The sequence below is a fragment of the Arachis hypogaea genome, chromosome 16 (assembly GCF_003086295.3).
Source record: "Arachis hypogaea cultivar Tifrunner chromosome 16, arahy.Tifrunner.gnm2.J5K5, whole genome shotgun sequence".
Classification (NCBI taxonomy): domain Eukaryota; kingdom Viridiplantae; phylum Streptophyta; class Magnoliopsida; order Fabales; family Fabaceae; genus Arachis; species Arachis hypogaea.
The window spans coordinates 49,682,556-49,754,644 of record NC_092051.1 but is presented as its reverse complement, the minus strand read 5'-3'; the positions used below and the strand labels follow the sequence as shown (position 1 = coordinate 49,754,644).

The following is a 72,089-nucleotide window of genomic DNA, read 5'->3' as shown; positions in this document are numbered from 1 at the left end:
TGCTGACATAAGACTTCTTGATAGCCATCCATGTTGCTTGGCACTGGTAGAACATTAAGCACTTGCTGAATAGCATCTTCTGAAACTGAGACTTGCTTCCGGCGCATGTACACCGATTAAAGAGAGGAAAGATGGTAGTTGGTGTAGAATTCTTCCATCCAAGAGAGGTTGATTTCCCTTGGTTTCCTCAAAAGAAACTCCCATCCTCGCTGTTCAATGCAGGGCAAAATATAAGGAGCAACCTTGTCCGGCGGAGCGAGTAGATGCTCAGGATGATAGTTCCTTACAGCTATGGAGGGAAACATAAGTTCACAGAAGCGGTTGGGGAACCTTGAAGAATCTTTCGCCGGTTTGCCCTTGTCATTCTCATCAAGAGGAGCGGGTGTCTTCCCTTTCTTAGATAGGGGTTTGTCTCCTAATGAAGAGCGCGCCTTAGAGTTTAACTTTTGGGGTGCCCTTTTTGCGGCTGGTTTCCTTGGAGCTATCTCCTTGCCTCTCTTGGTGGCCATCCTAAAAAGGAGGAGAAGGAAGGAAAATATTAAACCCAAGAATCAATTTAGCGAAAACATGCAAGTGACTTGTGGTGCCCATAGTGAATGTAAAAGCAAGGGTCATAACACTTGGCATGGGATGCAAGAGGAAGTAAAGCATGCAATGGCATGAGAAGAGTGGTCTCAAGCATCCATAATAAAGAGCAACTCATGTTCAATTAATATCTAATTGGCAAGTATCAACTTTAAGCACACAAATTAGACTCAATGCATTTAGGAGAAAGCAAGTGAATGAGGAGGGAGCACCAATTGAAAAGTATATGGCTAAATGGAGCCAAAATGGTATATGTGCATTTCCTCGAACACTTGGCGTGCAATAATCAAGCAATGAGAAATTATGAGATACTAAACCAATTCAAAGCCCAAAATAGAACATCAATCATCACATAAATATCACATAATGGCAAAGCTTAGAGAAAGAATGACAAAAGATCTATTAATGCAAATTAAGCTCAAATTCAACATCCATGGAGAAATAAGGAAAAAGGAAAAATAAGCAAACAAAGAGCAAGAAACATCATCATGCAAGTAAAAGAGAAACTAGGTAAAGCAATAAGAAGCATCTAATTAGAAGAAACAATGCAAGGAAAAATGGAAGTAAAGGAATGGAAGAAGCAAAACCTTGATGAGTATGAAGGAACAAGGTTGAATCTTCTTTTGTGAAGATGAGAGAGAAAATAGGAGAAGTGTAGTGCTACCGAAAAAGAGTGGTTGTCACCGGTGAGTGATCGGAGACAGTGGTGGTGGATTGTGGAAGAAGAAGAAGAGAAGGGAAATGATGGATGAAAAGAAAAAGAAACTAAGGAAGAGAAAGGGTTGAGAGAAAGAAAAACAGGGAAGAGCGCGAAGGTATTAAACTGACTCGCACAACAGGCGCGCACGCGCAAGGTGCGCTGGCGCGTCGGTGAGGGTGCTAGCAGATGGCGCGTGAGCGTCAGTGGCGCGCGCGTGCGAGAGAGGTTGTGCCTCAGGCACAAAAGTAGCACAAAGTTGGCTCAAGTCTCTGGTTTTTTGTACCAGAGTGATTCAGTAAAGCAGGCGCGCGAACGCGCACCTTACGCGGACGCGTAGGTTTTGGCACAAGGTTGGCCCAATTGTGGCACAACTCTCTGGTTTTTGTACTAGAGAGTCCACATATCTCCATCGGCGCGCGCGCGCACCGTGCGCTGGCGCATCGATGGTTGAATGGACACGGTGCGCGCAGGCGGCATGTACGCGAACGCGTGGGTGCCTGGCGCGAGTTGGGCATGAAGTGGGCATGACTCTCGGGTTTTTGGCCCAAGAGTGGAATTTTGCTACCGGCACGCGCGCACTGTGCGCTAGCGCGTCGATGCTCTTCTTCAAAGAAAAATTTTTGTTTTCTTTATCCTTTTCACCTCCTATCTACATGAAAATCCTATCTATCCAACAAAAGCAACAAAGCTAGCATTCCTATGCACTCTATCAATCATCAAAAGATCACAAAATTCACAAGAAACTAAGAATACAAATAAGATGGTATAAACAAGGAAGATCTTACCACGGTGGGGTGCCTCCCACCAAGCACTTTTCTTTAACGTCCTTAAGTTGGACGGTCCTTTTCTTAAGCTTCCTCTCTCCTTAGTGCATCCTCCAATATGTACACCTCTAGCTCTCTTGGGGGCTTGCAACCATGATACTTCTTCACTCTATGTCCATTCACCTTGAAAGTTGCTTCACTCTTGGGATCAAACAATTCCACCACTCCGTAGGGCTTCATCTCCTTCACCTTGAAAGGTCCTTCCCATCTAGAGCGGAGCTTGCCAGGCATAAATCGGAGCCTTGAGTTGTAGAGGAGGACCTCATCACCTTCTTGAAAGTCCTTCTTCCGGATGTGATGGTCATGGAATGCTTTAGTCTTTTCCTTGTAGATTCGGGCATTCTCATATGACTCGTTCCTCAAACATTCAAGCTCCTCTAGTTGTAGCTTCCTAGCTTCACCTGCCTTGGCTAGATCCATGTTGCACTGCTTTACCGCCCAATAGGCTCGATGCTCAATCTCCATCGGGAGGTGGCATGCCTTACCATAGACGATCCGGAAAGGACTCATCCCTATCGGAGTCTTGTAGGCCGTTCTATACGCCCATAATGCATCTCCTGACCGGAGGCTCCAATCCTTTCTTTGCGGATTGACCACTTTCTCCAAGATTCTCTTGATTTCCCGGTTGGATATTTCTGCTTGTCCATTTGTTTGCGGATGATAAGCAGTGGCAACCTTATGCAACACTCCATAGTACTTGAGCAATGCTTCTACCTTCCTGTTACAAAAGTGGGATCCTTGGTCGCTCACGATTGCTCGTGGCGACCCATAACGGCATAGAATGTGATTCCTTATGAAAGAAACAACGGCATTGGCATCATCAAGGAGAAATATCCTATGCATGCACTTGCGGGGTCAATTCCCACAATATCCGCTAGGCTCCATCCTATTGCTTTCTTGTACTTTCTTAGAACATCTAGGAGCTTTCCCTCTTCTTCACTTGAGAGCTCACTAGCAATAATGACCGGAAACCTTTGGTTGTCCTCTAAGAAAGCATATTTCAAATGAGATGGAAGGGGCTTCAGTTCACTTTTTATCTCAAGATGAGGTTCCTTTTCATCAAGCTCATGGGATTCATTCTTGACAACTTCCTCATGTTCATCTTCTTGGTCATCCGTCTCCTCAACAATGGGGTAGCACAACTTGTCATGGTCTTCTTCTTGCACTTCCGCTACCACTTCATCAATTACATCACATCGGAGCATGGAATGTTCTTCGGGAGGATGTTTCATGGCTTCCTCTAAATTGAACTTGATAGTCTTGTCCCCAACCCCAAAGGAATATACACCGGTGAAGGCATCTAACTTGAATTTGGAGGTTTTGAGGAAGGGTCTACCAAGTAGGATGGAGGATGAGCTTCTATTTTCTGCTGGAGGCATTTCAAGGATGTAAAAGTCAACCGGAAAAAGCAAATCCTTAATTGCCACGAGTACATCTTCCGCTATCCCCATCACTGTGATCACACTTTTATCAGCTAAGGCAAACCTCGCCGCCGACTTCTTCAATGGAGCTAAATTCAACCGCACATAAATAGAAAGCAGCATGATGCTAACACAGGCTCCCAAGTCACACATACAATCATGAAAGGTGTATCCGCCAATACAACAAGACACTAAGCATGGTCTAGGGTCACCACATTTTCTTGGAATAGGTTCCATCAAGGAAGAAATTGAACTACCCAAGGATAATGTCTCCAATTCTCCTATCCTATCCTTGTGTGTACACAAGTCTTTCAAAAATTTTGCATACTTTGGAATTTGTTGAATAGCATCAAGGAGTGGTATGGTTACCTCAACCTTTTTGAACACTTGAAGCATGTTCAAATCAAACTCCGGTGTTTTCTTTGCCTTCTTCACCATGGAAGGAAATGGAATAGGAACGGACTCATCCACTATGGCTTTCCTCTTGGGTTCCTTGAGGTTTACTCCTTCTTCCTCATGCCTTTTGTCTACCACCTCTTCTTCATGTGGAGCTTCAACAACTACCTCTTCCTCATGAATTTCTCCCATGACCCTTGGAGGTATCTCTTCTAATGTAGTCCCCGACCGTAGAGTGATGGCGTTGAGATCGCCTCTTGGATTTGGTTGGGATTGGGATAGAAGGTTAGAAGAATTTGAGGGTTGGTTAGTGTTGTTATCGGGGTTTGGTGGTTGGTTTGACATGTTCATCTTTGAAAGCAAGTTGGTGAGGTTAGCCAATTGGGTACTCAAGGCATCAAATTGAGCCTTGTTGCTCTCATCTCGTTTTTCCATAGCGGCTCTAAGCTCTTCAACTTGATTGTTGGAAGATGGAGGAGTTTGGTTTTGGTTTTGTTGTCTATGGTGTGGTGCTTGGTACTTGGTGTAGTTGTTTTAGTTTTGGTTGGAGTGGCTTTGGTTGGCTTGGTAGTTGGTGTTGTTGTGGTGGTATTGGGATGAAGATTGGTTGTTGTTGTGATGAGAAGGAGAGTTGTTCCATCTTTGGTTTTGATTGCTTCCTTGCACATTATCCCTCCACCCTTGATGTTGATTACCACCTTGATGGTAATTGTTTTGACCTTGAGAAGGGTAGGGTGGACGGTTGTTGTAATTCACATTGGCCACCACAAGGGCATGTTCCTCTTGAATTTGATAGCATTGGTCGGTGTAATGTGTGGTGCTAGAGCACAAACCACAAATTCTAGGAGGGCCTTCAAGTTGAGCAACCGGAGGTGGGGCTTGGACGGCTTTGATGGAGTAGTATTCCTTTTGATCCCTTTGGATTTGTGTAAGGATGGTGGTCATATCCCCAAGTGCTTTGGTTAGACTTGATTCGGAAGGGGATAGTTCTACTACACCCTTGAGAGGATTACTTCTCACTCTTGTGTGTTGTGTAGATTCGGCAACATCCTTTATCAAATTCCAAGCTTCTCCCTCTGTCTTGTTTTTCGAAAAGGAACCACCACTAGAAGCGGTGAGCAATCTTCTATCCTCCGTACAAAGACCTCCGGTAAAGTAGCTAATGAGCAAGTTAGTGGTCATTCCGTGGTGTGGACATGACTCCAATAGCCTCTTGAACCGAGACCAATACTCGTACAAACTCTCTTGGTCTCTTTGCATTATGCCCGAAATCTCTTTCCAGATGCAGTTGGTCTTCTCCGATGGAAAGAATTTATCAAGAAACTCTCTTCTCAAGAAATCCCAATTAGTCACAATCTCATCCGGTAGCGAATAAAATCATGTTTTTGCTTGCGCTTCAAGAGAGAAGGGGAAGGCAAAAACCATGATAGCTACCTCATCGGCTCCATGCCTTCGAGCTGTAGAACAAGCAACTTAAAAATCCTTCAAATGTCGGATGGGTTCTTGACCCAGCAACCCATGATACTTAGGAAGTAGATGTATCAAGCTACTCTTCAACTCAAAGTTCGGATCAAGGTTAGGATACCTTGCTTACAACGGTTGAAGTATGATATCCGGAGCTCCTTGCTCATGCAAAGTGATCCGGCGTGGCTCCGCCATATGTAGCTTACCTGTATGATGCAAAGATGTATTAGTAGTGCCAACAGAAGAATAGGAAGTAACGGACTCCAAGTCACTCTCGGTAACGTCTAGTGATTCGGTATTTTCCTCAAGAGAGGCCGAAGTACTAGGCGTGTAATTCAACCACCGTCTAACTTGCCGAGTGTGTAACAAAGTTCTTTCGATCTTGGGATCAAAATTGGCTAAGCTGGAATTCGGTTGAGACCGAGTCATCAAACTTGAAAGTCATAGCACAAATGTAAAAGAAATCTAAATTATGGCTAAGTATTGAAAGAAGTAAACTATCTACAATATTCACATATTCACATAACCAATATCAAGGCATATATTGCAACCATTCCCCGGCAACGGCGCCAAAAATTTGACAGGCGCCCCAAGGGTGTATTGGTAAAGATTTTTTCCAATAAGGTCGCGTTGCAAGTATAGCTCTACCAACAACAATCCTCGGGGGTCAAATTTAGAAGAGGGATCTGGTTGTCACAAGTTCAACCCCAATAGAAATAACCGAAGTATTCAAACCTCGGGTTGTCTCACAAGGAATGGGCAAACATGTGCTTCAACATTGGTTAGAAATCCGGGGTTGTGAGTTATGAGCATGAAAATAAATGGAAATCTTAAAAAGCAAGTAATCTTAAAATGCAACAACTAGTTCAATTAACTAAGCAAAACATAAGCAACTTCAATGAATAAACAACATTCCACTTAATTCTATTATAAACCAAACAAGTAACTACAACTAAAACAATTGGTTGAGGAAATTGATTTTCAAATATGAATAATAAAAGCAACTCTTGGCTAGGCTTGGAAATTGGGGCCACCATCCTTGTCTAACAACTATATCTTGACAATTATGAGGAACCAAGCTCATTAAGTCTACTCTCAAAGTCTTAAGTATGTGATATCTACTCCTAGACTTGAAGTACGTCAAATGGCTTTGATCACATCAACCCATAAGTCCCAACCTACCTACTAATTAGATTAGTAGTGGGTTGGCGTCAATGAGTATCAAATTGACCACCTAGGGCCCCCAAATCATCAAATCCATTAGACCCAATGACTCAAGTTTATCCAATTCCCTTGACCTAGGCCAAGAGTAAAGAAGACTACTCCATAATCAAAAGTAAACAATTCATCAAACACTTGGTAAGCATTAACAAAAGACATGTTCAAAATAGCAATTAAATTGAAATCTACAAGTACCTACTAACAATTATCAACATATGATCATCCAAACAACAAAGCTAAACATAGAAATCATCAATGTAACATCAACAAGTCAAGATTCACAACATTCATGAAATGGGTATAAAATGACAATTGACAAGAATTCATAAACTATCACAAGATATAAGCAAAATTGTAACAAGGAATTCAAATTGAACAATTAAAACTAGTAATTAACAAGATCCAAGTCACAAATCAACAAGGGAAGATCAAATTAAAACTAGATCTAAAGAGGAACAAGGGTTTCTCCCTCTAGAATAACAAAAGAACCAAAAACTAACTAAAAATTATGTCCTAGTGTAAAATGAGTGATCCCCCATTTTTCCCTAGCATCCTTGGGTCTTTTCTATGCAGAAACAGCTTGAAATTGGGCCTAATGAGCCTCAGAAATCGCCAGGCACGATTTCCTTTAATGAGGTCACGTGCAGCTTTCCATGCGTGCGCGTCGATAGAAATTTTCTGATCCGTGCGGATGCATACATCCTTGCGCGCCGCTTCCAGCCAATCCCGTCCACGCGTGCGTGTGGAGTGCGCTAGCGCGTCGATGCTGCTTTTCCCAAGATTTCAATTCTTTATGTTCCTCCCTTTTTGTTCATGCTTTCTCCCTCTCTTCTAAGTCATTCCTACCCTATAATTCCTGAAATTACTCAACAAATACATCACGGCATCGAATGGCAATAGAAGAGAATTAAAATATGGCAATTTTAAGGCAAAATAAGCATGTTTTCCATCATGGAGTAATATTGGGAAGTGAACACAAAACCATGCATTTCTTGTGAATAAGTGTGAGAAATGTTGATAAAATCTCCCAAAATAAGCACAAGATAAACCACAAAATCGGGGTTTATCAATAACTCTCCTTAGCTCTTCAAAAGCTTTCACACATTCATTGTCAAACTCAAAATCCACATCTTTTTGGAGTAGGTGCGACAATGGCAAAGCAATCTTGCTGAGATCTTTGATAAAGCGCCTATAGAATCCTGCATGTCCTAAAAACGAGCGAACCTCCCTCACAGACGAGGGGTGAGGTAAGGTGGAGATAACATCGAGCTTGGCCGGCTCTACAGAAATGCCTTCATGAGACACTACATGTCCTAACACTATACCTTGTCTTACCATAAAGTGACATTTTTCAAAATTTAAGACAAGATTAGTATCAACACATCTAGCTAAGACCTTGGCTAAGTTCTCTAAGCAACAATCAAATGAAGTACCATAAACGCTGAAGTCATCCATAAAGACTTCCAGACAATTCTCCATTAGATCGGAAAAGACACTCGTCATGCACCGCTGAAAAGTAGCAGGTGCATTGCATAGTCCAAATGGCATCCTTTTATAGGCAAAGGTGCCAAACGGACAAGTAAATGTAGTCTTTTCCTGATCTTCAGGAGCAATATGAATCTGGAAGTAACCAGTGAATCCGTCAAGAAAATAATAATGGGATTTACCCGCCAAACGGTCCAACATCTGATCGATAAAGAGCAAAGGGTAGTGGTCCTTTCTTGTAGCGGCATTCAATCTTCTATAATCAATGCACACTCGCCACGCATTTTGTACTCTTTTGGTGACCACTTCACCATCATCCTTTTTTACCGCAGTGATGCTCGACTTCTTGGGAACAACCTGGACCGGGTTCACCCACTCACTGTCAGAAATTGGGTATATGTCTTTCTTCACCACATCGAGGATAGTTGGGTTGAGCCTTCTTTGCGGTTGCCTAACCAGCCTAGCTCCCTCTTGGAGAAATATCCGATGCATGCACTTGCGAGGATCAATTCCCACAATATCCGCTAGGCTCCATCCAATTGCCTTATTGTACTTTCTTAGAACATCTAGGAGCTTTTCTTCCTCTTCGCTTGAAAGCTCACTAGCAATAATGACCAGAAACCTTTGATTGTCCTCTAAGAAAGTATACTTCAGATGAGATGGAAGGAGCTTCAGTTCACTCTTTGCTCCAAGCTGAGGTTCCTTTTCATCAAGCTCATGGAGTTCATTCTTAACAACTTCCTCATGTTCATCATCTTGGTCACCTGTCTCCTCAACAATAGAGTAGCACAACTTGTTGTAATCTTCTTCTTGCACTTCCACTACCACTTCATCAATTACATCACATCGGAGCACAGAATGTTCCTCGGGAGGATGTTTCATGGCTTCTTCTAAATTGAACTTGATAGTCTTGACTCCAACCTCAAAGGAATATGTGCCGGTGAAGGCATCTAACTTGAATTTAGAGGTCTTGAGGAAGGGTCTACCAAGTAGAATGGAGGATGAGCTTCTATTTTCTGTTGGAGGCATTTCAAGGATGTAAAAGTCAACCGGAAAAAACAAATCCTTGATCGCCACAAGTACATCTTCTGCTATTCCCATTACCGTGATCACACTTTTATCGGCTAAGGAAAACCTCGCCGCTGACTTCTTTAATGAAGCTAAATTCAACCGCACATAGATAGAAAGTGGCATGATGCTTACACAAGCTCCCAGGTCACACATACAATCATGAAAAGTGCGCCCACCAATACAAAAAGACACCAAACAAGGTCCAGGGTCACCACATTTCTTTGGAATAGGTTCCATCAAGGAAGAAATTGAACTACCCAAGGATAATGTCTCCAATTTTCCTATTCTATCTTTGTGTGTACACAAGTCTTTCAAAAATTTTGCATACTTTGGAATTTGTTGAATAGCATCAAGAAGTGGTATAGTTACCTCAACCTTCTTGAACATTTGAAGCATGTTCAAATCAAATTCCGGTGTTTTCTTTGCCTTCTTCACCATGGATGGGAATGGAATAGGAATGGACTCATCCACTATAGCTTTCCTCTTGGGTTCTTTGAGGCTTACTCCTTCTTCCTCGTGCCTTTTGTCTACCACCTCTTCTTCATGTGGAGCTTCAACAACCACTTCTTCCTTCTTCCTCATGAATGTCTCCCATGACCCTTGGAGGTATCTCCTCCAATGTAGTCCCCGACCGTAGAGTGATGGCGTTGAGACCGCCCTTTGGGTTTGGTTGGGGTTGGGATGCAAGGTTAGAAGAGCTTGAGAGTTGGTTGATGTTGTTGTTGGGAGTTGATGGTTGGTTTGACATGGTCATCTTTGAAAGCATGTTGGTGAGGTTAGCCAATTGAGCGCCCAAGGCATCAAATTGAGCCTTGTTACTCTCGTCCCGCTTCTCCATGACGGCTCTAAGCTCATCAACTTGATTGTTGAAAGATGGAGGAGTTTGGTTGGATTGTTGTCTATGGTGTGGTGCTTGGTACTTGGTGTAGTTATTTTGGTTTTGGTTGGAGTGGCCTTGGTAGGCTTGGGAGTTGGTGTTGTTATGGTGGTATTGGGATGAAGATTGGTTGTTGTTGTGATGAGAAGAAGAGTTGTTCCATCTTTGGTTTTGATTGCTCCCTTGTGCATTATCCCTCCACCCTTGATGTTGATTACTACCGTGAGGGTAGTTGTTTTGGCCTTGAGAGGGATAGGGTGGACGGTTTTTGTAATTCACATTGGCCACTACAAGGGCATGCTCCTCTTGAATTTGATGGCATTGATCGGTGTAATGTGTGGTGCTAGAGCACAAACCACAATTCCTAGGAGGGCCTTCAATTTGAGCAACTGGAGGTGGGGCTTGGACGGCTTGGATGGAGTAGTATTCCTTTTGATCCTTTTGTATTTGCGTAAGGATGGTGGTCATATCCCCAAGTGCTTTGGTTAGGCTTGATTCGGAAGGGGATGGTTCTACCACACCCTTGAGAGGATAACTTCTCACCCTTGTATGTTGTGTAACTTCGGCAACATCCTTTATCAAATTCCAAGCTTCTCCATCCGTCTTGTTTTTCGAAAGGGAACCACCACTAGAAGTGGTGAGCAATCTTCTATCTTCCACACAAAGGCCTCTGGTGAAGTAGCTAATGAGCAAGTGAGTGTTCATTCTATGGTGCAGACAAGATTCCAATAGCCTCTTGAACCGAGACCAATACTCATACAAACTCTCTTGGTCTCTTTACATTATGCCCGAAATCTCCTTCCGGATGTAGTCGGTCTTCTCCGGTGGGAAGAACTTATCTAGAAATTCTCTTCTCAAAAAATCCCAATTAGTCACAATTTCATCCGGTAGCGAATAAAACCATGTTTTTGCTTGCCCTTCAAGAGAGAAAGGGAAGGCAAAAACCATGATAGCCACCTCATCGGCTCCATGCCTTCGAGCCGTAGAACAAGCAACTTGAAAATCTCTTAGATGTCGGACGGGGTCTTGACCCGGCAACCCATGATACTTAGGAAGTAGATGTATCAAGCTACTCTTCAATTCAAAGTTTGGATCAAGGTTAGGATACCTTGCTTGCAACGGTTGAAGTATGATATCCGGAGCTCCTTGCTCATGCAAAGTGATCCGTCGTGGCTCCGCCATGTGTGGCTCACCTGTAGGATGCAAAGATATATTATTAGTGCCAACAGAAGAATAGGAAGTAGCGGACTCCAAGTCACTCTCGGTACCGCCTAGTGATTCGGTGTGGTCCTCAAGAGAGGCCGAAGTACTAGCCGTATAATCCAACCGCCATCTAGCTTGCCGAGCATGCAACAAAGTTCTTTCAATCTCGGGATCAAAATTGGCTAAGCTAGAATTTGGTTGAGACCGAGTCATCAAACTTGAGAGTCATAGCACAAATGTAAAAGAAATCTAAACTACAGCTAAGTATTGAAAGCAATTAAACTATCTACAATATTCACATATTCACATAACCAATATCAAGGCATATGTTACAACCATTCCTCGGCAACGGCACCAAAAATTTGATGTATCTCGGCGTGCGCCGGTAAAAGATTTTTTCAATAAAGTCGCGTTGCAAGTATAGCTCTACCAACAACAATCCTCGAGTATCAAATTTAGAAAGGGATTTGGTTATCACAAGTTCAACCCCAATAGAAATAACCGAAGTATTCAAACCTCGGGTCGTCTCACAAGGAATGGGCAAACATGTGCTTCAACATTGGTTAGAAATCCGGAGTTCTGAGTCATGAGCAAGAAATTAAACTAGGTATCTTAACAAGCAAGTAATCTTAAATTGCAAGAAACTAATTCAAATAACTAAGCAAGATATGAGCAATTCCAAACTAACAAAGCAACATCCAATATGATTCTATTCTAAGCTAAACAAGTAACTCTAACTAAGACAAGTAATTGAAAATTTGGGTTTTCAAATATGAATGATAAAAGCAACTCTTGGCTAGGTATGGGAATTGGGGTCACCATCCTTGTCTAATAACCATATCTTGACAATTATGAGGAACCAAACTCATTAAGTCTACTTCTATACTTGAAGTACGTCAAATGGTTTGGTCAACATCAACCCATAAGTTCTAACCTCACTACTAATTGACTTAGTAGAAAGTTAGCGTCAATGGCTATCAAATTGACCACTAAGGGCTCCCAACTCATCAAATCCATTAGACCCAATGACTCAAGTTTACCAAATTCCCTTAGCCTAGGCCAAGAGTAAAGAGAACTACTCCATAATCAAGGTAAACAATTCATCAAATACATGGTAAGCATTAACAAAAGACATGTTCCAAATTGCAATTAAATTGAAATCAACAAATACCCACTAACAATTATCAACATACAATCACTCAAACAACACAATTAATCATAGAAATCATCAATGTAACATCAACAAACTAAGATTCACAACATTCATGAGATGGGTATAAAATGACAATTAACAAGAATTCATAAAACTAACACAAGATCTAAACGAAATTATACTAAGAAATTCAAATTGAACAATTAAAACTATAATTGACAAGATCAAATTCAGAATTCAACAAGGGAAGATCAAATTAAAGCTAGATCTAGAGAGGAACAAGGGTTTCTCTCTCTAGAAGAATAAAGAACCAAAAACTAGCTAAAAATTGTGTCTAGTGTAAAATGATTGATCCCCCCCTTTCCCCCTAGTATCCTTGGGTCTTTTCCATGCAGAAACAGCTTGAATTTAGGCCTGATGAGTCTCAGAAATTACCAAGCACGATTTCCTTTAATGAGGTCACGTGCAGCTTTCTGCGCGTGCGCGCCATGCGTGCGTGCGCGCCGATTGCTTTTGAGATCCACGCGTGCGCGCCAGGTGCGCGTGCGCATCGATGGGAATTCTCTGATCCGCACGGATACGTCCATCCTTGCACGCCACTTCTAGCTATCCTCATCCACGCGTGCGCGTGGAGTGCGCGTGCGCGCCAATGCTGAATTTCCCAAAATCCAAATCTTCATGTTCCTTCCTCTTGTGCATACTTTCTTTCTCTCTTCTAGGCCATTCTTACCCTATTAACTCTGAAATCACTTAACAAATACATCACGGCATCGAATCGCAATAAAAGAGAATCAAAATATAGCAATTTTAAGGCAAAATAAGCATGTTTTTCATCATGGAGCAATATTAGGAAGTGAACACAAAACCATGCATTTCTTGTGAATAAGTGTGAGAAATATTAACAAAAACTCGCAAATTAAGCACAAGATAAACCACAAAATCGGAGTTTATCAAATCTCTCTCTCGCTTGACCCTTATTGTGGCTTAAAGCCACTTTTTTCTTTTTATTATTTATTTTCTTTTGTTTTAAGTTGCGAGTTTCACTTGAGTTAGGATCCACCAAATATATATAAATAAAATTTTGTTAACAAATGTTCATAGGACATTGTTTTAGGTTATTACTTATGATCATTTTTTTCTATTAATAAATACATTATAAGTACGTCGAAAAATTCAATTATTTATTTTTTCATAAAATTTTTTTTATTAATGACCTTAATTAATGTCCTTAGACATTTTTTTAGAACCATAGTAGATATAGTATGTATATATAGCTAGACAAGGGTATGATTATACAAGGTTTATAATTTGGATTATTTTGACTTAGGATATGGACTTGGTAAAATCTATACTTTTAAAAAATAGTTTATTCATGAATTTTAAAAAATAATATTCTAAAGTTATAACAATTAGGTTTACTAAATTGAAATAATTAAAAATAATTTTAAATAAGAAAAAATTATAATAATTATATTTAGTAAAGTTATTTTTAAAATTTTAAAAAAATTAATAGACAAAAATGGAATAAAAATAATAATAAATCTACATATTTACTAAACATATACAAATTTGTGTCTAAGTAAACAAATAGTAGACATATACTGAAATGTGCTTAAAAGGATATTTTTATTACTTTAGAAATAAAGTACAAAATTGATCATTTTATCATGTTCAAGAATATTAGAATAATTACATTATGTCAGTCTTAGTTATTTAAAAACTAAGAGTTCATCTCAAAAATAATGGTGTTGACTTGAAATGCATAAACTTTGAATTTATTTAATTAGAATTAATTTAATTTATTGTTAGGATTTGTCTAACAAATTTTGTAGTATTTTTAGGCTTTAAATTTAAATTAAAGCTAATCTAATATAATAAGATTAAATCTGATTAAAATTTGTTATCATATCTCTAGGGGTTTAAATTTAAATCGAATTTAATCTTATCTAATAAGATCAAATATGATTTAAAGTAATTAGAGTTAATTTTAGAACCATATCCTTTATTTAATTTCGTATTTTATTGTTTTATTCTAAAAAGATTTCAGTTAGGGGTCTATTTAAACAAATTTGTAATACATTTTATGCACTTTTTGATAAATAAAATTTTTTAGTTGTTTTATGCACGTTTTTCTTTGTGTATTCAAGTGAGGTGGGTGATTTGCTTTGTTTGTTGCATGAAGAAATTGAAGAATCCAACCTAAGGTAATTCTTAGTGTTACTTCTTTCAATTTTATTCCTTTGATCTAGGTTGTCAAAGATAGATTCTTTGAAGGTCTAGTAAAAAAAATCTTTTCGATAACCTAAGTTGCTAAGAATAAGTTTTTTTAGAGGTCTAATAGAAAATTCCTTATCTTTCTTAGTGTTTCTGCTGTGTTTCTTGTACTTCATTTTTTCTTATCATATACTACTATACATTAAGGTAGCATTTAAAAGGGAGACTGAGATTAAGAGACAAAAACTAAATTAAATTTTTTTATTGTGTTTAGTATAAATTGTACAAAATTGAGTTATGTTTTAGTATCTTGTTTAGTTTAATATAAAGGTGGAGACTTAAATAAATAAAAGTACTGAAATCCTCTTAATTAAATCAAAACCTACCCTTTTTCTTTTCTTTTTTTTTCTACCTGCCACCCTCTTCTCTCTCTCTCTCTCTCTCTCTCTCTCTCTCTCTCTCTCTCTCTCTTCAACAAACCACCATGTCGTGTCTCATATGTATTTAAATTTTTATCCATCCCCTTTCTCCTTAACCTTCTGCTCAAACTGCGCATGAGTAGTGTGTCTAACTTCTGTTCAACTATGCCGCCGTCAGCACTGCCCAAGTCGGCATAGAAGACGTTTCTGTCAAGAAAAGCGCGCTACTGTGTCCCCAACTCTTTTCAATCATGCCGCCAAAAAATGTCAAAGGTAGTGCCTCACTGCCATTGCATCTCACCATCATTTTGCTGATGGTTCTTTTTCTGTGCATCTTTCTATGTCTCTGTTGAAAAATAAAGTGGTCTGTGTATTGTGCTTTTTTATTTTTTCATGATGGTGGTGATGGAAAAAAAATTGGTCTCTGCTATGGTTTGTTGTTTTTTCATGATGAAGAAGAAGAAGAATGATCTTCAGAGAATAAATTAGTCTGTCCTGTGGTTTGTGTAGAGGGATAAACTTGAAAAATTAAAAATATAATGAGGATATTTTAGGAATGAAATGTTATTAAAGTTTCAGTTTCTATTCTTAAAAATTTTTGTCCCATGTATCCCTTCTTTTTGGAGGTACTTGATAAACCCTGTTTTTAGGGTTTATCTTGTAGTGATTTTAGAAGATTTTATGACTTTTTACCCACATTTATTCAATGAAATAGCATGGTTTCATGATTGTCTCCTAATTTGTGCTTGAGTATGAAAACATGCTTTTTAGGCCCTTAATTGCTAATTTTGATTCACCTTTGATTACACTAGATACCTTGATATGTTTGTTAGTGATTCTAGGTTGAAAAGGCTAGGAATAAATCAAAGGAATAGAGAGGAAAGCATGCAAAGTGGAGAAATCATGGAAAAGCAAGGATTTGGGATGCTGAGATCGATGCGCACGCGCAGCAGACGCGCACACATGGATTGTGACGTCGCCATATGCGCACATAACGTGTACGCATGGATGGAAAATTGTCAAGCGACGCGTACGCGAGCTGTGCGCGTACGCATCGATGCTCGCACGTGACTCACTTAAAGGCAAGACGCTAGGGGCGATTTCTGGGCTTTCCAGGCCCAAATCCAACTCATCTCTGATGTTATTTAACCCAAGGACTGAAGGGGAATCACATGTCTAGTAACCATTAGTTAGCTTTAGTTTAAGTTTTGGAGGGAAAGTTAGTTTTAGAGAGAGGAGCTATCTCTTCTCTCTAGAATTAGGATTAGGTTTCTTCTTCTAGATCTAGATCTACTTCTTCTCTTGCTTCAATTTTCCTTTTGCTTTATGAATTCCTATGTAGATCTCTATTTCTCTTTCAATGTAATTTATGAATTCCATGTCTTTTTGTGTTTGATTTGGTTTTCTATTATTGATCTCTTGCTATTGTAGTTAGATCTCTTTTTAATTCTTGCAATTTATATTGTTTACCTTTATTGCCTTTTATGTATTTGATGAAATGCTTCTTTTAGCTATGAGTTAGATTTTGTTCCTCTTGGCTTTGGTTGAGTAATTAGTGACTCTCGAGTTATCTAATTCCTTTGTTGATTGATAATTAGAAGTTGCTAATTGACTTGAATGCCACTAAAGCTAGTCTTTTCTTTGGGATTTGGCTAGGACTTGTGGAATCAAGTTAATTCATCCACTTGACTTTCCTTTATAGTTAGAGGTTAACTAAGTGGGAGCAATGGACAATTGTCATCACAATTGATGAGGATAGCTAGGATAGGACTTCTAGTTCTCATACCTTGCCAAGAGCTTTGTTAGTTGTTAATTTATTTCCTTTGCCATTTACATTTCTTGTCTCTTACCTAAAAAAAACCCCAAAATATACCTCATAACCAATAACAAGAACATTTTATTGCAATTCCTAGGGAGAACGACCCGAGGTTTGAATACTTTGGTTTATAATTTTAGGGGTTTGTTACTTGTGACAACTAAATTTTTGTATGAAAAGACTATTGTTGGTTTAGAACTATATTGCAACGAGAATTCATTTGTGAATTCTATACCATCAAAAATCCATTCATCAAAATGGCGCCGTTGCCGGAGAATTGCAATGGTGTTATGTTATTGGTTATTGTATATATGTGAATATTGTGAATAGCTTGATTTTTGGATTGCTTGTTAGTTTTTGCTAGCTTTAGGACTTGTTTCATTCTTTCTTATTAGCTTTTGTTTCTTATTTTCTCTTTCTATTATGAATTCTCACTTTGGCTATGAGTTTGGTTCTAACTATGTTATAGGAAATGAGGACTACAATGAGGATGTGTATCAAGAATGGGACAATCAAAGGTGGGAGGAGCCATATGCACATGATCAATCCTCATGGCAACAACCTCCACCAAGACACTATGAATAAGAGCCATTCTATGATGCATACCAATCAAATGGCTATGGTGAGCTTCCTTATGACTTTCAAGAACCACCTCCTCCATACTATTACCAAGATGAACCACCACATCCTTATTATGATGAACCACCTTCCTACTATGAGTCATTCTTCCAAAATGATGAACCATTCCAGCCACCCCAACCTCCAATGGACAACATCCTTGATGTTCTTGTTCAAGGACAAGAGGAGATGAAAAGGGAGGTACTAGAATTCACGGCCGTCTTGGCCGAGGTAGTAAACCGATTAGCCTCCCAATGCTTGGACACTCAAGGAACTCCCATGGCCACATATAGAGAATCAAATGAAGAGCATAACATGGAGGAGAGATTGGAAGCCTCAGTGGAGAATGAGGGAAATTGCTTTATATTGGAACAATTGGAGGAAGCTACAATTGTTAAAGAGAAGGAAGAAGTGGTTAAGGACCTAGAAGATGTAGAACTACCTTGGCAATCTAGAATTGAAGAAAACCCCTCCAAGAAGATTGAAGTTGATGTTGAGGAAGAAAGTGCACAACCTCCAAAACATATCCCATATGAAGACTTGGACGGGATAGAGCAAGAATTGAGTTCCCTTGGAATTGAAGATCAAGCATCAAATCCTTTGAACTTGAAGAACCTTCTCCCGATGAAATAGAAAGTAATGTGGAGGTAAAATTCTCTCACCCTCCCATTTACGATTTGAGTAAGGGAAAAGAGTTAGATAAAATTGTTGAACAAAAGATTGAGATTGAGAAACCTTGTGAGGAGGTGGAGGTCCTTAGAAGAGGAAGGACGGGTTACGCTTTATCAAGACCCTTAGGAGCTTCTTTACCTAGGTTGTCATCTACTCCTTCACTTGAGTGGGTAAAATTCATCTCTATTAGTTTTATTGTCCCACTTGAGTATAGCTTGCTTGAAACAGATGGTCAACTTAGGATGCTTTGTGGGATGAAGCGTAAAAGAAAGATGTTTCGTGGTTGGCGTTGTAAATCAAGGCTCATTATGGTTGATACATCAAACATGAAATATAAAGGTTGGAATAGTACTCAACTAGTTGGGTCTAGGAGGATTGTTGGGCACTTCATTGAGAATTCATCTTGCTTGCCACCCGGATAGATTAATAATGATCAACTTCAAGACAGGTGCGAAAATAGAGTGTGGGATCCCGGATTACAAGAAGAGGATCAACTTTGGGAGCCCTAAGCTTGTGAAGAACTCCATAAAGACTTGGTGCAACTCATAAGAAACCTTGGGGCACAATGGAGAACCAAGCATTGGTGGGAGTTCCAAGAAGAATTTAAGCACAAGCCACCTTGAGAGGAGCTCCCCATAAGTCCAACTTAAGGACAAAAAACAAAAGTGCTAGGTGGGAGACACCCCACCATGGTAACATCTTTCCTTTTTTCTCTTTTGTAAATATTGGTAGAATTAGTTTAATTTCATGTTTTGATTGGTTTGATGAGTTTATTTGGTAGTTTAGTATGTTGAATAAGGTTTCATGGTGTTTTGGGAGCTTTTTGGAGGTTAGGCATGCTTGGTTTGGTGCAAAAACATAGAAAAATTTTGAAAAATAGAGTACCAACCCACGCGTACGCACACCCCACGCGCACGCATGCCCCCAAGCATTCTCACCTATCCACGCGCACGCGCCATGCATGCGTACGCGTGGATGCCACATTTTCACCTCCCAGCCAAGGACCCGAGAGTTGCGCCTGCATTGTGCTAATGTTGTGCCTGAGGCACAACCATCACCCACGCATAAGCGCGATGGACGTGTTCGCGTTAACCCTTTGGTCTGCCAGGCACGCGTACGCGTGACCCACGTGTACGCGTTGCGTCCATTTCACCATCACCCACGCGCACGCGTGGTGCACGCGTACGTGTGGACACCCTTCCTTCACTATACCTCTTTTCTTCTCCTCTTTCCATTTCTTTCCTTCTCCTCTCTTCTACCCTCTCCTACCCCTCATCCAACATTACCAAACACCAACTATAACCAATTCTTTTAATTAGTTAGTTAGTTAAATTAGTTAGAATTTTATTTCATTTCTTCGTTTTCAGTCTAAGTGTTGAACTATTGATTTTGTTTACTATACATTGATGCTTATTATCAACTATGCTATATTAGCATAATTGTTTTTGGATATTCATTGTTGGATCCCTTGTTAAGGTTACAATTCATTACTTGGTTTTGAATTCTTCATGCTTAATTTTGTGAACACCAAGTACATGAGAATTGCCTTCAAGCTTGTTAACCTTTTTGAATTGTATGATTTGGCCACCATGTGATTTGAATCCTTTTCTTTGATTAGGCAATCTCTTGTTGGATGTTGTACATTTATCTTAATGTATTGTGCTTCATGATCATATGAATCCATATGTTTTTAGCTTGAATACTTTCATGCTTCTTTACTGCTTGTCCTAACTTACAAGTTTAAGAGCATCTCAAGCACATTAGGATGAGTGACATGTGTGCTTCTCTTGTGACTTAGCCTCTTATGCTAGTGTGTGTTCTAAAAGGCACCCAATTTAGAATCCACACACTTCTCTTTCATTAATATCACACTAATTCACTCACTCAATGCTAGTGATTTACCTCATACCAATAATTTATGCTTCCTTGCTTTGTATTTTCTTATCTTATAGTGTTATTTTTTATTTTTCATGAATGATGCACCACAAGCTAAAATAGAAGCGGGACAAAGAACACGCAGCACCGGTTGACCTACCAGCTGAAGGTGGCAATCTGGAAAGTCACCATACCCCCTTACTCATCTTTGCATGTACCAAGGATGGTGCAAACTTTTAAGTGTGGGGAGGTCATCTGACCGTTCGGCATTTTTGAGTGACAAATTTATAATCCCAACACTTTTGCATTTCATATTAGGCCTCTTAGGATTTGTAGTTGCATTTTCTCAATTTTGCATATATACACACAATAAGCTTAGTCAAAATGATGAAAATTTTCGAGATTTCCATCTATAGGGCACACCACCCAATTGATTTGAGTAAAAAATTTTCATAGAACTTGCTTGAATTATATATATATATATTGTGGAACATGTTTTGAGCTAAGAACACACAACCTAGTGAGTTTTGAGCCTAATGATGTGGTTACATCTTATAACCACTTATTTTCCTTCTTGTGTGCATTATTCTCTTTCTATGATTGTAATCTTTTATTTGTTTGATTCTTTATGTCCGTTATTTTTTGTAGACATGCACTTATATGATTGAGGTCATCATTTCATTTAGCTCACTTACCCAAATAGCCTTACCTTTACCTTCCATTGTTAGCCAACTTTGAGCCTACGATTAACCCACTTGTTCTTAATTTGAGCACATTACAGGCCTTAAAGCGAAAAACAATAAATGTCCTTTATTTGGATCTTTGATTAGCTTAGACTAGTGAGTGTGTATCATTCAAGTATGGGAAACTTGGGACATTGGTTGAGTAAAAGGGTAGTTTTGTATTTTTGTTGAAAATATTGGGAATTGGGTACATGCTCATGTGTTAGTTAAATGTAAAACCATATGCATTGGTAATTTTGTATATACTTTATTGCAAAAAGAAAAAAAATATGAATAAAAAGAAAAGAAATATAGAAAAAGAAAAAAAAGAGAAAAGAAATAAAAAGGGGACAAAATGCCCAAAGTGAAGCTCAATAAAGATCAATACATACGAGTTGTAATAAAAAATAGAATGCATAAGTATGTGAAAAAGTGAAAAATGAGTAGTTAGGTTAGCTTTGTATTTGTATAGGTTGTCATATAGGTTGGGTAGGTAGTTTAAGTTGATCAAAGATTCAAATTTCAAGTCCACTTGACCAAATATGCATCCTACCTTGACCCTAGCCCCATTACAACCTATGAAAAGACCTCATGATAATTGTATGCATGCGTGAAATAAATGTTGATTGTTAGATGAAAAATAAATCTTAGAGAGCATGATTAGGGGAGAATTGAGTGAATCAACCCTAAACACTTGAGCGAATAGAGTGCAAACACTTCCGATGAGGGTTTGATGCTCAATTACATGTCTCCACCCATGATCATCACTTTTCTTGCAAGTTTGTAAAAATCTTTAATAACTCAACTCAATTGTGGATTTGATTTGATTGCTATTGCCTTAACCCTTATGCTTATATATGTATTCTTAGGAATTAATTTATTTTGACCAAGCAATTGCATTCATTTAGATAGTTGCATATAAGTAGATTGCATTTGGTTATTTTACATTTTAATAAATGTTGATACCCTTTGTTTTCTCTTGGTTTAAGTGTGAGGAGGTTGATAAAACCCATTTTGAGGGTTTATCTTATGTTGATTTTAGGGGTTTTATCTCCTTTTACCCACATTTATTCAATGAAATAGCATGGTTTCATGATTGTCTCCTAATTTGTGCTTAAGTATGAAAATATGCTTTTTAGGCCCTTAATCACTAACTTTGATTCACCTTTGATTCCACTATATGCCTTGATATGTTTGTTAGTGATTCCAGGTTGAAAAGGCTAGGAATGAATCAAAGGAATGGAGAGGAAAGCATGCAAAGTGGAAAAACAATGGAAAAGCAAGGATTTGGAATGCTGAGATCGACGCGCACGCGCAGCAGACACGCACACGTGGATTGTGACATCGCATGGCGACGAGTACGCGCACATGACGCATACGTGTGAATGGAAAATTGTCAAGCGACGCGTACGCGTGCTGTGCGCGTACGCGTCGATGCTTGCACGTGACTCACTTAAAGGTAAGACGCTGGGGGCGATTTCTGGTCTTCCCAGGCCCAAATCCAACTCATCTCTGATGCTATTTAACCCAAGGACTGAAGGGGAATCACATGTCTAGTTACCATTAGTTAGATTTAGTTTAAGTTTCGGAGGAAAAGTTAGTTTTAGAGAGAGGAGCACTATCTTCTCTCTAGAATTAGGATTAGGTTTCTTCTTCTAGATCTAGATCTACTTCTTCTCTTGCTTCAATTTTCCTTTTGCTTGATGAATTCCTATGTAGATCTCTATTTCTCTTTCAATGCAATTTATGAATTCCATGTCTTTTTGTGTTTGATTTGGTTTTCTATTATTGATCTCTTGCTATTGTAGTTAGATCTCTTTTTAATTCTTGCAATTTATGTTGTTTACCTTTATTGCCTTTTTTGTGTTTGATGAAATGCTTCTTTTAGCTATGAGTTAGATTTTGTTCCTCTTGGCTTTGGTTGAGTAATTAGTGACTCTTGAGTTATCTAATTCCTTTGTTGATTGATAATTAGAAGTTGCTAATTGACTTGAATGCCACTAAAGCTAGTCTTTTCTTTGGGATTTGGCTAGGACTTGTGGAATCAAGTTATTTCATCCACTTGACTTTTCTTCATAGTTAGAGGTTAACTAAGTGGGAGCAATGGACAATTGTCATCATAATTGATGAGGATAGCTAGGATAGGACTTCTAGTTCTCATACCTTGCCAAGAGCTTTGTTAGTTGTTAGTTTATTTCCCTTGCCATTTACATTTCTTGTCTCTTACCTCAAAAAAAACCCCAAAATATACCTCATAACCAATAACAAGAACACTTTATCGCAATTCCTAGAGAGAATGACTCGAGGTTTGAATACTTCGGTTTATAATTTTAGGAGTTTGTTATTTGTGACAACCAAATTTTTGTATGAAAGGACTATTGTTGGTTTAGAACTATATTGCAACGAGAATTCATTTGTGAATTCTATACCATCAAAAATTCATTCATCAGTACTAAAGAGACTAAAATTTTGTGTCCCGAAATTGAAATTTTGTGTTCCGAGACTAAAATTTTAGTTCCAGTCTCTATCTACTAAACACAATATTAAGTCACAGCCTCCTAATCTCAATCCCAGTACCCCATACCAAACACTACCTAAGACTTCATTTAATTTTGCTTTTAGCATATACTTTAAGATATAGACATAAAGACGTAAACATTAAAGACAAACATAAATAGATATGTGCTATGTTTAGTAAGATAGATACATAATGCACACAAAATTCTAAAATATCTATAATACCATTATCATCTATCCTCATGATCACCTCATCAGGTTTTTCATCTACCACTGCCAACTTACTATTAATAACTACAAACTAATAATTCATACGACAGAAAATTTTCGTAAAGTCAACAACAAATTTAACAATTTTAAAAAATAAAGATTAATAAAAATGAAAAATAGATTTTTTTTATAAAGAGAAAATCAAAAAAGAAGATTAAGAGAGATGCATAGTAGAAGGGAAGCAAAGATGGAAATGGAGAAAGACAGTAACAGAGGCAAAGAAAAGGAGGAGGTGATGACGTCAATGAAGATGAAGATACGATAGCAATGGCGACAGAGAGGAAGAAGAAGAGGCGACGTCAATGACAACAAAGAGGAAGAAGAAGAAGTGGCACGACAAATAAAGAGATGCAACGACACAAATTTGGAAGGATGGGGGAAGGAGGAAGGAGGAAGAAGAGAGGCAACATAACAAAGGTGATGACACGATGTCATAAAGAAGCGAAAGATAATCAAGAAGACAAGGATTGAAATTGAAAATAGAAAACAAAAAGAATAGACTAAAATTAAATACAAAAGAAATCACTTTACCTTTTATCCAATTTCTTGATACAATAAGAAATAGATTTACTCAACCTAACTTGTACACATAATAATTTGGAATAAATTAAAATTAAACAGAAAAAAATTGCTCTACCTTCTCGAAGCAACAAGAGAGAGGCTTACTCAACCTCACTTGGCTACTGATGCACCACTATTTCGTGGTACATTTTGTACTTAATTGAGTGGATTTTATCCACTAAACTCACACTTATTCATATAATTCGCATGTTTTATATTTTCCTTCCTAATTCTGTGTTATAGTTGAAAACTTGCTTCCTAAGCCTTTAAATTATATGTTTTTAATTCCCCTTTATACTATTCGATGCCGTGATCTATGCGTTAAGTGTTTTCAGGCTTTATAGGGCAGAAATGGCTTAGAGGATAGAAAGGAAGCTTGCAAAAATGGAATGAACACAAGAAATAAAGGAGACAACCAGCAAGGTTCGACGCGTGCGCATACCTGACGCGTACGCGTGACCAGGATTTTTGTCAATCGACGCGTACGTGTGACTGACGTGTACGCATGACATACGCTACCTACAGAAATCGCAAAAAATGCTGGGGGCGATTTTGGGCCGAGTTTGGACCCAGTTTTCAGCCCAGGAACGCAGACTAAAGCCAGAGGACAAGCAGAGACTCGGGGGACAACTCATACAACATTCATCAAATTCACACAATTTAGGTTTTAGATGTAGTTTCTAGAGAGAGAGAGAGGAGAGATTTATGATTTCTCTTAGTTTTATGTTTATTTCTTCTCAATTCCAGGTTCAATGTTCCTTTAATTTAGTTTCTTTTCTACTTTTATTTATTCTATCATTCTAGTTTATTTATTTTTCCAATTTGGTTTATGAATTCCATGTTAGATTTGATTTCTTTATTTAATGCAATTTGAGGTATTTCATATTTATGATTTTAATTTAGCTTTTATGATTCTTAGCTCTGGTTGAGTAATTAGAGACACTTGAGTTATCAAACTCCTTTGTTGCTTAATAATTGGAATTTGCTGATTGATTTGGATCCCTCTAAGCTAGTCTTTCCTTAGGAGTTGACTAGGACTTGAGGAATCAATTTGATTAGTCCACTTGACTTTCCTTTATTTAGTAAGGGTTAACTAAGTGGGAGCAATGAACAATTCTCATTACAATTGATAAGGAAAACTAGGATAGGATGTCCAGTTCTCATACCTTGCCAAGAGTTTTTCTTAATTATTAATTTAAATTCTTATCATTTACATTCCTTGTTCAACCTTTCAAAAATCCAAAAATATATTTTTCCATAACCAACAATAAATACACCTCTCTGTAATTCCTTGAGAGATGACCTGAGATTTAAATACTTCGGTTTAATTTTTATTGGGTTTGCTTTAGTGACAAACAAGTTTTTGTACGAAAGGATTATTGTTATTTTAGAAACTATACTTGCAACATGATTACTTTTGTGAATTCTTTACTAGCAAGAAAACCGTTCGTCATCTACACTATAGTTTTAACATGAAACCAAAAAGTGTATTTTCATATCTCTCATTTATGTTTGATCACTACCATACTTTAAGGAGATAAGCCTCAAAGTAGTCTCTGAAGTTGCACTCGAGCCTCAAAGTAATCCCTAAAGTTAATAATTCCTCAAATTCGTTCCTGAAATTGCACTCCGGGACTCATAATAGTCCTTGAAGAATTTTCCGTTCTTCAGAATCTTAAAACGATGTCGTTTTGAGAAGTAAAACAAAAAAAAACAAAAAAAAATATTGGAAACGACGTAGTTTTATGTTTATTAAAAAAAAGAAAGAAAAAAAATAAAAACACGTTAAACCCCTCCCATTCCCCTCCCTTTCCCTTCCTCAACTCTTCCCCTTCTCCAACCTACCCTTTCCCCTTCCCCTTCTCTCACTCACAAGCAAGTTTTCCTCAATCCTCTTTGTCGCCGGCCTCCATTTCGGTGCCGCGCCGATCGCCCCTCCCTAACCTACCCTTTCCCCTTCCCCTTTTCTCACGCTCCCAATCTGCTTCTCCGCACCACCACGAGATCCAAGTGCTCTTCGACTTCGCCGTCCAGATTTCACACTCCCACTATTTTCAAGCACTCTGTCAACCACCCCAACCCTCCGTCGCCACCGTCATCGCTCTCGAGCCCGCCGCACTCGCCGGCGACTCTAAAGCCCACCAACAGCTCCACAACGAGGCAGGCGCTCCAGGCCACAAACAGAATGTCTCTCACGGTCAGCTCCAAGCGCTCTCCATTGTCCTGACTGACAGCCCCCTCTCTACTTGTTGCCGTCTGCTCTCTGTTCTTCTCTTTGTCTCCCTCTGCATTCTTCTTCTCTTCTCTGCGGCAAAGGTGAGTTTTTTTTTTAGTTATTTAATTATTATTGTTTAATATTTTGGATGATTATTGCTACTGATGACTGTATTTTAATGTAGTTTCCAAGGTTGATTTTTTGTTGTTTTTGATTCTGTAATTGTTGCTTTTTTTTGTGATTGATGCTTATTATTTAGGTTAATTGATCTTTTCTAATTGTTGTTGGTTTTTTTGTGATTTTTTGTAATTGTTAGTTTTTTTAACTCTGTGATTTTTGTTGGTTCTGATGATGTTGTTCTTGTTGCTACTATGAAATTGAAGAAGAAGAAGAAGAAGAATGAAAAAGAGAATTGGTGAAGATAAGGATTAGTTTTTTTTTTAATAAATACAAAACGACGTCGTTTTAGTCCAGCTCAGTTTTCCGGTAGTAAGGATGGACGAAAATTATTTCAAGGACTACTATGAGTCTTGGAGTGCAATTTCAGGGACAAATTTCAGGAATTATTAACTTCAGAAATTACTTCGAGGCTCAAGTGCAACTTCAGGGACTACTTTGAGACTTATCTCTACTTTAAGAGGTATTTATACACCTCATATTAAGTTAAAAATAAAAAACCTATACCTAATAACATAAAAGTCTATTTTGCTAACTAAATAAAATCAAAATGTATAAAATTAAATAAAATATTCTAACACTTAATAATATAAACTAATAACTACTAAATAATACTTACACTTATCATATCATGAACATCTCTGAAGCATGTATTACTCTTCCTTTTTTAAAAAATATTCATTTTTAAATCTTCTGGTTGAAAAAGATAGTATAAGAAAAAAACAAATAGAAAGAAGAAAAAGATTATTTTTTTTCTTTTTCTTTTTTTTCTTTTTTTTTTTAGATTACACAACCCTTTTTTTTTTCAAGAACATAAACGTAACGCAAGAATGATGAAGATGTAACAATAATTTTTTTTTTGTTAGAATATAGAAAAAATAAACATAGAATCTAAAAACTTGAGATCTTATACTAAATGATAAAAAAATGAATAGATAAATAAAAAATAAATTAAAATTAAATACAAAAGAATCATTTTACCTTATTTGTATATGTCATAGTTTGGGATAAATTAAAATTACATAGAAAAAATTACTCTACCTTTTAATGAGGATTTTTTAGTCTATGCTTAGTTGTTTTGTTGTTAGGATTTATTAGAAGATTTGATTTAGTTATGATTTGTTCAGTAGTATTTTTAAAAAGTTTAAATTTAAATCAAACCTAATCTAATCTAATAAAGATCAAATTTGATTTAAATTAAATTATCTTTAGAAATTTAAATTCAAATTAAATATCTAAAAAGATTTAGCTCATTCTTAAGTTGATCTGTGAAGAGTCTATTTAAAGATTCCTTGATACTCTTTCTGAATTGATTTTGATGAATGAAAATTTTTTTGAGTTTCTTTGAGAAACTTGCATTAGTTCAGAAGAGGTAAAGTAATTCTCTTAACTGTTATATTAAGAAATTAAAGTGGGGTAAATGAGTCCCTTTTTTTGATTTTTTATCTTACTCTCAATTACATTCTGTATCACTTTCTATCTAATTTCTAATGGAACAAAAAAATGACTCAATCAATCTTATTTATTCACACCATAATTTCATCACAAAATTATTAAGTGTAGTTTTACTCCTTTAACCTCCATCTCTTTAACTAAGGGTTACAATGGTTTAAGAGGATATTTACTCCTAAATTTTTTATGGACATCATTAACACAAAATATTGGTATGAGAATCCATTTTTTTTTTATGCAAATAGATCAATTAACATTTTTTTTTCTGTTTTGTTATTATTTGTTGACCAATTATGGGTTGAAAACAATTTTTTTTTCCTAAAATTATAGATTGGTATTAACTGTGAAAAAACTTAAAATCTCTTATGAAACTCTCATCTTAAGATATTTTTTTCATTGACCCACTATTACATTATACTAATTCCATTAGTAGGAAGAATGTTTTGAAAATGGACTTTTTTAATTTTTTCTCTCAATTGTTATTTTATAGTTTTTTTTTTATCATACATTCTTTAAGTGGGACAAAAAAAAATATGAGAGAAGATGTTGAATAATAAAAAATCATACTTGACAAAACAATTGAAAAAAAAAAATTAAAAAGATCCATTCTCAACTCTCAAGTATTTATAGTGTAACAATTTTTCTTCATTGTTTTTTTAGAAATATGGTAAGTGCAATGCCTACATATTAATAAAAGATCTTCATCTGAATTATTAATGAACACCTTATAATTTCAACTAATAATAATAATAATAATAATAATAATAATAATAATATGTTGATGAAAAATTGTCTACATCTGAAAACTTAAAAGAATAAAAATACAAAGTATAAGAAAGACCCATTTGGGAGGAACAAAACCAAATAAACAAGACTACTAGTGGTGTCGCACATGAGATGATGGATGACATACAAGTAAAATTTGTCCAGAAAGACAACCAACAGGGGGTTAGCAGCACTAGTAGTGTTGGGTAGTTTCACATTAATAAGAATATGCATTAAATTTGTATTGTAATTTGTAAAATGGTAATGGACCAAACGACACTAAGAGCAAAACCGTGTTGAATTATGTTTAGTGATTGAGATATAATAAACACAAGGCTGTTTTTTATCGGATTCTATGCCTTTTGCATCCAACAAAAAATGTGTAACATGGGTCAGTTTCTTTGAGTCTTTGTAGTCTAGATGCGTCACATCCATTCCTATGTGTGCCATGATGCATGCCTTGCCTTGCCTTTGCTCCTTTATATTTAATTAATAACAAAAGAGTTTACTCCATGTAAATATGAATAATAATCATTTTTATTACGTAATTATATATAATTTTTTTATAATTGACAATATATTAAAAATAAATTCGTAATAGAATGTATACAAGTTGTTTCAATAGTTGTGTCTTGAGTATTAAGAAGTTAAATTTGGGTATGAAAATCACATGAGAATTTTATTAAAATGATAAAATTGGTACCGAGATAAAGTAACTAATAAATTCCGATGTTAAACCGTAATACATTCTTCTTTTTTACTAATTTACCAATATATTCAGTAGCTATTCATGCTTCGTTTTATTCGATAAAATTTTTAATTCGAATTTTAGCCAAAAAAAAAAATCCTCATTAAAAGAGGTAGTTACAGTTTGTCTAAAGAGACTTATAAACAAATAATTGAATAATCGAAAACAGATTGTGATTGGTTGACACTTGTCAGAAGGTGGCACGTTTCTGTGCCACCATGCAGCTCATGTTGTGCTGGAAGTAAGTCTGTATAAGATTGTAACTGCTAATAACTGATGCTAATAGAAATAGTTATAATCCCTGTGTTGTTGTTTTTCTGTTTCTAAAATGGTTGTAGACTTGTAGTCATCATGTTTTCCTCCACCCTTTTCCTATTCCCTTGGATGGTGTATTCACCTATCCAAACCAGATGTAGCACTACCATGTGCTTCCCTGTCCTATCCAAATGAACTTGCTTGTTTGTTTGAAAGATATTGTTGCCTCAACTAAATGCGAGTTTGATCAATTGAAATAGTATGAGAAACAAATTTTGTATTTTAGTAATTAGAGTTATTTTTCACTAATTATGGTTTAGGGTTTATAAAATTGAGTCTTTTTTTAGAAATAGAGTGAAATTTGATAACAATGCAGAAAATGACAAGGGAATAAGTATTTTTGTTTTATTTTTTTGTTTCTTTTAATTCTTTTTTATTTTTTAAAACAATACTACATGTTTGTCAAAATTTATTATTTTTAGCCAATACTTTATACTTTAAATACTAAATTCTAAAACATAAATCTTAATAGTATTAAAATAACATTAGCTAAAAATGTTGTCTAATATTAATAAAAAAATTTACATATGCATTGAATTACGTAACTACATGTTAGCAAAAATAACTACTTTTTTCCATTAACCGCATAACATAAATGATGGTTCAAAAGAACGGATACAATTGGACGACGATGTAAAAAGTTTTACACTTTCAGTCAATCAAAATTAAACTCTTAATAAAAAGTGTTCACCCCTTAATATTTCTCATAATATTTTTTATACTCTAGTTTTGTTCCTTTTTTTATTTGTTTCCTTTTTATTTTTGGTATTGAATTTTTTTTCTTTCTTTTTTGGGTCAGATTTTTTTTTTTTGTTTTGATTTTGTTTTCTACTTTTCTTTCTGACAATGCCATTTGAGGCCCAACTTGGGCCTAATTTACTGAATTTGGAAGATTTGGCGCAAATTACATGAGGGCCCAAGAAGCCCACTAAACCGTTATCCGCCTATGTAGGAAACTAGAAAGAGCGTGTGTGTGCTGTCTCTTCCGCCAAGAAGCCAGCAGCCATGCCTGCAACTCCATTTTCGTCGTGCTCGTACCTCATCCTTCAGCCACGCTTCAACTCCTACTTCAACCCTCTCTTCCGTTCCTTCACCTACCAGCTCTCTACTTCACTGCTCTCCTTCAATGGAATCAAGTTCACCGCCGCCAGAATCCACTCTTCACTCTCGCCGGCGGCGGAGACCGAGTCTCAGAGCGGCGGTGGCGGAAGGTCTGGAGCTTTATCTCCCGGTCCTATAGTCGCTGGAGAGGTGCAGAGGATCGACGTGAACCCTCCCAAGGGGACGCGTGATTTCCCCCCCGAGGAAATGCGCTTGCGCAACTGGCTCTTCAACAATTTCAAAGAGGTTTTATTTGATTTTTCACTTGAATTTACTTGAAAAGCTTCAATACTACTTTATGCATATGCCTGTTTATGATTCGATTTGGTTCTAGTGTTTAGCTTCAGATTATGGAATTTATTTATCTATTTGGATGGATTAGGTTTCGCGGTTATATGGATTTGAGGAGGTTGATTTTCCTGTTCTTGAGAATGAGGCATTGTTCACTAGGAAAGCAGGGGAGGAGATTAAGGACCAGGTAACTCTTTTGCTTTAGGTATGTGTCAGTGTCTCCGTATGGTGCTCTGGATTGTACTTTGACGGAAATTGCACTGAAACAGCATGCTTGTAGTGTGGTTAGGAAATATCATTTGTGAATATAGGAAATCATAAATTATAAATTAAGATAGAAGAGAAGGAAAGTGCAACGACAAGTTTTGGAGGAATACGAAAATGTAATCTATACCTTTTCGTTTGTGCAGCTTTATTGTTTTGAAGACCGGGGTAATCGTCGTGTTGCACTGAGGCCAGAACTTACTCCGTCTTTGGCAAGGCTGGTGATACAGAAAGGGTAAATTTTAATTTTGATATTTCAATTTGACCGGTATAGCTATAGTGGATTTTGCATGTGGATGTCAAATTCTCATCCTTATGTTAGTGCTTTTTCTTCCCAGCAAGTCTGTACCACTGCCATTGAAGTGGTTCACTGTTGGACAATGTTGGCGGTATGAGAGAATGACAAGGGGGCGCCGTCGTGAGCATTACCAGTGGAATATGGACATCATTGGTGTTCCTGGTGTTATGGTATGTGCTAAATGTTACACACACTTGAGCATGGAACTCAGTCTGATTCAGCAGGAACTATTTCATCATATAATGAAACTGTCTGAATGTTCCTTGTAATAAAGTCATGAGCTTTTTGTTTTCTTGGTTATTTATATTGTCTATTAGACATGGCTTGGTGGATGTTCATGCTTGGTTCTCATTTGTATACCTTATACTTTTGAATTACTGTGCTGACAATATTGTTGAATGCATTGAATTGTGATAGTTTTAATATGCTTTCTTGTCAGCTTTTTTTTTTTTAATATATATTGTAGGCTGAAGCAGAGCTTATATCGTCTATCGTCTCTTTATTCAAGCGAATAGGAATTAAAGACTCCGATGTCGGGTTTAAAGTTTCCAGCCGAAAGGTTCAAAGTTTTACTTTTCCCATATATTGATGATCTACCTATTTTTCCTTTGGTATTTCTACTTGTGCTGCACTTCTTCTTCTTTGATCTACCGATTTTTCCTTTCGTATTTCTACTTGTGCTGCACTTCTTTAATATCTTACAGATTTGTAGGTAGTTGCAGTCTTCAATAAGAAGTGTTTGGTTCTTATGTTCTTACATATTCATGTGATTCTAGGTGTTGTCTCGGTTTCGTGGTCGTCTTACACTGTTATTTATTTCAATGCTTTCCAGGTTCTACAGGAAGTATTGAAGTGTTATTCCATACCTGAGAGTTTATTTGGCAAGGTCTGCGTCATTATTGACAAAGTGAGTTGTGCAACTTTTTGCTATTTTTGCATGATTTTATTTTTTCAATTGATGGTGGTTGAAGATATAATGGCTTGTCTTTGTTCTTATACTTTGTAAATGTCAAGCAACATAATGTTATATTAGTTGGAATAATGATATGGGGATGCTTATGATTCACCCTTATCTAAGAATAAGTTCAATATGCAAATGATGATTCCAATGGCTTAAGTCAACACCAGCATAACCAAATTTCTACAGCAATCCCTTATTTTTATCTTTTTTTATTTATTTATTCATTTATTTACTTCTATCTTCTAGGTGGCCACCAGTCAATTTTTTTGTTTCGGCAACCTGTGTTGCATAAACTATGTTTTTCAGAATGTAAAGTAAGAAAAGCTATGCCTGTGCTGATTCCCTCTATCAAAGAGTTGCAACATGATTTATCTTTTAACTCCTAGTCTCAAGAAGCACAATGGCTCACTCTATTATAGGCCATCTATCATGAGACTCACAAACAGACTAATTTAAAGATATTCATCCTGACAATAAAACCATGATAAGAGAAAGAGAGAAAAAGCAAATAATGTAACTTAGTATATATATATATGCATGTGTGGGTGTAAATTAATATACCACTCCCCCAATATCATTCCAAAGTTGTAAATAAGATTTGAATGAAGTCATTCATAATAACATTTTTGGATTCCCTTGAATGTTGAATTTATTATATTGTGATGCTTAAAGTGTCATCAATTGGGAATTTTGTGTCTAGGCTTCTGATGGTGTCTGCATCCTCTGCTCTGCTCTTCTATCTCTCTCTGATCCATATGCTTTTATGTACTTCTAATTCACCTGTCTTTGGGGTGACAGAAGTTTCATATTCTGGCATTTTGCCTTGCCAACTTGTTTATAATTTGAAATAAATTCACTGCTTTTTATTTTTTATAGATCGAGAAAATTCCAGTTGATGAGGTAAAGAAAGAGTTGATGGCCGCTGGTGTATCACAAGAGGCTGTCCAGGAGCTTTTGCAAGTCCTTTCTGTAAAGTCATTGACAGAGTTAGAAGGTTCAACTTTTACAGTTAATTTGTTCTAAAACTTTTTAATAGTTTTTGAAATTTCCTGGAAATTATGTTTCTAGTCAATGAAATTATATGTTCAATATATCATTTGGAAGCACAATGATTCATTTTCTAGCTTATGGCATATGCTTAATTCAAAAAAGTTTTTGTTCTTGGAGAATGTCTTTCATTGGTTACTTTTTCTTGAAGCCTATCTATGGCTCCAAAAGGTTCACTGATATGAAACCTAAATTTGGCTGTGCTCAGAGAAGCTTGGAAGCAGTGGGGAAGCAATTGCTGATCTGAAACAGTTGTTTTCACTTGCTGAAAAATTTGGTTACTCTGAATGGATTCAATTTGATGCATCAGTTGTTCGAGGCCTAGCTTACTACACTGGCATTGTATTCGAGGTTAGAATTTTTCATGGTTAATAGTATTGAAATATACGAATTGAGACAAGGATTGTGTTTTGGATGAATTCCTTGAGAGAATCATCTCTCAGCGTCAATATATATATATACATAGGTACAGAAATAAAATCCCTTAATACTAGGAGATATGATAGAATCAGATCCCTTAATACTAGGAGATCCAACAGAATCAGATATCTAAAGACGGAAACTATATCAAAACAGATCTAATCTGATATTCAACACTCCCCCTCAAGCTGGAGCATATAAATCATATGCACCAAGCTTGTTACATATGTATTGTATCCGAGGACCCCGGAGAGCTTTGGTGAAAATATCTGCAAGTTGATCGTTGGAGTTGACAAAGGCCGTTACTATTTCCCCACTTTGCAACTTCTCCCTTATGAAATGGCAATCAATCTCTATGTGCTTGGTCCGTTCATGAAACACAGGGTTGGAAGCAATATGTAAGGCAGCTTGATTATCGCACACCAGTTCCATCTTACTCGGCTCACAAAACTTAAGTTCCTTAACTAATTGCTTCAACCATATAAGTTCACATGTGGCAAGTGCCATAGCTCTATATTAAGCTTCCGCACTAGATCTTGCTACAACATTTTGCTTCTTACTCTTCCAAGATATCAAGTTTCCACCAATAAAAACACAATAACCAGATGTAGAACGTCTATCAGATGGAGATCCTGCCCAATCTGCATCAGTATACCCAACAATCTGGTTATGTCTTTTATCTTCATACAACAAACCTTTTCCTGGAGCACCTTTGATATATCTAAGGACTCTAACAGCTGCGTCCCAATATCGCATGGGGAGTCAAGAAACTGACTTAGGATACTTGTGGCAAATGAAATATCTGGCCGAGTGACTGTCAAATAATTCAATCGGCCAATTAATCTGCGATATCTACCAGGATCTGCAAGAGGTTCTCCTTGATCTGGACTAAGTTTTGTGTTGGGATCCATTGGTGTATCTACATGTCTAGAATCCAACATTCCAGTTTCTTCAAGAATATCCAAAGCATATTTTCTCTGTGAGATACAGATCCCAGCATTAGATTGTGCCACTTCAATTCCTAGGAAATATTTTAACTTCCCCATATCCTTAGTTTGAAAGTGATCAAACAAGTGCTGTTTTAACTGAGTGATTCCCTCATGATCATCTCCAGTAATGACAATATCATCCACATAAACAACCAGATATATGGAGGTCATGGAGGAAGAATGACGGAAGAAAACTGAATGATCTGCTTCACTTTGAATCATGCCAAATTTAGAAATAACAGCACTAAAGCGACCAAACCAAGCTTGAGGGGATTGTTTCAAGCCATATAAAGATCGGCGTAAATGACATACTAAGCCGGAAGACTCCCCCTGAGCAACAAACCCCGGAGGTTGCTCCATGTATACTTCTTCCTCGAGATCACCATGTAAGAAAGCATTTTTAATATCAAGTTGATGAAGAGGCCAATGGCGAATGGCAGCCATAGAAAGAAAAAGACGAACAAAGGCCATCTTCGCAACAGGAGAGAAGGTATCACCATAGTCCAAACCAAAGATTTGAGTGTAGCCCTTAGCCACAAGGCGGGCTTTTAATCGATCAATGGTTCCGTCTGAGCCGACCTTAATAGTATAGATCCAACGACAACCCACAGTAGATTTGCCCGGTGGCAATGGAACAAGATCCCAAGTACCAGTAGAATGTAAGGCAGACATCTCCTCAATCATAGCCTGGCGCCACCCTGGATGTGAAAGAGCTTCTACTGTTGTTTTGGGTATAGAAATAGAAGACAAAGAGGAGGTAAAGGCATAGTGCGAAGATGATAAACGATGGTAACTAAGAAAATTATAAATAGGATTAGGATTACGGGTGGAACGAGTACCTTGTCTGAGAGCAATAGGAGGACTACTGCTAACTCCCGAAGAAGGATTCAAGGACGGTTCAACCACGGGTTCAGGAGATGAGTTATCTTGGACTGCAGGCCGTGGGCGGCGATGATAAACCTGGAGAGGCTTTGTGGGAATAGGAGGCCCATCTAAGTAAGGAACAGGAAGCACCTCCGTAATGGAAGGTGAAGTGATGTCGGGTGCAGAGAAAAAAGGGGTATTCTCAAGAAAAGTGACATCGGCAAACACGAAGAAACGATTAAGAGCTGGAGAATAACAACGATAACCCTTTTGAAATCGAGTGTACCCTAAGAAAACACATTTGATAGAGCGAGCAGTTAACTTGTCTTTGCTTGGGTTAAGATCATGGATGAAACAAGTACAACCAAAGACTCGTAGTGGAAGAGAAAAAATGTGCTCATGAGGAAATAAAATGGAATGAGGAACTTGATTTTGCAAAACAGAAGAAGGCATACGATTAATTAAATAACATGCAGTCAGAACAGCATCACCCCAAAACTTAAGGGGAACATGAGTATGGAGAAGAAGAGTGCGAGCAGTTTCAATCAAGTGACGATGTTTACGCTCAGCCACACCATTCTGTTGAGGGGTATGAGGACAAGATGACTGATGTAGAATGCCTTGGGAGGACAAGTAAGACGAAAAGGGTGCTGAAAAATACTCACGAGCATTATCACTTCGTAAAATTTTAATTGAAGTTTTGAATTGGTTTTGAATTTCAGAACAGAAAGACTGAAATGTACAAATAATTCAAATCTGTCCTTCATTAAATATAACCAAGTGCAACGAGAAAAGTCATCAATAAAGGTGACAAAATAACGAAAACCAGAATGAGAAGTAACCCGACTAGGTCCCCATACATCAGAATGAATAACAGAAAAGGGAGACGCAGCCCGTGTATTGACACGACTTGAAAAAGAACTACGAACATGTTTACCTAAATGACAAGTTTGACACTCTAAGGTAGTAAGACGAGATAAACTCGGGACCATAGCTTGTAACTTCGAGAGGCTGGGATGTCCCAGGCGACAATGGACCACGTTCGGAGACTCAACAACAGCAACAGAAGATACAGTAGTAGTGGGTAAGGCAAGCCGATATAGTCCTTGAGACTCACATCCTGTACCAATCGTCTGTCCCGTCCCTCGATCCTGCACAATGACGGAGTCAGCAAAAAGGTAACCGAACAATTGAGAGAACGAGTAAGTTGGCTAATAGAAATCAAATTGAAAGGACAATTGGGCATGTAAAGAACAGATTTCAAAGGTAATGTAGGAAGAGGAGTAGCTTGACCTATTCCCTTAACACCAATTTTAGAACCATCAGCCAAAGTGATAGAAGGAAGAAATGCAGGGTGTTCAAGTTTAGAGAGGACAGAAGAAGTACCAGAAAACCATCAGCCAAAGTGATAGAAGGAAGAAATGCAGGGTGTTCAAGTTTAGAGAGGACAGAAGAAGTACCAGAAATGTGATCAGAAGCACCTAAGTCAAGGACCCATGGTCCAAGAGAAGAGGAATGAGAGATACAAGCAACAGAATTACCAGAGTGGGCCACCGAAGCAACGGGAGTAGATGCCTGCTTTGAAGCTTGGTACTTGAGAAACTCATCATAATCATTGCCAGAGACAAATATCCCTTGTGGTTGTGCGGCGGAGTGAACGTCAGATGGCTCATTAGTTTGGACAACATTAGCTACCTTGGTAGGACGACCATGGAGAGCATAACATTTATCTTGAGTATGACCAATCCTATGGCAATGGGTACAACTAAGGCGAGTACGATTACCACGACCCCCACGGCCGCCGCGAGTGGGCACTTGAAAGGACACTTGAGAAGAAGATTGGGATGCCAATGCAGTTTGGTCGAAAGTATGGGTCTCAAGAGAGGGGCCGGATTGCAAGAGTCGTGCAAATACGTCTTGAAGGGAAGGAACGGGTGAGGTGCCCAATATTTGTTGCCGAAGAGATTCAAGTTCAGCTGGCAACCCAAGTAACGTAAGTACCAAAAACAGCTTTCCCTGTTGAGCATGATGGTCATCAGCATTAGACACATAGGAAAGGAGAGTCGAAAACTCCTCCTTGACAGCTTCCACAGCTCCAACATAAGATTCCATATTAGTTCCTTGAAGCTGTAAACTACACAGCTTCTTAGCAACATGGTAAAGTCTTGCAATGTCATTAGTGTATAAAGCTTTAGCACGATTCCACACCTTTTTACAAGTTTTGTAAGCCCGAAACATAGTTAGCTTCGGTGGATCAATGGTCTGCCACATAAGGTTACATAGCTGGGCATCAATCTTCTTCCAAGTGGTTTTGTCAGCGGCGCAAACATCATCAACAGATTTAGTAAGGTGGTCTTCATAGCCTTGGCCCATGAACCAAAGTTCCACAGAATCAGCCCAAGAAAGGTAATTTTTGGCACCCATCAATTTTTCAGAGGTCATTGTAGCGGTTCCAGAAACGACAGATGTTAGAACAACCGGTTTACCACCATTGGAGTTGGTGTCGGGGGTTACCTCAGAAGACATGATGGCAGACACTCAGAAACGGCCGGAAAACACCTGCAGAAGGGAAATGAGGGCCGGTAAAAGCCTGGGCAGCGGAGAAATTTTGGGGACAGGCCGAACTTGGCTTTCCGGTTCTGATTCTGGGGTTGCTTCGGAGTGGGTTTGATGTTTGACAAGGTTGTGGCCGGAAAAAGAGTTTCTGACGAAGAGACAGCTGATAGTGTCAGCTGGTGGGAAAAGGGAACACGACTGAGAGATTGCAGCCGGAAAAGAAGAAAAAAAAACAAATAGAAACCAGAGCCGGGTCGGAACCCGCTCTGATACCAACTTGAAATATACGAATGGAGTGAGACAAGGATTGTGTTTTGGATGAATTCCTTGAGAGAATCATCTCTCAGCGTCAATATATATATATATATATATATATATATATATAGGTTCAGAAATAAAATCCCTTAATACTAGGAGATCCAAAAGAATCAGATATCTAAAGACGGAAACTATATCAAAACAGATCTAATCTGATATTCAACAATACTAATCAGATGTTTAATGTCTGCAATACATATGGTTAATTTTATTCAGTGACCTTCTTGGTCTAATTTCCTGTACGTATATCACTTCTCCCTTGCATAAATAAATGCTTTCTCTCTTTAGATAAAGACCTAGTTCTGTGACAACTGTGTTGAAGATTAATTCGGATATTGATGAAAGTATGACTTGTGTTTTGAAATATATACTATTCATGTATAATGGCATATTATATACAGTTTGGCAAATAATGGCTGGAATGCGATTAAAACCATTTTCTTGGTTTAAATATTTTTCTCATTGGCTTAAACTTAGACATTAAAAGAATTCTTTTCAGTTCTTCCTGAGATAATTTTAATTCATTTATACTCATGTGGCATGGAGGCAAAGAGCATGATATGTGCAAATTCTTGGAGCAAGTCACTGTAGCATGTAAGATCCTTAGTGATAATGTGATATCATCATGATATCCAACAAGATAAAATGCAAATGCGGAATCCTATCGTTGCCCTCTATGTTTTCTTTTTGATGATTTCTTCATTTTATATTGAAAAGTAGAAAAAGAACATGGAAAATGAAACAGTTAGGTTTCTAATGTTTGAAGGCACACCATAGGTTTACTAGCTATGTATTGCTGCAATGAAGTTACATTTGTCCCTGACTCCCCGTTATATGTTTCATGAAGTACAGTTGTGCCATAGCATATCAGTTGTGTTTCTAAGGTTACACATTAATAGGAAGTGATAGTTTTGTTGATACATTATTATTGTATTGGTTCTAAATATTATGTTAATATGTTTGTTTATAGCCAAGGCACATATTGGCTGTTTTATCTTCCATTGTTTAAACGATTAATTTCTTCAGTAGGGTTTTGATCGAGAAGGAAAGCTGCGAGCTATTTGTGGTGGTGGTCGTTATGATCATTTGTTCTCAACTTTTGGTGCTGATGACATTCCTGCCTGTGGTTTTGGATTTGGTGATGCAGTTGTAGTGGAAGTAAGTCTAACTTTTAAGTAGTAGGAAAAATGGGAAAATCATGATGTTTTGCATTTTTATAAATTACTTGCTGCCTTCGTCTTTGACACTTTATTTTACATTTAGGACTAGGTGCATGAAGCAAATCATGAGAAACTATGCAATTTATTATCTATAGTTCTTTAGAAAGCCACATCTTTTGATGTGATGTAATGACTTTATAAGCTTTGACTCCAATTATATTCTGTTTCTGATTCCAAGTTGTACAACTTGCAGTTAACTGGGTTTGTACTGAGATTCTTTGGCGATTCTTGCGAAATCCTATAGGCTTTTAGAGCAAAGAGGATTACATAAAAAAAAAAAGGAGCAAAGAGGATAATGTATTTAAAAACGGTTACTCATGCATAATTTTTCAACTAAATTCATGCTTTTGCAGCTTATATCGGACAGATTTTGCTGGATATTGTTACTTTCCTTCTTATTTTGACTGGAAATTGTTCTCTTAAAATTTGAGTGATTTCCTTTCTCTTCCTTAGACTGACTGTAGTTCTTTTTGAAAAGCTTTGTGCAATTTGCTATTCATGCTGTTCTTAAGTGTTTTAAAGTTTGTCCTGCATCTCTTCCTATATTCAACAACAGCCTAGTCTTGGTTTACCATGTAGGGTTGGTTATATGGATCATGGGACACCATGTCCTATGGTAAACCATTTCTGTAAACAAACCATGAAACTCTGTCTTTTTCAATGGTTTCACTTGAAGAATTTTGGGTCTTTCTTCCCTAACAACCGAGCTACCCTCTGTTTGATCTATTCTTTTTATTTGGGTTTCTACGGGTTTTCCACAGATGACTAAACCATCTGAGATGGGAATTTCACCATCATCTCTACAGTTGATGCTAACCCTACTAACTTACCCTCCAATGCATCCTTGTCTAGTTGTTTACTCATTCAACACAACATTCTTATCTCTGCCGCAATAAGTTTATTTTCTTGATGCCTTTTCACCATCTAACATCTAAGCCCAACATTAAAAGTCTTACAGCTTCGCGGCAAAATGTTCCCTTAAACTTTGAGGGTTACATCTCTCTTTATTGATCCATAATTTTGTATAATTGGCCCATAATAAATAAACTATGCATCAGTTGAAGATTTACTTCTTTTACTTTGATTAAAGATAAATTAAGGGAAAAAACATACTTTGTTTAGATTACATTATATTGTCATCTCTTTTTCCCGATCATTTTTAGTTCCCATTCTGTAATAGGCTTTATCCCTAGTTAAAGGTAGTGTGCATCTATTAAGATGCTTCAGTTTATGTAGTCAACACCATCCCATGTGCAGTAAATTTATAGGGGCACTCTAATACAGCAACCGATAAGCCTTATCCCTCTAGGTGAGATTTTCTGTATGGATCAAGCAATGTTATAGTTCCCCAATATATTATAGGGAACTGATATCTTACTTTCTCAGCTATGCTGATTTTCTTTGTTACTTAATGCTATTCTCTGATGTGAATTGGTCTCATTGATTTTGGCCTCTGTTCTGTTTTTCCCTTCTTCTTTTAACACATACCCTTGTCCTCCTTGCTCTTTGAACAGTTACTTAGAGAAAAGGGTCTGCTACCGGATCTCAGCTTACAAATGGATTACATTGTATGTGCCTTGGATGAAGATCTTCAAGGTTCTGCTGCTATGGTTGCTCATGTTCTCAGAAAAAAGGGACAGAGTGTTGACTTAGTTTTGGAAAGCAAACCTCTTAAGTGGTAAAAATTCATGCTTAAATTTTTTTTCTTTCCTTGTTAAAGTGCACTTGCATGTTATAATGTCTTCTGATATGATATATAATTCCTCATTCACATTCTAGGGTTTTTAAGCGAGCTGCCCGAAATAATGCTCAGCGGCTTGTATTAGTGGGGAGCTCTGAGTGGCAAAGGGGTGTGGTTGGTGTCAAAATTCTTGCTACTGGTGAACAGTACGAGGTTAAGCTGGATGAACTGATATAAATCAGAATTTTATTCTTGTTAATTTTTTTGGTTATGTATTTTGGTCTCGTTAGTGCTAGTATCTTTTACCTTTAATTTTTACCCTAGTCTAACTTTAGTACTTGTTTATGTATGTATATGCATAAATGCCCGACTCTGTTGATGATGTTATCCTTTGTTCCTTCATTTCCAAAAGCATTTATTTCTGTTCATATTTACATTTTATCGAATCAAGTTCTTCACCTGTATGGATGTACCAGACCTCTCTCTCTCTACACATGGACACACACATTGAATCACAAACAAACTTGAATACACACATTTTATTTGTTTATATATTGAAAAAGTAGTATAGATTATTCCTTATCTTTTTTTTAGAGTACCCATATTGCAGATGTATCCAAGGCCATATCAAGAATAGATCAAAGGCGAATATTCAGATGAAATCTTGATTTAGATGATTTGTTTTACAGATCCTTTCAACTAAAAGTTATCATACTATCCTTACCTTAGATGTTCATTGTTAGTAAATCAATACTCCTTTACCTCAAGAATGCGTTTTTATTCAATAAAAGTGATCCATGTAATTATGATGATATTGACGTGGTTAGGGGTGTAGCAGGCATCTTTTATTTGCAGTGGGGAAGAAAATATTGGGCAAAGAATATGCAAACTTTATGCAGTTGAATGAATGAATCTTCAATTTCCATCAAATATGACAAAGTATACAGCTGGGTTTAGTTTTTTATGATAGTTTTGGTGAATTCTTCTGCATGCATTTTTTATTTCAGAGTACTAAATGTTTTGATCTTAACTAAATACTAAGTACTAAAGAATTAAAGATGTTGTGATGTGCGTTTGAGCAAAGCTGCTACGTTTCTGCTATTCTGCTTAATATGTTTGCATTTTTTGAGGAGATGCAGCTGTGAATGAGTGGATGATATGAGTAGAGTGCCATTATTATTTATTTCTCTTTTATCTTGAATTAGTACAGTTTCATTTATCTTTGAAATTTGAAAGTAGTCCACTGTAGTCATATTTATCTTGATTCCCCTTTTCCATGTTGCCTGAAATGTTTATCTTTGTTCTCTCTTCTGAGAAGTTGATGGTATGATGTTTTTTTATGCAGTGCTGGAACTTGACCATCCAGTAATTTGACAAAGAATTTCAGATTTATGTTTCTTTTATTTTCTTTTCTTTTAATGCTTTGGTGTGATAACACTTATCTCTGTCCCTGCTGGTCATGAGCCTAAGCTCTGGTTTTAGAAGGGAAACAAGACGGTGTTTGCTACTTTACTTGTTGAGGTATATGTTAATTATGATATTGAACATACAGTAGAGTAATTTATGCTTTATATTACTGGTGCATATTACAGGCACTTTATTCTGGTTGGTATGCATAAGTATAAAGTGCCTCTTGTACAATGAGGATTGGTTCTACTTGGTAGGTAATGACAGCTACTCTCATAAGTTCTATGCTTATGGATGACATGACGTCACTAGTTTGAAAAACTATAATACTGATTGATGCTCTGGTGGTTTAATATCTTTATTCCTAGCTTTAGTTGCGGACAAATGTTCCCACTTGCCCAAATCCCATTGTAAAGAAAGCCCCTGCCTGCAACAGCAAATATACAAAGAAATGATCATGTCCAAATAGCAGGTCATAGATTGCACAGTGAAGCATATACATCCCCATTATGATCTCCAGTGGGTTGATCCTGTTGGTTAAAGTAAGGGCCATCATTATGAATCTCATGAGTTAGTAATATATGGACTATGGTGTAATCATCAGATATTGTCACTGCATTCTTTACTTTACATTCTAACGTTATGTATTACATTTTCTTTAAGTACAAAATTGTATCACAAGAAAAGAAAAATAATAAAAAAAGAATATGGTTGTGTTCCTGTTGCTCTTTCTCCTTAAGTTTTAGGTTTATTTTTCATGCTTCAATTAAATTTTCCTGTGGATAATTGTAGATTGCACAATGGCTATTTGTTGTGCCGGTTGAATAGATTGCTTTTAGATAAAGTGATAAACTAACTGCAAGACAGCTGGTACCTTTCTATTATTCGGAATGGAAAGTGTGAATCACTTGATGGCCTTGTATTGTTCCTTTGTTTCAGGGCATTTTCAAGCTTCTCTGTTGCAACCCATTCATTGACACGGTTCACTTTTAAGAGTCCTGTAATTGTTGCTTTAGTTCGATGGTGTGACATGACATTCTCGAAGAGTATCCAGGATACTAGCAGATGTATGGATCTGTCCCATAGTTATTTGAATGGAGAATAATTAAGATAACTGAGCACACAAAGTTCTACACTTCTGTCAGAAATCAATTACCTTGGGGTGGAAAGTGCATTTAGAATTGTAATGGTTGCTTGGATATATATGGCAATCTGCTTTTTGAGACTGACTTCTGGAATTAACACACAGGATAGTATAACTATGCAGTAAAAGAAGAATGTGACCAGTGTGCGATGATCTTCCTCACAAAGAAGAAAGCATAGATAAGATGAAGTCTCTTCAAAAGTGATACCCTCTGAATGATACATATTGTTCCAATCAGTATATGATTTTATAATTTATATATGAGAAATTGAAGTCTTCTTAGCTCTTGATATAACAATTTAACCCTTGAGTACCTTGCAAAGAAGGATTTCCTTGCTCATTTTCTTAAAGAGAAGCTGGACCAGATGACCACTGTGCTGCTGATATCGGTATGCATTAAATGTATTTGGTAGTTCATTTTTTACCTAGGAAGCAGCAAAAAGCCGAAAACATGATATAGTATCAAATTATCAATGAATCAGATTAGAAATAAATAGCTCACTTTTACATCACCCACAAAGAGGAATTCCCAGCCCTTAAGGCTTGCCCTAACTGCTGGATCCATATTTTCCACTGTAGTTCGGTCTTTCCATCCCCCAGCATCTATTATTGCTTGTATCTGCCAATCTCCTGTCCCCATTTGTTACAGAGGAAGTTTGAACAAATCAGAAGCTCAAAGTGATATGCTAAGGCGATTCTCTGAATTTGGTCCATTGAGCTTCTTAACTCGCCATTGAACCCAAAGAATGAGTATGTATAGTCAAGTGACATCTCTTGAAGGTGTGTCATCATACATTCTTCTGAGTTTACTGTGCATGCATAGTAAAAAAGAAAAAGTTAAAAGAGTTTCTGATTTACTGCAATCTCCAAGAATGCAGATGCTTTACTGATTTGGCATGACAGCTTAACAATGTGGATGTTGTAATTACCGACCAAATTCCCTTCTGGCTTGAACCAATCCCAACTTTGGATTCTCAAGAAGATAAGGAATTCTATTCCAATGAAAATCTGCATCTGGTTGGAAATCTGCATCAAATATTGCTACAAACTCACAATTCTCACCATGTTTTGTATCGAAACCCTCTTTTAGAGCACCTGCCTTGTAGCCATTCCGATTTCTCCTTGTTTCATACTTGACATGATTACCTTTCTGTATCCCCTTTTATACTCTATTTCAACTGATTCCTGCATGTTTCTAAATATTGTTAAGGTCAACTTTAACACACAAACTTGGGATCAGCAATGAATGTGCAGTTGATTAATTAGGCACCCTTAAGACTTCATTTGTTGAATCATCAAGAACCTGAAATATGAACCTCTCAGCTGGCCATGAAAGCCCACATACTGCTCCAATGGAAAGCTTGTATACCTGGAAGCAGAAAGTGAGTTGTTTTGGCCGAGGTAATTCACCTTTGTCTTTTAATAATTACCAACAGTAATGTATCTCAGTATTACTCCTTCCTAGTTCTTGCAAAAACATCGAACTTCTGTGATCCTTTACTTTGTCAGTTAGTTGTTTGATATATTATTTATTGATATCTGCCATGGTTATATCTCCGCATCATTAATTTTGAAAATTATGTATTTTGTTGCACAGAAGTTGAATTAAAATAATGACTCTTTGAAAGAGCACCCTTGTTTAAGGTTTTCTAAAAGATGCTAAATTTTTGTGGGTAAAATTAAATGCTACATATGGAAAAGTTTGAATCTGTTCAAGGTTTACTAAATAAGATGCAGGTTACCTCCTCATTATAATTGGATACCTTTTGCTTCTCTCAAGGCTATGCTTCATGGCATCCAAATTGTACTTATTGTATTTTTTCTTCCTCAGCACTTTGACAATCAAAATATGCCTACTCTTTCAATAAATAGCATGATTGACATAATTGAGCACAATATGACTCCTAGTTTCAACAGTGGAATTATCACTGGGATTCGTATTGATTGCCACACATAGTGCACTACTTGGAGCATATTCTGGAAGCTCACCATCTGGCTCGTCAAAGAATAGGTTTCTCATTGTTTAGGGGTCGTACTTGGGAGTTGGAAATGATTATTGAGCCTAAAGAGAAGGATGCTTCGGGGCTCGAGGCAATTGTAGATGGGTAAGTGACTTGTTGAAGGCAGATGATCAAGTGGGTTTGATTTGTGTTAGAGCTTACACCATTTAAATAGGAAGAAAATGCAGGGGGCCAACATCAGGACAAGCATTTGGTTTAAGTGGAAGAATGTAGTATATTGAGTGAACTCTTAAGAGGAGTTCTCTTCCTTTTATGAGACACATTCGTCAAGAAACCAACAAGGTTGTGACATAGCTAATTGATAGCTGGACTTGTCTTTCACTGCCAACATGATGATTTTTAGTGTGCATAATCTTCATCAGAGTATTAACTGTGTGTGTTCTATTTAATTTACGGACTGTGTTATATTGTGGGCAAGTATTAGATAAATGCCAACAGAATCATCCAGTCGTTTTTAGTGACTATATTTATGCTTAGATACTGCCTAACAGTGTTCTCACATGTTCCTCTCTGTTTTTATCCGTGTTTTATGTTCCTCTTGTGATCAGGAGTATAATTAGTCACATAAAACTTAGTTAATTTGATTCTTTGCAGATTTGTCTCAAACAGATTAACCACAAGCAAAATTTAACAGACTTCCATGCGTTAATCTCCTGGCGCTCTAAATGATCCTGCTCAAATTTACTTTATTGGTCCAACCCCGACCAATTGGGTAGTGCTTGATCATTGGTGCGTAGTTCCACTATGTAATGTGAATCTATAGAAGTATTCTTAAGTTTGAAATTTCCCAAGTTCATGAAGTAGTACCAATGTCTGAAAAGCTACAAACTGATTCCTGCATTTCCCGAGATTTTGAAGTAGTACCTCATATTGATGCATTTATGCATTACTGCTATTTATCTTCATTTTTTCCACCAAGGGATATATATATATATTTTATCTCCTATATTTATGTTCTCTCTTACGGTTTTTTTTTTTTCAATAATTTATTCTCTTGCTAAAACAAATCACTTTGCAAGATCAAGAGTCAAGAATAGGAAGTGGGAATGTAGTGGAAACATGGAGATGAACCCTTGTCACCAAAGTGAAACAGGTGTTCCAAAGTGATGGATATGATAAAGAGAAGAGGGTTTGCATTTAATATTAAAGTTCAATAATTTCTTGACGCTAGCATCTCTGATAAGGTAGAATTTAATAGTAGGAAGAAATGCAGTTGATTATAGCACAGAGCTTTGTTATTTTTAATTATAGTTTATGTAACCCTTTTCCTTGAGATCCCTAAAGTATATCCTGTTGTTGTTTTTCAACCTTAAGAGTCTGGGGCGATTGTTTAAGACAATATGATTTTCTCTTCTTCTAGTTGAACCTGCCGTATGTTAATCCCAAACTTTTGCAAGTTTATGCTCTCTGGTATTTTAGAAATGACCTGAAGCAGAATATATCGATGAATGACCAGTGTTGGAGAATCAACATATAGAAATAAAATATTATAATGTCGGACTCAGATAGCCTGTATTTGTCCTGTAACAGCTTGTAGTTCTTAGGATTTATCAAAATAAATGTCTTCAAATTTGACAATATGTGCACTTTGCTTTAGTGTCATTTTCCCAATGAATTAATTGTTTCGTGCAAGTTGAGAGGGGGAATGTACATTTCCATGGATTCTGCCCTTTTGGCTTCTGCCATTGAGGTCGAAATATTAGTGGCCCACTTGACATTTTGTCACAGTTGCATGAGTATTGAGGCTTTACAGTGTCTTATGTGAAGGGTTCTCTTTTCTTTTTTTTTCTTTTCAAGTATAGCATAAGTGATGGATACTTTGGAGCCATATAGGAAGTATGTTCTTCGTGTCTAATTAGAGTCACTTATGCTGTCATGTGCTTTGCTCTTTGAAAAGAAGAGCTTCGGAATGCAGATTTACTATCTTTACAGTTGTTGCATCGAAGAGTGAGACAGGGAATTATTTTTTTGTGATATTATGTTGTGGAAGGGTTCTTAAGTTCTGACTTTGCACATCAATTACATCTTATTCTCCAACTTACACTTGCACTCACTGATTTTTTTTTTTTTTATCTACTCCTTTCTCTTTTTCTTCATGTATCATTGTTTAGATTGTACTTTGACTTTCAGATTCCTCTGCATTGAATGTGGAACAGATCATATTTCTCTGCTTTAGGAGAGGCTGACAAAATATGCAGAGAACCTTCCTATATAGATATGCACATTTCTCTAACCCTTTTAGGAGCTGTGTTATATCATTTCCCTTTGTGTAATTGTGTTGCTTTCCTTAGACTTGTCTATCTATAGATATTGAGTTTATACTTTATATAGTTGTATATCGGAGAGGAAGATATTGTTTGTCACAGTTGTTGATGTATTTGTTTGGTTTTTATATATTTTGTTGTATATTAGGATGGAAGATGTAGATATTGTTTGTATACTGTTTTATAAATATTGGGTAGCCGAGGCCAATGCTACTCGTCTTTAGACACTGACAGCATATTGTTCCCAACGTGAGTTGTTTGTTGTTTTTGTTTTTGTTTTGTTTTAGGTTAAGTAGTTGTTTCACCAGCAAGCACAGTAACCGCTTTTGGTTTCAATCCGAGCACAGCCAATCCTTCAGCCATGAGCGGTTGCATTTGGTCTTTCTTCACTACATAGTCAATAAGGCCAAATTAGAAATCATGCTAACCAAAATTCTCTAGAGGTGAAAAATTTACGTACAGTTGTCTTCATGTGAAGTTAATAGTTGAAAACTGTTAAATAAGAATTTAATCAAATTTGTCAAATTATTTAACATTTTTCAAATGTCAACTTCATATAACGACAATTACATGCGAGTTTTCACCTTTTCCAACTAGACCGGTAAAAAAGTTGGTGTAGAGCATGTCCGTTTAATGCCAAATGATTTGCATGAACTTATAGATTCAATCTCTTATTAGAGAGATTATTTGCCTACTGAAAGAATATAGGACTTGTTTGGATGAGCTTTTAAGAAAAGATTTTTTTCGAATTATCTTTTTTTAAAAGATCTTATAAAGAAGTAAAAGTAATTTTATGTTTGGATATTTCATGTAAAAAGGTCTTTTTATCTATCAATTATGTTTGGGTATAACAATATAAAAGTACTTTTTTATTTATTTATTACATGAAAAACATCTTTTTTTTTTATTTTACTAGTGCTTTTACTTTTACTACTAGAAATTTGCCAAACACGTTAAAAAATAAAAAAAGATCTTTTTTCATTGAAAAAAGATCTTTTTTAACAAAATAATGACGCCCAAACATACACATAATCTATCTTAGCTAAAATCTAATAATAGAAGACTTATCAAAGAAAAGAAAAACATAAGAATTCTTAGAAAGAGATGGTTGAAGCATCCATCGATTACTTTTTTTTCTTATTTAGATACTTCAGACTTTCAATTATGAAAAAGGTAGGACAATAAGAATTCTTAGAAAGAGATGGTTGAAGCATCTATGGATTACTTTCTTTCTTATTTAGATTACTTCAGACTTTCAATTATGAAAAAGGTAGGACCATGATTTCAGCAGGAATGGATTTTTTGTCTCATAATATTTTTAAATGTGACCTCTCTTACCGCGTCTTCTTTCCTATGTTTTTTCATGCTTCCCTTAAAAAAAAAAGTTGCTACACATTCGAGTATTTTTGGCAATCAAGTCTAACTAAGTTGGTTTAAACCCAACAAAAACTATTTTCATTATACGTAGTATGTATACATCTTGCTTCACTAACGCAAACGAAATTCTACTTCACTTTGCGTTTATTTTTCGTGCATCTCTTCCTCTTTCTTCTATTGGTGATGTTGCTGCGTTTTATTTTTGTTTCTTTTTCTTCTCTTCTTTTTCATGTTATTGCAGTAATTTATTCTTTTTTTTAAATATATTCTCTTTTCTTTTTTTTTTTTTTGATTTTATTTCTCTCAAGAGAGTACATCAAGAAGAATTTTGAGAAAATAAAATAAGGATAAGATGGAGATAAAAAAATGAAAAAGAAGATGATGAAGCGGAAGATGAGGAGGAGGAGGAAGAAAGGTTTTGAATTATGCAGGACAACGAGACCAAGCATCGAAATTACATAGTGATTGCGACACAATTAACTCAGAAATGCACGGAAATTATAGGAATTTCTGAGTTTATAGAAGACTCAATTTTCGGTTCATTTGTTATTACACAATAGTGTTGTTATAATAATATTTCGGTTCATTTGCAGTCTAGTGGTCTTGTCGATGAACAATTTATTCCAAAGGTTGGGATGACTTTCAAGACAAATTGAATGGAATGAAATGGAATCTCATGCAATTGAATAAAGTGATAATGAATAATTTTATTCTTCTTTGCTAAAAAATTTGGTCAATACTTATCAACAGCATTAAAAGAACCTCAATTAACACACAAAAAAAATCGAAATTAGTTCAGATTTGAACAAACAGTCAAAAAGACTCAATCATTAACAAACACCCATCGAATTCATTTCTGAATCCAAATGAACCACAATTAAACAAAGAAATAAATCGAAATCACTTAAGGAGTAAAAAATTTGGTCGATACTTACCAACAGCATCAAGTGAACCTCAATTAATTCATAAATGAATCAAAATTAGTTCAAATTTAAACAAGCCGTCTAAAAGACTCAATCATCAACAAAAATACATTGAATTTATTTCTGAATCCAAATGAATCTCAAATAAACTAAGAAATGAATCGAAATTATTTAATAATGGCATTAAAAAAAAAAAGCAAACCAATAAAGATGTTAGAAAAATGTTAGTGTTATTGGTGATGACGATAACCAAAGAGAAAGATAAAGAAGAAAAAGCAACGATAGTGAAACGTGCGGGCTTGAATTTAAAATATTTTGTTGGACTTAGTTAGAAGTATGACTTGGATATAGAATTTTATTTTAAAAGAATATATAATTAGATATTACACTTGATAATACTAGTTAAAAAAAATGGAGAAATAGCCTGGTATTACTGTACTAGTACTAGAAATAGAAATGGGCTTATCCAGCCGAAGCAATAACATGGAATAAGTATAAACCTTGCAAAGTTGCAGATATCTTTATCGATCTCACATTCTCAGTTGGATTTGAAAGCTGAAAACCTTACCCTAATTTTATTTCGGCTTGCGTCAAAACCTGGTATCATGCCCCTTCCCGCCTCATAACCCAACTTCATTGGGCTTAGAATCATTCTTTTCTTGGCAAAAAGGGAATCATTTTTTTCCCTTAACAAAAAACAAAAACTCATCCACGTCCAAAAAATATTAAAAAAAGAGATCATTATTTTCCAAATTAAAAATGACGAAAACGAATTTTTTTTTTATCTCAATTAATCGTATACTACACAAATATTATTCACTTATTTTTTTAGTTCCACTTAAGCATTATATAGTATAAGATCACACTTTATAAGATTAACCAAATGAAAAACAAAGAAAATCTATTTTTAAAAAGAGTAAACTATCATTTCTATTTATAAAAGTTGAACACGCTGATATATCTATCTATAGAAGATGAAAATTATCATTTGTACCCATGAAAAATAGTTTTTTCAAGTCAAATTATCAAAACTTTAAAAAATTAAATAAAATTTTTAAACTACTCTCTCTCTCTCTTTCTCTCTCTCTCTCTCTCTCTCTCTCTCTCTCTCTCTCTCTCTCTCTCTCTCTCTCTCTCTCTCTCTCTCTCTCTCTCTCTCTCTCTCTCTGTTCTCACTTCTCAGCGAGCTAATCCCAACATCGACCACATCACCGCTCAGTACCACCGACTCACCCTCCTCCTCAACCATCATCCTAACCCCTTCGCCACACACTCTCCCATCGGTGTCGGTCGCAACTAGTGGTGGCAAACGGGCCTAAACCCGCCGGGCCGGCCCGCGTAACCCGCCAAAAAAGGCGGGCCGGGCTGGAAAATTGGGACCGCCAAATAGCAAAAGCCCGCTTAACCTGCACCGCTTAAACCGCTGGTTTTGGCGGGCTTTGGCGGGGCGGGGCGGGCTTCCCCGCCGGGCTTAGTCTTTTTTTAGCAAGGGGTATTTTTATAATTTTTTTTACCAAAACCCAACTTCCCCAACCCAATTTACAAGAGAATGAAGATGAAAATTGGGTGTTTTAGATTATGTTTGTTTTGTTTTAGAGACAATATTGTTAATTATGTTTTGGATTATGTTTATTTTGCTTTGGAAACAATATTTATAATTACAAAGACTTTAATGTTTGTGAATACAAAAATTATAATTTGTTTATACTTTTAGAAATTATAATAGTTAAAAGTAAAAAACAAAAGAGATTTTTTTATATCTTTATATATATTATTTAATAGTTAAAAGTTAAAAAAAAAAAGAGGATATTTGGCGGGCTTAGCCCGCCGGCCCGCCAGCCCGCCGTTAGGCGGGGCGGGCTAGGATTCTGGGACCGCCTCACTAGGCGGGGCGGGGCGGGCCAGCCCGCCAAATGGCGGGCTTCTGGCGGGGCGGGGCGGGGCGGGCTTCCCCGCTTGCCACCCCTAGTCGCAACTCAAGAGCACTAGCACCACCATCACCAGCATAATCATCTAACGCAAGCTCAGCGAGCAGCGTGAGCGTTCTGTTGGGATGGATAAACCGTCACTACCCTTAACTTCATCATCCTCGTCATCTTCCATCATCGTCAAACTTAACTGTTTGGCCTCGGAATTCAACACCCTAACAGAATCCATGAAGCACGTGAAAAGATTTCTGCATTACACATCTTTGCTTTTACCATTCAACGATTCGGATCGGGTTCTAGAGAACCAGATTGGGTTTTCTCTGCACACACATTCAAAGGCTGTGACTTTTTCAATGGTTGATCGAAAAATGGTGTCTAAAAATGATCCAATTGAGTCCTTCTTCAATTTCATTCATGTTGTGAAGGAATCGCTGTCCTATCTGAAAGTGGGTATTCGAAAAGCTGCAAAGGATCTTGAGCACTGCTTCCTGTCAGGGCACAAGAATAAGGACACAGAAGGTGTTTATTTGATTGCCCAGGTGAAGTAAGGTGGTAAATTTTAGATCTGCGATATGAAGAAGAGGAAAGGGTTGTCAATGAAATTTTCTTGAAGGCTTTCTTGAGTATTTTCTCACAGAACTCAGTGAGTGATAATGGGAATGTGAATGCGAATGGTGATGAGGTGGATAAGAAGGATGATGGGTCTTCTTTCACCAATTGCTTGAAGTTTGCAGTGACTTAGTCTTTATTGGTTAATGGTTTCCTTCAAACTCTCCCAACTCCTTTCAAAGCTGGTAAGGGAGGAGACGAGGTTGGAGTTTTGGAAGAGGTGGAAGGTGAGGGGGAAGCGGAGCCTGCGATTGAGATCAGAGTCGAAGAGGTGGAGGGAGGAGGAAGGGTGGTGATGGCGGTGGTGGTGATGGTAATGGCAGCAGTGATGGTGGTAGTTGGAGAGGAAAGTGGTGGTAGAGTTTGGGATTCAAGTAGTTGAGAACATTGAGAGAGCAAGAGAGAGGGGAGAGACGATGGTAGTAGTTGTGGAGAGAATGGTAGTTTGAAAATTTTATTTAATTTTTTAGGGTTTGGATAATTTTTCTTACAAAAGCCATTTTTTATAAGTACAAATGATAATTTTCGGATATGTCTAAAATGAGCACAACAATTATGTGCTTATTGGATATGCCGCACTTATATAGACTATTAGATTTTATTAGATGAAAATCAAAGGCTAATATGAAAGAAGAGCATTGATGGATTCTAATAAATAAAGAATATCCTAATACGTAAATAAATGCTTTAAATGACAATACTTTAATACACAATACTTTAAATGACAACAAAATCTATTATTCTTAAATAATTAAATAAAAAATACATAAATACAAAAATATGAGTATTCTTTATTTAATAAGATTATTTATTATGCAAAAAAAATTTTATAATAGTAAAAAATTATATTAAAATAAAATGTTAAACTGTAACATAAAAATATAAAATAATTAAAATTTTATTTTATATTAATTAACAAATAATTACATTATTATATTCAAAATTTATTAACTAACTAATTTTTTAAAGATATTATTATATAATATAACCTTTTATCAAAATATTTTGAAAATATAATTTATTTAAAATATTATATATAATATACGAAAATATTAACCTTTTCATTTTTTCAAATTTTTTTAGAAAAACGGAATAAATAATATAATTCTAAATGCATGCCTATCACATTATATATTTACTTATATTAGTAAAATCTAAATTAATCAAACTTACATAATTAAGAATATAAAACATATAAATATTTTTTATTTATTAAAATTAATTATTATGCAAAATTTTTTTATAATATTAAAAAATTATATTAAAATAATATTTTAAACTACAACATAAAAATATAAAATAATTATATTTTATTTTACATTACTTAATAAACAATTAGATTATTATATTCAATACTTATTAACTAACTATTTTTATTAAAAATATTATTATATAATATAATTTTTTTATCAAATATTTGTCAAAATATAGTTTATTTAAAATATTATATATAGTATATGAAAATATTATTTGTTTAATTTTAAAAAAAAATTAATAAATAATATATATCAACTACGTAAATATATCATATGTATATATATAATAGTGACTGATATAAAATTGGTATATATTCTTTTATTCTTTAACCTTTTTAATATATATGCCATTTCATGCCTCTCTCCTCTAGTCTTTCTTATTCATATTTATTTTGTGGTAATATTATATAAATAATCATTTAAAATTATTTTTTAAATTTGACATTTATAATTTCATATAAAGAATATTTAAAATTATATATTTATAATAAAATTATTTTTTATGTTTATTATTTTAGTTAAATTTTGTATTCTCTAATTCGACCCAAAAAAAAAAATATATATATATATATATATATATATATATTAATATACAAATATATTTAAAAAAGATATTTGTACACTAATTTCTCACATATATATTTGAAAAAGACTAAAGACAAGATATAGAAAAAAGACAACATTGTTGTAGGTTTGTAGCCAATAATACTCCAAAAAATTATATAAGGAACATGCTCTCAAATTTTATTAATCTTAGAGTTTGAATTTCGTTATTCACATAAAAATTAATTTGATGGATTATTTGATATAAGTATTTCTATATAATAAAAAAATGGGAATATATATATATATATATATATATATATATATATATATATATATATATATATATATATAATGTTATCAACGCTTAAAAAATGGTGCTAAAATTGAAATAATATTTTTTAATTTAAAATTAAAAATAAAAATTATCAAAATATATATAAATAGAAAATAATTTTTTAATATTATAAAATAATTTACATAATAATTAATTTTAATAAATAAAAAATATTTATTTTTTTTGTATTTATATGTTTTATATTTTTAATTATATAAGTTTGATTAGTTTAGGTCTTACTAATATAAATAAATATATAATGTGATAGGCATGTATTTAAAATTATATTATTTATTTCTTTTTTTTAAATTAAAAAAAATAAAAAGATTAATATTTTCATGTATTATATATAATATTTTAAATAAATTATATTTTTGAAATATTTTGATGAAAAATTATATTATATAATATTTTTTTTACCAAAGATAGAGAAACTTGAATATGTGACCTCTTAGATGAGTGTGGAGAGACTATGTTATTTGAGCTATAATTTATTGGTATATTATATAATAATATCTCTTTAACAAAATTAGTTAATTAATAAATTTTAAATGTAATAATTTAATTATTTGTCAAGTAATATAAAAAAAAATTATTTATCTTATCTTTTTATGTTACCATTTAAAATTTTATTTTAATATAATTTTTTAATATTATAAAAATTTCTTGAATAATAAATAATCATATTGAATAAAAAATACTCATATTTTTGTATTTATATATTTTTATTTAATTATTTAAGAATAAAAGATTCTGTTGCCATTTAAAGTATTGTGTATTAAAGTATGGTCATTTAAAGCATTTATTTATGTACTAGGATATTCTATATTTATTAGAGTCCATCAATACTCTTCTTTCATATTAGTCTTTGATTTTCATCTAATAAAATCTAATAGTCTATATAAATGTGGCTCATTCAATAAGCACATAATTGTTGAGCTCATTTTAGACATACCCGTAATTTTCGTCTTCTATAAATAAATATGTCAGCATTTTCAACTTTTACAAATAAAAATGGTAGTTTACTCAAAATTTTTACTCCTCCATGTTTTTTACACCAAAATTTTAAAATCTCGTTTTACCAAGATGGCAAGATCCCCCCTCCCCCCCCACCCCACCAAAAAAAAAGGTAATAATTTACCTAAACATGATGACACATGAGAAGTTCACAACACAGGCACAAAGATGCTGATCATGTCAACTCACCTAATGGATAACAATGATAATGCGAAGGCCGAGTGCTCCACAAAATATCGCTTGCATTTCAAGTTTGTATCTGATATTATTAGATTGAGAATCCACAAAAGAAGATATCAATAATGACTACTCTCATCAGGTGTTTTCATTTTTTATCATAACAAGTGTTGTCAATTTTGCTGGCTTGAAACGAAATGTGCGTATAATATCTTTGATCATTGAACTATTATCATCAAGGGTTATATAGTAATGTTGATGTCCCGAAATTTGTGCTCTAACAAAATTCACATCAATAACATAAAAAGAGTCCATGACCTATATATGTTATCCCCACCAAGGACTAGCACTAGGAGGTAGGAGCCACTTCCATTCAAACAGCATATGTTGATGTTTCATACCCTTTACTTTTTTTTGTTTTTCAACATTATGACCAATTCTTGGTCCCCATTTACCCATAGCACCTACTTAGGCATCATGCACATACCCCTTTTCAGTCATTTACCCATATACCCTACCCTTTTCCCCCCTCACGCTTTGTGTACATACTCTCCCACATTTAGATCATTCTTCAATTTCTTCTAGTTGTTTTCTAGTTCAAAGTCATGCACGTTTTGGTGCCCCCATCATGTGACCTTTTTCTTTTCTAACTTGCAACATTATTGTTTGTCCCCTACATGCCCCTTCATAAGCACCTGCAACCCATTGGGGCTAGGACCATATATAAGCCTTTTGAGTTGCCATGAGGGGTATCGTATACCTTGATGAATATCTGATTGTGATGTTTCTGAAATAGTCAACAAGCTAAAGTGCTAGAGTCCCAAGTGTTGTATTTACAGCCACCGTTACCTATTAATGTACCATTAGTGTTGGAAAGTGATAGAAACTTCAATATAGAACCATTTTTTCACTTTGTTAACTGCACTTCATATTCTGATAAACATAGTTCATACTAATACACCTAACTATATATTACAAATAAGACCCTCTTTATATTTTGCATCATGTCAATAAATACACTATTATTTTGAAGTAGTTCAACGTGGATGATGACTATAAGCACATTGTTGGAAAGTAGGAAGAAGCAAAGATGGCTACCGTGAATTCAACCATTTGAATCGTAATCCGTCTTTGTCATTTCCGTAGTGAGATTCAGAAAGACAAGAAGATACATTGGTGGATACACAAAACTACACTAAGGTCAAAACAAAAATGGAAGTAATTATAATGTGGTTTATGATGACATTACTCTCTTTGTAGCCGTTAATGTCTAACCTTGTCTTTCGACATCTTTTGGCCTCGTTGAAGAAGTTGAACCGGACGCCATCTCAATGACTTGGGTATGTGTGAATCTTTGTAATTGAATCATGCGCGCATAAACCCCATCAGGATGATTCTTCAACAAGTGCGAATGCGAGCCTTGTTCAGCTACTTTGCCATCATCAATCACAGCAATCAGGTTGGCATTTCTGATGGTTGATAGCCTGTGTGCAACAACGATGGTTGTTTTCCCCGAGCAGGCACGGTCTAGAGCCTCCTGAACCGACCTCTCGGATTCAGCGTCGAGCGCACTAGTTGCTTCGTCAAGAAGCATAAGCTCAGCCTTCCTCACAAAAGCCCGAGCAACTGCTATTCTTTGCTTTTGTCCCCCAGAAAGTTGAACTCCTCTCTCCCCAACAAATGTTTTGTATCCATCTGGAAGAGAAGATATGAACTTGTGAGCATTGGCAAGAGTCGCAGCCTCCACTATCTCGGCTTCAGAGGCCGCGTCATGTCCATAGGCAATGTTTTCATAAATACTTGTCGCAAACAAGCATGGCTCCTGAGGTACCACAGCAATGTGTCTTCTTAGAGACTTGAGATTGTATCTCCTTATGTCCTTTCCATCAATCATGACTCTACCAGAACATGGATCATAGAATCTCTGTATAAGTGCAAGGACTGAGCTCTTGCCGCAGCCACTAGGTCCCACAAGGGCCAGAGTTTTACCCGCCCTGGCACGAAGGCTGAGGTCGCGAAAAACAGCCATATCGGGCCGCGTTGGGTAAGAGAAGTCCACATGCTTAAGTTCAACTTCGCCTCGAAGACGATCAGGAACAGGGGTGGCATCTGGATCATCCGGCTCAATTTCGGTTCTCCGGTCAAGGAGATCAAAGACTGACCTCATAGCTCGGCCTCCCTTGATGAAATCAGGAGCCAATGTCAAAGTTTCGGCAGCTCCATTAGCAGAGACCATGAGGACCATGAACACTCGGATGGTTTTGGAGAAATCAGAGATTCCGTGCTTCACAAGCCAAGAAGCATACCAGAGACCAAGTGCATAGGAAGCATAAAGAGCAAACTGTGCTATCCCATATCCGCTTCCAGAAATTTGTCCTTTCCAAAAGCACCGTTGTAGTGGAATTTCGAGGTTCGAAGCGAAAAGCCCAACAATTTTGGTTTCTGAATTGAAGGCTGCAACAGTTCTTACATTGGCTATAGCTTCTCCAGCTAACTGTGTGGCCTTGCCATGAGAAGCTTCCAGATCACCAGAGAAACCAGTCATGAACATTTTCTGTACAAAACTCAAAGATAAATATGATTAATACAAACGAAAACTTAAAATTGATGAAGTCTTAGGAGCCAACAAGAACATCCAAACCTCAATTACAAGAAACATTTGAAATCTAAACTCAACAAAAGCTCATCTTTAGTGGGCTGAAATTAGCTGCTATGGAAACATACAGTAAAGGAACGAAAGAAGATCGAACCTGCAACACAGTGGCCGCAACAACAAGAGGAAAGACGGCGATGAGGACAAGGGCAAGACGCCACTGCAGGACGAACCCTGCAGTACACGCAACTAGCATGAGCGCAGTGTTCTGAACTATCACCGAAATTCGATCTCCAATGGCTGATCTAACATTGTTGGCATCAAGAGCAAGCCTAGCAGCGATCCGTGCACTCTCGTTTTCCTCCTGATCAAACCAAGCCATCTCATTTTTTAGCACTGCCGTCAGCATTTTCTCCCTCACTCGTTTTGTTAGATTTTCACCAACAATATCCCAGAAGGAATGTTGCAATGTGTTGAAGATAAGTGCAGCTGATGAAAGGCCAATCAACAAGTAGCAGTACTTATCAATTTGTGTGATCATGTGCTTGTGATTCGGATGGTAATACACACTGAGGACAGCACTGAGAACATATGCGAAAAAAGCACTAAGTGATCCACAAACAATGGAGCCTATAGAGCCAATCAAAGCGTATAGCCACTCAGGAGAGTTCATCTTCGCTAGTCGCCAGAAGGAACTTGCTTGCTCTTTGAAGGCAAGCTTTTCGAGCCTGTAATTCGGATGTGATGCATCCAGCGACAGACTAAAATCTGATGTGGAGAAATCAGACAGCCTTCGAGAGTATGGTGAGCGGCCGTAAGAAGAATTCCGAGCAATTATGGGTGAGCTTACCGAGTTTCTTGCACTTGAAGGCCTGCAAATGAAAACTCATCATCACATGATATATCTTTAGGGTATCTAATAGTTTTTTTTAGGAACAATGAGGTTACCGTGCACTACTCTTTCTGGCATTGTTCATGGCAGTTTCATGAGCCATTTCTTGCATCTTTATGAGCTTTGCATAGACTCCATTTTCTCCTTTGGAAAAGAGCTCATCATGAGTTCCAATTTCAGACACATTTCCTTGCTGAAGTACAGCTACAAGGTCGGCTTTGCGTATAGTCGAGAGGCGATGCGCAATTACAAGAGTTGTTCTACCAATCATGAACCGGTCCAGGGCTTCTTGCACCAGTTTCTCTGATTCAGAATCCAATGCACTTGTTGCCTCATCAAGGAGGAGAATTGCTGGGTTTTTAAGCATAGCCCTTGCAATTGCTATTCTCTGTTTTTGTCCTCCTGAGAGTTGCATCCCTCTCTCTCCAACCTGCCATTACAAAAGAATTTTTTACTTTATTGAATAATGCTTAAGAAATTATAATTTTCTAAGAGTCTTGCAAAGATATTCCCAATTACCTGGGTTTCGTAACCTTCAGAAAGTTTGATGATGAAGGAATGAGCATTAGCTACCCTGGCCGCTTCTTCGATCTCACCCTGGTCAGCATCAGGCCTTCCCAATAGTATATTTTCTCTAATCGTGGTTGCGAACAACGCAGGCTCTTGGCTCACTAGCCCTATCTGCTGCCTCAACCATCTAAGCTTCAATGTTTTAATGTCATGGCCATCCAGAAAAACTTGTCCTGCACATAGTTGATGAACAATATAACCAACAAGTTCAACTTTCAAACTTACAAGGCAACAAAGTTTGATGCATACCTGAAGTTGGGTCATAAAATCTTTCAATGAGGGAAACCACAGTGCTCTTTCCAGAGCCACTGCTACCTACCAAGGCTATTGTCTTGCCAGCAGGCACACTCAACGAGAAGTCGTTGAGGATCGGAACATCTGGCCTTGACGGGTATGAAAAGTTCACATTCTTTAGCTCTAGAAGTCCAGTTACTGTCTCAAGCTCCAAACCAGATTCACTGTTCTTATCTATCCGTGGTTTGTGATCGATTATGCGAAAAATCTTTGCAGCAGCAACTCTGGCCTTTGTAAATGCAGCCATGCTCGGCGCAGACTGGCCTAGACCTCTGTATATGATCAAATTCAGAAGTGTTAAACAATTTGAGTTTTCTCCCTAAGCTTTGTTTTGAAAAAATAAAAAGAAGGATGAAAGAAATACTGACATTCCACCAATCATAACAGCAAACATGGTGGCAATGGCAAGCCCTCCATTGGTGGCGTGGTGGCGAACCAGATAGCCTCCATACCAAAGAAGAAGTGCATAACAACAGAAAACAACAAAGTAAGTGGCACCCAATCCCATTCCCTTTGCAAAACCAGTTTTGTAGCCAAGCTTCTGGGCAACCTTCAATGCCGAAGAGTATGCCTGCAATGCTCGAGACTCCCCCACGAAGGCCAGCACCACTCGAATTTGCACAACTGTCTGCAGGTTCAGCTCAACATGAGTACTACAAAAACTCCACACTTGAGAAAACTTGGTCAACAATTGCAAGGAGTGTTACCTGTTCCACAATGTTGCCAGCTTCAGAAAGAGCTTGCTGGGTTTTGCCAGAGAGCTTGGCCAATGTGGTGGTGTGAATGGCGCCAATGACTGCGATCATAGGGACCACGGCAAGGGTCACAAGTGCCAATTGCCAGACTGCAGTGAAACCAACAACAAAACCAGACACAAATGTGGCCATGTAGTGAATGAAGTTTCCCAACTGCACAAGAAAAAAAAAACAGAATTAGACACTAAACTAATCCAATCAAAGAGAGAAATTGAATGGACCTTCTCGCTGATGGCATCTTGGACCATGACGGCATCAGTGTTGATGGCAATTACAACATCGGAGGTTCGAACATCCGTGTCGAAAAACTGAATGTCTTGGCTGAGAGCAGCTTCAAGGTACTTGATCCTCATCCTTGTTGATTGCCTCTCCCCACTCCACATCCAACAAGATATCTCTGCAGCACAAAAGGAATCAAAACTCCGAAATGGCATAGAAAGGAAGAAACAAGAAACTCACCTGCCCATGAAGATGCCCATATAGCAGCACCAACTACCAGAAAGTAAAATGCATACTGCAAAAAACACACACACATTGAGACGAAAGAATTGAAGTTTGAAAGCAAGTCAAGTCCTTTGTTGGTACCTTGACGACTTCCTGAGTCATCTTGTCCAAGTTGTTGGCATTGGAACCAAAAGAGTTGACAAGATCAGCGAAGAAGCGAAGGAAGAGTGGCAAGGAACAACCGTGCACGATTGCTCCAACGCTTCCAATGGACATTAGAACATAATCCAACCCATCAGCAAATCTGAAAAGCTCACTGAACCCAACAGAGGGAACACTCTCATTCTTCTTGTTGTTCTTGTTGCTGTCACTACTACCATTACCAGAAGAAGTAGCAGAGGAAGGAGCATCATCATCTTTGTTTGGTTCAGTAGTAGTAGTAGTAGTAGTTTCCATTTGGTGTGTGAGGAGTTTTGTGTTGTTGGGTTTATTATTATAATGGTGGGAAATGGTAGCATCAGGAAGAAGCTCAAGGCCTTGCATTTCGGTCCATTTCCACTGCTCGAGTGTTGTATTTGCTGCCTCCAAACAAGAATCTTGTGACATTTCTTTAATTATTAAAATTCTCACACTCCTTTCTCTTTCTTTTATGCACGAATTCCCATCACAGTTCCTTTTATGTATGCCTCTCTCGGACTCTCTCCATTGCCATTTACTTAGTGGCTTGAGAATGAAAGAAGGTGAGAGTGAAAAGTGGCAAGTGGGTTTGCTTATTCTGTAAAATAAAACAGCGAAAGTGACACATCCGTGGTCCTCACTCAACTCAACATAGACACTTACAATGGCAAAGGTTCAAACTTGAAAGCATGGAGAGAGAGAGAGAGAGAGAAAGAGAGTGTGTGTGTGTAACTGTGTGTGTTTGGATTTTCAACCTGACAGAAAAGAAAACCACTGTGTGAAAAGTGAAACTTGAAGATCAAGAGTCATAATACAAACAAACAGAAACCCCACCTTCATTAATCATCATTATTGTTTTTATGGATAATTAATCATTAATACTTAAAAGTTAAAAGTATAAACTAATTTAATATGTATAATTTTTTATATTATTTTTTATTTTTGTGTTATAATATTATTATGTTATTTTAAATTTAATTATTAAAATTTAATATAAATATGAATACATAAAAATTCGAATTTTATGTAATTATTATTTATTTTATTTTTCGTTATACGTTATTATTTTATTTTGATTGGTATTTACTAAAATTAATAATCAATGTAATTATAAAAATATATTTTGCTTTCGAATAATATATAATTTCTGTTTTATTTTGTGTTTTAATATTATTTTTAATATTATTTTCTGTTGTGGCAAGTTATTAATTTATTCTTTTTGGTATTTATTTAAATTAATGAATAAAATAAAAATAAATATAATTATTTTATTTTGGTATTTCGGTTGAACTATACCAGACTAACATGAATCTTTTATTCCGTAAACTTGATCTGCCAGAGATGTGGCATCTAGGGGTGGCAGGAGTACCCGAACCCGCGGGTACCCGACCCGCCCCTACCCGCTCGGGGCGGGTTTAAACCCGACCCAAGGCGGGGCGGGTTTTGATCGGGGCGGGTAGTGTAGCGGGGCGGGGCGGGGTCGGGGTCAGGGTAAACCCGCCCCTACCCGCCGCGGAGTACTTTATATATATTAGGGTTTGCTTCCAATCCACCAACCATCAGAGATCAGACCTGAGACCCCAAGTCCCCAAATCCCTAGCTCTTTGCTCTTCAGCTCAGCCTCTCATCTCCTCTCCGCCATTGCGCCGTCGCTTTGCAGCTCCTTGCCGTCGTCGCAATTCCTTGGCGTCACCACTTAGTCCCACTGCTTTTTGCTGTCGCTGCTCACCTCCCGCCTGCCGTCGGCCCGTCGCTGCTCAACCGCACAACTTCTCGCCCTCACTGCTCAGTTGCGCAACTCCTCGCCCTCGCTGCTCAGCTCGCACAGCTCCGTAAGTTCCTCTCTCTCTCTCTCTCTCTCTCTCTCTCTCTCTCTCTCTCTCTCTCTCTCTCTCTCTCTCTCTCTCTCTCTCTCTCTCTCTCTCTCGTGCTCTCTGTCTCTCCATCGTTGTGAGATCTAAGTTCTTCTCTTGTTCTTCCACAGATTCATCGCTTAGTCGCCGTCGCTGTGAGCTTGTCCGTCGCTGTTGCATGTGAGCCTGTCACCGAAGCCCTTTTTCTCTGTCTCTAACCACCGGTAAGTCTTTGAGCCCCTCTGTCTTTGCAGATTTGCCATCCCACAGGCATGCTCTACTAGATTTGAAAAATTAAAGTTGTTTTGATTGATGAGAAGTGCATATTTAGTTTTGATAACAATATTTTTGACTAATAAGAAGTGCATGTTTAGTTTTGATTTATCATTTTTATGCATTTTGAATTTTGATTTTAATCTGATTTTGTAATTGTCATTGAGTACTGAATGGACCCTTCAAGATTAGAGTGATTTGGTTTATGAAAGGGAATATGCCCAAGGTGTTCTAATTATGGAGAGAATTGGACATTTGAAATTAGCAGAATTAGTAATGTGCGGAAGTGTTCTGAATTTTTTTTATTATTACAAAAATTAGTAATGCCAATTTGTTGATTAGGTATTTCTAATAAACAAGTAGGTAGACATAGGGTAATTAATAGATTCCAAGTTGTGAAACTCTATGATCTGAGTGTTGAGTGGGAAATTGAGTCTCTAATTTGTATTGTAGGCTTCACCAAGGGCTCTACTGCTCAGTGGCTTTTCTCAAGCAAAGTCTCTGCTGTTCCACACTTGATGTCTTTTAAGGTTTCTCAAGATGAGAAGCCTTTTGACTCCACTCTAAAGTTCCCTGCTCCTGAACAGGCTTCACACTACCTACCATCTCTCTCACTTTCTCTAAATTTCTCCGAAATTGACAAGTTAGTTCAATATTTAATCTTCTAGAGTTTTAGTTCTATTTTAAAGTCAACTTTGTATTTGAAGAGGACAAATATTTTCATTCTGCTTATTTACTATATCTGGTATATGAAATGAACTTCACTTCACTTCAGATCTGAACTTAGCTTGATGTTTTTTCGCCCCCAATGTCTTGTGTTTTCAGTTTCCAATCAAGCAATTTTAGTTTCTGTGGGGAATCCATAATGTGCAGCAGTGTTCTGAATTATGATGAAATCAAGAAACAGGGAATAAGATATAGACATATACAAATAGAAAAAGTTTGTTTGTGGTTATCTAATTTAATTCAATTGGCTTAGCATGTATTCTCATATTCTCATCTAAATATTTCATGTGTTACAATCCTATTATATATAGAACTACAAGGATGGGCCTAATATGTGAATGTATGGTTATTGATTTTCAAGTTTCATTCATTATTTCTTATTATTATTATTTTTTAAAAATGTTTTACATTTGGAGAAGCTATGATTAACTTAATCTCCAGATTTCCATAGTCTGCAATGCATTATACAAATTCATTTCGTCCCAAACATGATCATTATGATGATCACGTGAATTCAAGATCACATAGATGATTGAAAGATTGTGATTAACCTCATCAGTAGCCAACAGTTGATTTAATAGCATCCAATATCTGCATAAAATAAGTGGCAGAACTTGTTATGTATTCTGATTTTTCATTTATGCATTCTGATCTTTATTAAGATATGATTTTAATTTGTTAATTGTTATATCTTTTGATTTTCAGGTTTAAATCTTGATTTGCAAATTTTTAATGACGATGAAGATGTTGAAAGTGATCAAGAATAAGGGTTGAAGATTTTTTTATATCTAATATTATAATTTCTTTATTATGGTGTTAAATTTGTAGTGATCTAACACTTTTTTTTTATTTCAAGTTATTTGAGCTAATGACATTGTATGAATTTTTATGTTTGTATTTTAATTTATCTATGAATTTTAAGTTTTTGTCTTAATTTAGATATGAATATGTAAAAATTAAAATATTTAATTTTTATAGGGACGGGTAGGGGTGGGGCGGGTTCGGGTACTGCAATTTACTACCCGCGGGTTATGGCGGGGCGGGTAGTACTTGAGTGACGGGACGGCGGGGCGGGGTCGGGTAGGGTAAAAACCCGCCCCTACCCGCCCCACTGCCACCCCTAGTGGCATCTGACGGTTAATTAGGCCTTATGAACAACGGAATTCTACCATATCTCGAGAGTTGGAGAAATTAGAGGACATTTCGCGTTGCTATCTGCTCTTGTGAAAATGTGGAGGTTGGAGACTCATTCTTTCGTATTATCAGCCGGTGAGGTTACAATGACACTTGAGGACATGTTACACATATTTAGCCTACAGATGATGGAGAGGTTGTGATCGGTTGGACCGATAACAGTCAAGACTTCTTAGTCAACCAGAGTCTAGCGATTTTTAGCAGCAAACCTATTGTGAGTAGTTCATCTAAAAGTTATATAGAGCTAGCCTGGGTTCGTCACGTCAGACATACACAACTTTTAGACACTTAGAAGTTTGTTCAACGATACGTTAGGTGTCACATCTTCTCTCTGTTGGATACCACCTTCTTTGCGAATAATTGCGAAGTATCTACCACTGCTCTAAAATTTTGAACAGATCGGCACTTACCGGCTGATATACCAATTGCACGCAGGTAACGGTACATAATTTATTAGAATTTGAATCGTATTTTATTTATGTTTAACTAGCAATACGTAAATTAAACTCTGTTATAATATTGTGTATTGCAGGTGGAGTCATCATCCACAAACCAGAGTGTGGATGTCGAGAAGCGCGGCGTCTATTAGGCACGACATAGACTACATGAATGAGGTCAGTCTGGGTATTAATTTATAAGAATAATTTATGGTATTAATAATCTAATGGCCCATGCAATATTTTACAATTTGTCTGGCGACCGTACATCGACATCATCATACTTGCCGAACTATATGCACACCTTGATGTGTGTGACACGGTAAGACCGTTGCTTTCATTCGAGTGTGTCGAATGGCATTCGGCGGACTGAGTGGTTCGCCAGTACAGGTATGCACAGTCTCCCCTCTACCTGTACAAGTCATCCCAATTGATCAGCATTGCTACATTCTTCAGGGAATATAATGCCATGACTAGAGTGGGATACATGACGAATGGATACAGCAATAGGGGAACCGCCGCAACAGTCAATTGTGAGATAGGCATCTGTAACCAATCGCCGACTTTAACCCATCTGCTGATTACCGGAGTTGGTACCTTGGTTTTATTCTAGATGTACCTGAGGTTGTCGGAATACATTCTTCAGCAACCACCCCATCAGCAACCCCAACAGTTACCCCAACAGCTAGCACAACTTTATGCAGTGTTTCAACCGTTTCTTTATCATCGCCTACAACTATCTCAGCCATCACACTACAGCCACCACAGCCAGCATCATCTCGCACGTTACGTGTTACAATGCTATCTAACCAACATTTGACACGTGTACAACACGCAGTGCGTATTGGTTAGATGGTCGCCACGTGGACAACACGCATGGTGCGTGTTATGCTTTTGATTAGAACACATGCCCACCACGTTGCATGCGTGCTGACACAGCACGTGACATACGTGTTGCACCTGCTATATTTACAACGTCTATCTACTTATATATATACTAAAAAGTTCTATTTTCAGCAAAAAAAAATACATGTTTTTTTCATGTTAAAATTTTTTAACCGTATTTTGATAATGTCATTTTATTTATAAGTTCATATAAATATATAATGTAAAAAAATATGTGTAAAGTGATATTATTAGAAATATTACTTTTTTATTAATAATAAATTTTTAAAATTAAAATAATATCCTAAATTAGTGTAAAAAAATTTGTAGTCAAACAATTACATGTCCAATAAATTTAATTATCAAATTAATTTTCAAACCCTTAATAATACATCAAATTCTGATAAAAATCTATTATATCTATTATATATTACTAATTTTGTAACCAAAATATGCCACACGTTACTTTTTTGTTGTAATTAAAATAAAAATTTTTTCTCTAAAATTAAAGAGTTTTTTTCTCTTTTTTCTCTCTCTTTCTCTGTCTTTCTCATTCTTTCACCTATTGTATTTCTCTTATTCTTATACCCACTCTATCTTTTTTATATATCATTATCAATAATTAATTATAAATTTAACAATCAAAATGTATAACATGATATTCTCCAATTACAAATTAAATTAAAATTAAAATATTAAAATTGAACTATAATTATATCTATTATAGCTTACTGATTTTATAACTAAAATGTGTCATATGTCATTTTCTCATTGTAATTAAAATCAAATTTTTTCCTCTAACATTAAGGAGTTCTTTCCTTCTCTCTGTCATTCTTTCACCCACTCTATTTCTCTTATATATCATTATCAATAACTAATCTATTATTTTATTATACCTTACTAATTTTATAACTAAAATGTACCACATGTTATTCTCTCATTGCAATTAAAATTAAATTTTTTCCTCCAAAATTAAAGAGTTTTCTCTTCCTTTTTTTCCTTCCTTCACCCACTCTATCTCTCTTATATATCATTATGAATTACTATTACTAATTATTACTTACTAATTTTACAACCAAATTGTGTCACATGCCATTCTCTTATTACAATTAAAATCAAATATTTTTCTCCAAAGTTATGTTTCCTCCACTCTATCTCTCTTATATATTATAATCAATGGCTAATCTATTATTCTATTATAGATTACTAATTTTACAACCAAAATGTGCCACATGTCATTCTCATTGTAATTGAAATCAAATCTTTCCCTCTAAAATTAAAGAATTCTCCCCTCCTCCCTTTCCTTCTCTCTATCTCTCTCATTATTTCACCCACTCCATTTCTCTTATATATCATTATCAATGATTAATTACAAATTTGACAATCAAAATATTCTATATTAATAATTTGACAAATCAAAATGTGTCACCAGATTTAACACCTAATCAAATGTAAAAGTATACACATTAAATTTTTTCAAATTTTAGATAACGAATGTTAAAATTAATTACTAGTAAAAAATTAAACTCTTTCACATGAAAAAATAATAACTAAAAATCTTATTATTTGAATTTTTTATCTACAAAGATTCTATTTTTCTTAACTGACAGAGATTTTTGTCTCCTACGAATTTTTTGTAAAAGTAGTTTGATTTTATAAATCTTTTGTGCCATAATTAATATCAAGACAAAACTGACATAATTTTAAAATATTTATATTTCTGTAAAGTTATTACAAGTAAAAATACTAATTTTAACTAAATCAATCATTATCTGTATTTAATAAAGATATATAAAATTTTAAAATTTTCGTATTAGTTCTCTATGTGGAAGAACTATTTTATGTTAAAAGTTAAGACTAATTTATCTATTAATCAAAATTAAAATTTAAAAACTAATTAATAATTAAAATTTGTTAAAATTAAAGTGTCTAATTTAAAATATTACCTGTAACATTTTTATTATCAGAATATCATGTTTTCGGTTGCGCTACTCTGATAGAGTATATTACGCTGACTTCCGTACATATATAATACTAATAAACCAGAAATGTGAGGGAAAAGACATCTATGACAATACAATCATAAAGCGCAGAAATCACGTCATAAGCTTCCTTGTCCGTTTTTTGAAAAGAGAAGTTTGTAGAGGGTGAGAACCTAACCACACGGTCTCACCAAAAAAGTTTAAAATTGTCATATATATATATTTAAGAAGGTTGTTTTCAACTGCAGTAATCATCGCTCACCTTATGAACCTTTTCGAAAAATCAACCATTACTTATTTAGAATCCAAATTCATATTGTAATAAAAAAATTTTAAAAGTTACTTAAATGGTATGAATAACTAACATGTTCCAAGCATAAGTTCATTAAGTCTATGCTGAATCAATTTATTTTTTCATAATTTACTAAACCTCAAATATAAATCAATCACGGCATCTGACCCAACATATAATCAATTACAAGCCACTATACTCCACCATAATTCGAAGTAACAAGTCACAAACACAAGCAATCAAATAGACAATCAAATAATCACACATAGAGAATATATTTAATTATTATTTCATTATTATATATGTATAGAAGTCGTTGCAATATCTGTTCTATTAGAATAATGCAGCCTGAAGTATAACATTCTGACAATAAAGATATTACATTACTCTAAAAATTTTAAAAGTAGAAAAAATAAAGGTGTTTCAATGTACTAATCTCAAACTAAGATTTTGTCTTTATTATCTCCTTTTTCTGAATCACTCATACTCTTATTTTTATTCATATTCAGACTCTTAAAAAATATAAAAAAGTATTTATTAAAAATTATTTTTAATATAGAGATGAATGTAGTGTTTTGGTTGAATATTAATATTTTAAGTGTATTACAATATTATGGATGTACAGAAAACATGTACAACATATATTTTATGTGTTGACTAAAATGTTGACACGTGTTCAATACGCACCTTGCATGTTAATTCTCTACCTGCAAAATTCACCTACCTATAATTACACTAAATAATTTCATTTTCAATAAAAATACCAATATTTTTTCATATAAAAAAATTAGTCACTTTTTATAAAAGAACCCTCTTTCTTTTAATATATATATTCACCATATTCTCAATTTTGCTTTAATTGTATATAAACGGTAAAAGATGACGAAAAAAAGTTAACAAATATTACTATATGCGATTAGTTATTAGTAACAAAAAAAATGTGATTAGTTCAGACTAATAAATTTATTTGATTAAAATCAGCATATGTCTAAAGGTGACAACATACACTTTATTTGTGGTATTCAATTCGATCTATATAATTGTCAATTTAATCTGCAATAGATAGAAAATATACTTGTATAAAAAATATATATACTTGTATGAAAATATATATACTGATAAAAAATTAGCCACTTTCTATAAAATTCTTCACATTTTCAATTTTGCTTTAATTGTATATAAACAATAAAATATGACGAAAATAAGTTAACAAACATTACTATATGTAATTAGTTATTAGTCACCAAAAAAAATGTGATTAGTTATTACTCTTTTTTTTATTTTATTTTAAGTTCTTAAGATCCTATATGTATATATTATATACTTATATAAAAATATGTTTCAAGTAGATGTTGAATCAAAGATATCTCAATAAATTTAAAAAATTTTTAATCGCTAAAAGAAGATCATTAATTGATAATTTAATATGTTTTTTTTTAACATAAAAAATCAATTCTATTTTAAATTATCATAAAGTGATATACTAATATTGCATCTTTTTTATAACCTGCAAATAGGGTCGAGTACTCGCAAATTAAGAATAAGTAGAGTTAGAGTTGAGATATTTTTTACCCACAGATAAAATATGATTGAATTTATATAAAAATCTCAACTTACTAAAGTTAAAATTAAATCCAAACCCTATATATCCTATTCTACCCCTTGTGATCCCTACATATGTCCCCAAACTAGCTAGACCAACACTCATATATATATATATATATATATATATATATATATATATATATATATATATCTTTTTTTCTTTGGTGAATCCATATATCTATATGTTTCAGTAACATTAAAACCTTGTATAACATTTTAGGAATCTCATGTACCGAAGCTGAAGACACCAAAGTACGATAAAAAAAAAAAATTTGTCAGAATCTGGGGATTCCTCAGAAATTTGATTCTTTTTTTAGTGATAAAGACAGCAAAGTAAAATTCTTGTTT

The 72,089-nt window shown here is 35.9% G+C and overlaps 2 protein-coding genes, 1 long non-coding RNA gene and 1 pseudogene across 3 annotated transcripts; 2 read left to right on the top strand and 2 right to left on the bottom strand.

Annotated features, from left to right (window-relative positions):
• Positions 1-29,722: 29,722 nt before the first annotated feature.
• Positions 29,723-42,226, top strand: LOC112754190 (histidine--tRNA ligase, chloroplastic/mitochondrial). The gene is made up of 11 exons (XM_025801757.3): positions 29,723-31,103; positions 31,240-31,335; positions 31,559-31,647; positions 31,751-31,880; positions 32,177-32,269; positions 32,543-32,617; positions 33,548-33,665; positions 33,927-34,069; positions 39,895-40,023; positions 41,600-41,763; positions 41,865-42,226. The coding sequence occupies exons 1-11, from the start codon at positions 30,762-30,764 to the stop codon at positions 42,001-42,003; spliced, it is 1,518 nt and encodes a 505-aa protein (XP_025657542.1). The 5' UTR covers positions 29,723-30,761; the 3' UTR covers positions 42,004-42,226.
• Positions 42,227-43,290: 1,064 nt separating this feature from the next.
• On the top strand, positions 43,291-43,893 carry LOC140180044 (uncharacterized). The gene is made up of 2 exons (XR_011874235.1): positions 43,291-43,430; positions 43,542-43,893. It is a non-coding gene; the product is annotated as an uncharacterized lncRNA (long non-coding RNA).
• Positions 43,544-46,337, bottom strand: LOC112754192 (glucomannan 4-beta-mannosyltransferase 1-like; annotated as a pseudogene).
• A 10,645-nt stretch (positions 46,338-56,982) lies between these two features.
• Positions 56,983-63,326, bottom strand: LOC112754189 (ABC transporter B family member 1). The gene is made up of 10 exons (XM_025801756.3): positions 62,459-63,326; positions 62,333-62,387; positions 62,095-62,270; positions 61,826-62,026; positions 61,487-61,746; positions 61,074-61,390; positions 60,774-60,997; positions 60,311-60,684; positions 59,520-60,234; positions 56,983-59,323 (listed from the first exon to the last, which is right to left on the bottom strand). Exons 1-10 carry the CDS (start codon positions 62,921-62,923, stop codon positions 58,040-58,042), a joined length of 4,071 nt encoding a protein of 1,356 aa, XP_025657541.1. The 5' UTR covers positions 62,924-63,326; the 3' UTR covers positions 56,983-58,039.
• Between the last annotated feature and the right edge of the window lie 8,763 nt (positions 63,327-72,089).

Coding starts and splice junctions, on each gene's coding strand:
- LOC112754190 (XM_025801757.3), top strand. CDS start 30,762: ATGCCTGCAACTCCATTTTCGTCGTGCTCGTACCTCATCCTTCAGCCA. Junction 31,104..31,239: donor TCTTCAACAATTTCAAAGAG/GTTTTATTTGAT, acceptor TGGATGGATTAG/GTTTCGCGGTTATATGGATT. Junction 31,881..32,176: donor TTGGTGTTCCTGGTGTTATG/GTATGTGCTAAA, acceptor TATATATTGTAG/GCTGAAGCAGAGCTTATATC.
- LOC112754189 (XM_025801756.3), bottom strand. CDS start 62,923: ATGTCACAAGATTCTTGTTTGGAGGCAGCAAATACAACACTCGAGCAG. Junction 62,027..62,094: donor AAGATGCCATCAGCGAGAAG/GTCCATTCAATT, acceptor TTTCTTGTGCAG/TTGGGAAACTTCATTCACTA. Junction 61,747..61,825: donor CTGGCAACATTGTGGAACAG/GTAACACTCCTT, acceptor CTGAACCTGCAG/ACAGTTGTGCAAATTCGAGT.